Source organism: Natrix helvetica (genome assembly GCF_964273705.1).
Source record: "Natrix helvetica genome assembly, chromosome: 3".
NCBI lineage: Eukaryota > Metazoa > Chordata > Lepidosauria > Squamata > Natricidae > Natrix > Natrix helvetica.
Genome location: NC_138549.1, coordinates 120,323,552 through 120,395,640, shown reverse-complemented (window position 1 = coordinate 120,395,640; position 72,089 = coordinate 120,323,552). Strand labels below are relative to the sequence as shown.

The 72,089-nt window shown below is 41.6% G+C and overlaps 1 protein-coding gene across 1 annotated transcript; it reads left to right on the top strand.

Moving 5' to 3' along the window:
* The first annotated feature begins 50,270 nt into the window (after positions 1 to 50,270).
* Positions 50,271 to 70,623, top strand: CSF1 (colony stimulating factor 1). Its single transcript, XM_081948522.1, has 8 exons — positions 50,271 to 50,628; positions 60,393 to 60,455; positions 61,092 to 61,256; positions 62,122 to 62,287; positions 64,055 to 65,055; positions 66,461 to 66,522; positions 66,873 to 66,928; positions 67,530 to 70,623. The coding sequence occupies exons 1-7, from the start codon at positions 50,512 to 50,514 to the stop codon at positions 66,925 to 66,927; spliced, it is 1,629 nt and encodes a 542-aa protein (XP_081804648.1). The 5' UTR covers positions 50,271 to 50,511; the 3' UTR covers position 66,928; positions 67,530 to 70,623.
* Positions 70,624 to 72,089: the final 1,466 nt, after the last annotated feature.

Sequence of the window (72,089 nt, the reverse complement as noted above, 5' to 3'; positions counted from 1 at the left end):
TACCAAAGCACCAGAAGGCAGGACAAGAAACAACAGATCAAAGCTAATCAAAGAGAGATCCAACCTAGAACTGTCTCCAACAGTCATAACAAGTCCTCTACATCCTTTTCCCTGTGAAATCAGATGATTTGCATGGAAGAAAATGTTGGTCACTTGGAAGTACCATCAGAGAACATCTCTGTTGTCCTGGGCCTGGCAAAGTTGTCAGCTTACAGTAACCATTGCAATAGATTGCAATAAAATAAAATACAAATTAGTAAATTTATATGGATGGATGGATGGATGGATGGATGGAAGAAAAGAAGGAAGGAGTCCTCAGCTGAGTGCCTATCCAGTGATTGATCAAACTTATGATGGCTCAGAAAAAGTAAATATACAATTCCTTGAACATATAATAAGGTGAATTTATAGCTCTGTTGCAGCATCTCCATGGTCATGTGATTCCAGTGACGTGCAGTCAGGTGAGGCAAGTGAGGCACAGCCTCACCACTCTCATCATGAAAAAAAAAGTAAAAGGAAAAAGCTGAGCTAGTTACTGTCTCACCGTGGATGACTCTGCTTAACTGTTAAAAAAAGCTGGAAAAGGTACGTGTGGGTTGGAGGGAGGGGGAGGAATTCAAACTTCATCCTCCTGGTGCTGTGCAGGGCTTTGGGCAAAGGCTGGAGGGAAGGACCCTGGCTCGCTTGCGCTCTCCCTCCCCAAGAGTAGTTTGATTGCAGGCAGAGCCACGTTGTGGGGCCGGTGTGTGTGCTACAGCATGGCTCTTTGCCTGGCTTCCTGCCTCCTCCTGTGGTCTCCTCACTGGTGCTCTCCCTCCCCAAGTGTAGTGACTTCCTCCCCAGGCCCCCATTCATTTCTCTCTCACACACACACACAGCTGGATAAAACTATATAAAAATCTAGCCCAGCTTCACTGATTACAAGTTTGAAAAGGCAACGTGGCTCCACCTGCAATCAAACTACACTTGGGGAGGGAGAGCACAAGTGAGCACTGAGGAGACCACAGGAGGAGGCAGGAAGCCAGGCAAAGAGCCATGCTGTAGTACACACACTTCCCCCCAGCCTCTTTCTTTTGGAAGGCTCAGATCGGCTCCCCTCCAGCTTCTCTGCCTCTCCTCTCACCCCAGCCTGCCAGCAGGAGGTGGTGGGTGGGCTTTATTGTGTTCCAGGCATTTCCCACCCAGACAGCAGGTTGCATTTGCAATGGTGGAGGTGTTTGGGAAAGGCAGCAGGGGAATGGGGGGGATGGCAGAGGAGCTGCTTTCAAGCCACTGGAAAAGATATCCAATCCAACTTTTGTGTGTGGGGGGGTTTGTTTGAGAGTGAGTGAGAGAGGGAAGGGGTAGGAGAGATAGTCCAATCCAACTTGTGTGTGTGTGTGTGTGTGTGTGTGTGTGTTTGAGAGAGGAGGAGGAAGGGAGAGAGGGAGGAAGGAGGGGAAGGAGAAGAAAAAGAAAAAGAAAGAAGGAGCAAAGGAGAAAAACAAATGCTGTCGCTTTAAATTGGAACTGAGCATGCCTGGCTGTGGAATTCTGGGAGTTGAAGTCCACAAGTCTAAAAATATTTGAAACCCAGCACTGTGTCAGTGCCTCACCAGTCATAAACCTCACCGCACGTCACTGTGTGATTCAAATATTTCACAACCATGGCTACAGTATCCTATGGTCATGCAATCATTATTTACAACCTTCATGGCCGGCTTCCAACAAGCAAAGTCAATGGGGAAACTAGTAGTAAAATCACATTATATCACATTTAACAACTGCAGGCGATCTACTTAATGACTATAGCGGGACTGATATTGTAAGTCAGGGATGTCATGCCTATCCCAAATGCAATCATTAAGTGAGGACTTCCTGTATTTTATTTTCCTTTGGGTCATCCATGTTACCTACCCAACAGCCTTAAAGACTTCTTCAATCATTTTCTTCTTGTGATAAAAAAAAAAAGATCTGAGCAAATGGTAAATTTAAGAAGTGGTAGTTTGCTTTTTACTCCCTTCCTCCTCGTTCTTTTATTTGTCCTATCATGTTTGTAGATTTTTTAAAAAACTTAAAGGGACTTTTCAATATTACTTTCATGGTGAGCCCTAAATAAACAAATTACATGGACACAGATTACATTCAAGACTTTTCAAACACCATTTAGGGAAAAGAAAATGAACGCATTTCAGTTCTTCATTGAGACAGGATGTTTGTTCCAGTCCGGTGGCATTCGTAAACAAATAGTATGAAATTAAGAATCATAATTTCACTCTCTTGAGCATAGAGGTCCTTTCTTTTGATTCCTGCAAAGATCACCAATTGCCCCCATGACCCAAAGAAGCACTGAAAGACTATGCAAATGAGCCTGAGACTGTCTGCAGCAAACACTGGCACTGCTGCACATTAAATATTGCTCAAATTTCAGGCTGGTGACCTCATCCCAGCTGTTCAAGAAAAGGGCAAAAAAGAGTTGCAGGGTGGGGTGCTGAACTCAAGGCTAAAGTTGGCTCAAGGATAGGTTGTTGTTCCCTTTGAACAGATTAGGCTCCAAAACTAACATGATCAGATAAGCAGTCCTTTTATATCTTGCGCATTTACTATGTTAATTGGCAATGAGCTACTAAAAGTAGCAATAATGTTATATTGTCCTTTTCCCCCCATATTGAAAACAGATGTTTATAAAAGCTGAGCTACAGCAACAGCTATGGATATAGACAGTGATGGGTTCCTACCGGTTCGGACTGGTTCAGCTGAACCAGTAGTAGTTTAGCGGCCTGGGTCACTGGAGCCAGCAGCCACCCAGGCCTGCCACACCCCCAAACCAGTTTTCCAGGCAGCACCGTAGGTGCCACCATCTTGTTTTTCAGTTCTGCGAATGCACAGAACAATTTTCATTGTTGTGCATGCACGCGCAGCATGCACAAGAATGTACATGGCACATATGCGTGTGGCACACACACAAGTGGCATGCGCACAAGCGAACCAGCAGTAGTGCCTGCCAGAACCCACCCCTGGATATAGAGTACGTATGTTGCAGTGGTGGGTTGCGGGAGGTACGCCCCGGTACAGGCGTACGGGAGTCTGCCCGGAGCACCGGGTACCATTCCGGTACGGTGCTCCAGACGGCCCACCTGCCCGCCTGAGCACCTTACCTGTCTTTTAAGGCTCCATGCTTCCGCGCATGGGCATGGCATGTACAGCGCCTGTGCGATGCTCCGCTGAGCAGCTGGAGCGTCGCAGAGGCATTAAGACACTGGTACGGTTGGAACAGGCCCAGTGGCGTCCACATGGATGAGTGCAGTGCGCATGCACTGCAGTCATGCATGTGGACGCCACTGGGCCCATTTTAACCGTACCAGTTGGAACAGGATCCGGAACCCACCACTGGTATGTTGGCTACAATGGACTCAGAATTCGGGACCTCACAAGCTATTGTTTCAATCTCTTTCACTTTTCTAAGCATGCTCTCATTCCAACTAGCAGAAAGGGTCCTTTATCAGGATGGGGAGCCTGAAACTAAAACCAACAAAGAAGCTATAGGCTATTGTTTTCACTGGGTTATGGATTACTTTCAATATATTTCCACAGCCATGTTTGCAGTCATTTGAATATTTTTCTTTTTAATCGTGTTCTTGTACAAGCTGTCATAGTAAGGATTGCAGTCCTAGGGCAGACAGAGTTGTTAAATGGTGAATGAATAATAGCTTATTTTCCTTGGAGAAGTCCCATGTAGTTGAAAGGCTTCCAGAACAGAATGGAATATTCTGGTTGCAGTCTGAAAGATGCCACTGTGTTTGCCCTGCCCAGCCACGGCACTGGGAGGAGAGAAGGCCAGAGCCTGACAGAGGACAGATGGCAAGTACAAACCTCTTTGTTTGTGCATAAACAAACAGTTTGGGAAACCAAGGAAAACAGTTCCTCTTTGTTTAGAGCAATGTTTCTCAATCTCAGCAATTGTGAGATGGGGGGACTTCAACTGCCAGAATTCCCTAGTTCACTTATCTCACCTTTGTTCAGACTGACAAACAGTGGTTTAGATTCTTATCAGATCCACAAGGGGCTCTGTGAAGGAGAGTTTTCTTCCCATTCCTTCTAACCCAACATCTGTCTTATAACTGTTTTATAGATGGAAAAGATGTATGGTCGGGGTGGGATTCAATTTTTTTTTACTACCGGTTCTGTGAGCGTGGCTTGGTGGGCGTTTGCAGGGGAAGGATACTGATTTATTTGACACTACTGAGGAACGAGAGAAGGGATTGAATGCACTGCAATAGGAGCAGCTAGAGCCCTAGCCGTGGAATAACATTCCCGGGCCACAGGAACTTAAGAAACAGCCTTGTTTTCTGTCTGAGGAAATGTCAGCAAAATCGTTTGCCTTTAGAAAGCATTCAAATCTCTCAAGAAATGCTTCCCAAGATTCTTTGTCAGGCATAAAAGCGGCAAAAGTGGGAATCGTAGACATGACAGCGTTGTGAGGAAAAATGTCTTTCTTCCCTTTCAAAATCTTTTTTTCCTTTTCCTCTTCAATCTCCTCAGTATATCAGAGCTCTCTGTGGGTGGGTGTTTTTTAAAACCCAGATCCCATCCTTGTAGCTTTATTTGAAGCTACTGAGGAACAAGAGGAGGCTCATATAACGAACAAGGCTTTATTAACAGAATTAGTCAAACACAACAAGAGCGGCTGGCTCCTGTCTGACAGTTATTTATACTGTTAACTGTCAGACAGGCAGCCAATCAGGTGCTCGCTATTCTCCCACCAGCCGGCATTCGCGCTTCAGCCAATAGGGATCTTCTTAGCTTGCCAGCAGCTACGCCAGGACATAACAGATACTGCAAAATCTCCATTTCCTCCCCACTCCAGGAGAAGGTTACTGCAAAATCCCCATTTCCTCCTGATCAGCTGGGACTCTAGAGGTAGAGAATAGATGGGGGCGGGGCCAATCAGAGGTGGTATTTACCGGTTCTCCGAACTATTCAAAATTTCCACTACCAGTACTGGTCAGAACCTACTGAATACCACCTCTGATAATAATCCTTGCAAGAAGAAAATGAATAGAAGAGATGCAATGATAAGGAAAACTTGAGCTGTAGAGTTACGATTTTGAGAACATATTAGGAAGCCCCATTAAAAATGTCTGTCAATGTCTTGCCATTCACAAAATATTAATTTACTGGGAAGCAAATTGGGGATAACTGCTTCTTCCCCTCCATCCTCAGCACATACGATGCTCCCTACAATTCGATTAACAAGGGGATTTTAGAGTTATTGTTCTAGAATAACCTGCAGGATGCCAGGTTAGGAAAAGCTAAAGTAGACATTGACTGAGTTTACACATCCCATGAAGCCATGGTTTCTTTTAACTATTGTTTACATTTTTTATCATGCTTTTAATCCTCAGAATCGATCTATCAAGATTTGAAGTCAAAGATATCAAAAGCTATGAAGACATAATGGTCTATCTTAACTGTCATTTTGAACAGTCATCCAAAAAAGTAATTAAAACTATTCCAGTATCAATCTTGGTTTGAAGTCAGACTGAAATGGATCAAGATCAGTTTTCTGGAATATCAAGACTTCTTTATTAAAAGAGACATATTTTAATTGGTATCCTAAATGTATCAGATCTTTGCATTTGAAGGGTTGCATATCCTATCCTACTACCTCACCTTGTTTATTATTGCTTGATCGTACAGCTCAGTGAGTACAGTTCCTCCAACACTAAGAAACCCAATGGCAGAAAACCTTATTGAACTTCTCTTTTTGTATTTTAGTTGGTTAACAACATCTAACTAAACCTGTTGTCATGAAAAAGATGACAGTTCTTCCTTGGAGTTCATGTGCTTTGACCTCACCTTAGAACTCCAGCCATAGAAAGTTGGTAAGGAGTGCAAGTCACTTAGCAACCAGGCTAAGCTTTCTTGTTACTACAAATATCCTAGGGCCTCCCCTGCAAATAACTTCTGCTTTTTGTAGGGAGCAAATAAGTCATCAGTCATGACCTAACCATTATTGAGGTTTCCCTTAGACAATTTCCTGGAGAGCACACAATTGTTTCCACTTGTGCCATACTGACCGATATCTCCTGACATGTAGTCATGTTTCTCTTTTCATATGTTCTGCATTCTGACTAGACCAGCCTTAATGACAGGTCTGCAGTGTTTAATTAACGAATCATTTTAGTGAATCAGTTGGGAGAAAATTCTTGATTAATCAAGCAGCAGCAGATGGAAAGCAGTACTTTAAAATAATACAGGATCTTACAAAAAATGGAAAATACCTGCAAATTTAAAGAGTAATTTGTCTTTTTCTTCTAAATATTAGCCTGAGATGGTCCTCAATCAAATGTCTTCTGTAAGCTTTTTCTACTTGCACTTGCCCATAATCCCCAAAGACTGGGGCAAGTTGATTTAGGCTTACATGCAAAATATGTACTCAACCCCAGGAGCTGCTCAGGGTGGCTTACAAAAATACAAGCCTCAGCAATCCATTAAATTGTAAAACACTTAAACCATAACTATTTAATTAATCATTCATACAAAATTCAAATTAAAAATCAAAGCATTTAAAAATGAACAGCAGTCTAGCAATTGTTACTTAAGCTCCAAGCATTTGGGGGGCGGGGGGAATCCTGCCTTTTTAAAAGCTAATGATGTGGCGATCATATAAACACTGGGGTGAGGAAACTGTTTCACAAGGCCAAAGCTGCCAGTTCAATAAGCATGTTTTTGGTTTGTTGGTTCTGACATTCCGGAGGCATCCAAAGTATCCCTTATGTTAAAAGCCCAGGATGGACAAATTGTGGTTAAAGATGAGTCATGGATCACAAGGACCTAAGGCGTAAAGGATTTAATAAGAAGCAGCGTCTTGAATCCACTCTGAGAGCAAAGCCGGTGAAGTTGCCACAACACAGGGGTTTCTCTGCACTAACTGCTATCATGCCTAGCAGGCTGGCAATTGCATTTTGCAACAGCTATACCATCTGAGTTGTCTTTAAGGGAAGCTCCAGAGGTGGGTTCCTACGTGTTTGGCCGAACCGATAGTAACTTGGCGGCCTGGGTCGCTGGAATTGGCAGCGACCCAGGCCTGCCACGCCCCCGAACTGGTTCTCCTATGGTGCCGCAATCTTGATTTTCAGTTCTGCGCATGCACAGGCCAATTTTCATTGCAGAAATGTAATTTTCCCCTTTTTTAACACAGACCTTTTTAGGTGCAAATGTGCATGCGCACAGAGAACACGGAGTGTACGCATGCAAAAATGTTCGCATGCCGAACCAGCAGTAATGCCAGCAGCAACCCACCCCTGGGAAGCTCCCTGCAATCATATTCAAAGGTAATGAAGACATAAGTAACAGTCATCAGGGCCCTTGCTCCAAAAAGGACTGAAACCAATAAATCAGATTAAAAACCCTCCTGGATAGAGTTTTCACCTCTTAATGAAGCCGAAGCCAGGAATCCAAGAGGATCCCACAGTCTCACTATCAGAGCTGAAATAGGAGTCCCCAAAGAACCAGATGGTTTCTAAAAGGTCCCTTCCAGCCCTATGATTCTATGATTAATGAAAACTATATCTTGCTTGGCATTTCTCCTGCAATTTCTGTATGGTCTGGGGTTAAACAAATACGACTGGATAGGAGCCTCCTATTGAACCAATGGATAAACCTGCTCCAGCTTTATACAGGTTTTAGACAGCTGTGGGGAGAAAAGTGAGCAATGTGCCACCCCATAAATGAGTGACTAGGAGACAGAGGCTTAATCACTTATTTTTGAGTAATCAGAAAAGAGCAGAACTGCTGTAAAATATTTTTGGCCTGGCTCATTACCTGATTTGCTTCCTTTCCTTCCTAACATCATAATGACTAAGTTCATCTCAACATAAAGTCAAAGGGCAGTGTTCCTGTTAAAATGGCAAACATAACTACTTGCACACATGTGTTTACAATCGTGCTAGATTGGATCCCAAGACATTGCCTTCAACAACTGGACTGATACATCAACAGTTCAGCTGCAGCACAAGTGACCCCTTTCTGAAACCAATCATAGCTGCAGCTATTAGAGTTCTGGCAAAGTTTGGGGGACTGAATTCTTTCCCCTCATCCTAACTTCCAAGGTTCAGGAAAGGGAGGCTTCAGAACTCTGCAGCTTTCCTCAGTAGGAGGTGGACAATCACTTAAATATGAGTTAGCAGCCACAAAAAAGCCAATGTACTCCTAGGCTGCATTAATAGAGGGATAGAATCAAGATACTGAGAAGTGAATACTGCTTTATACTGCACCGGTGAGACCATGTTTGGAATACTGAGTATAGTTCTGGATACCACCTTACGAAACAAAAAAATGCTGAGACATAGAAAAGAGTCCAGAGGAAAGCAAAAAAGATGGTTAGGGGTCTGCAGGATAAATCGTATGATGAATGGTTGAGGGAGGTATGTCTAGCCTATTGAAGAGAAGGTTTAAGAAGGACATCATAGTTACAATACAATAGTAGAGTTGGAAGGGACCTTGGAGGTCTTCTAGTCCAACCCCCTGCCTAGGCAGGGAACCCTATACCGTTTCAGACAGATGGCTATCCAACATCTTCTTAAAGACTTCCAGTGTTGGGGCATTCACAACTTCTGGAGGCAACTTCTGTTCCACTGATTAATTGTTCTGTCAGGAAGTTTCTCCTCAGTTCTAAGTTGCTTCTCTCCTTGATTAGTTTCCACCCATTGTTTCTTGTTCTACCCTCAGGTGCCTTGGAGAATAGCTTGACTCCCTCTTCTTTGTGGCAACCCCTGAGATATTGGAACACTGCTATCATGTCTCCCCTAGTCATTCTTTCTCTTAAACTAGACATACCCAGTTCCTGCAACCGTTCTTCATATGTTTTAGTCTCCAGTCCCCTAATCATCTTTGTTGCTCTTCTCTGCACTCTTTCTAGAGTCTCCACATCTTTTTTACATCGTGGCGACCAAAACTGAACGCAATATTCCAAGTGTGGCCTTACCAAGGCATTATAAAGTGGTATTAACACTTCACGTGATCTTGATTCTATCTCTCTGTTGATGCAGCCTAGAACTGTGTTGGCTTTTTTGGCAGCTGCTGCACACTGCTGGCTCATATTTAAATGGTTGTCCACTAGAACTCCAAGATCCCTCTCACAGTTACTACTACTGAGCAAGATATCATCTATACTGTACCTGTGCATTTTGTTTTTGTTGCCTAAATGTAGAACCTTACTCTTTTCACCACTGAATTTCATTTTATTAGATAGTGCCCAATGTTCAAGTTTGTCAAGATCCTTCTGTATCTTGTCTTCCGGTACATGAGGGGCAATCTCAGAGAAGAGGGGGTTGACTTATTCTCCAAAGCACCTGAGGGCAGGACAAGAATCAATGCATGGAAGCTCATGAAACAGAGATCCAGCCTGGAACTGGGAAATTTCCTGACATTCAGCACAATCAATGGAATAGCTTCCTCCCAGAGTTATGGTGCTCTACCACTAGAGGTTTTCAGCTCAGCTCCAACGCACATGCGCGTGCACCTCCCACCAGCCAGCTGGTTTTCAGATCTCTGCTGCGCATGCATGGGGGGCGAGTGCATGCAGGAGACACACATGCATGCACGAGGCCGGGGCAAGTGGGGGGTGTTGCGCATGCATGCATGGGGCAGGGAGCACATAGAGCACATGCATGGGGGGAAGGGCATGCACGGGGAACACATGTGCGTTACATTATGGCTGTGTACCCATGCTGTCTCACACACACATGCACTTTCAGCACACGACACAAAAAGATTAGCCTACAGTGGTTTAGGATCTCCTGCCTTGGACAGGTGTTGAAGTAGAAGATCTCCAAGATCCCTCCCCACCCTATGGTTCTAACTGCCAGGGTTCGGGAAAAGGTGGTTCCAGAACTCTGAAGCTTTCCTCAATAGGAGGCTGAAGAGAGCAGAGGTTGAATCAAAAAGATTCTGGCAGCTTTTTCCTAGCCAGCAAGGAGAGGATGCCAAGTGCCCAGCTGCTTGGGTTCTTCTTGATTTATTTCACTTCCATCTCCTTTGTATGGAGTAAAAGGACTTTTTATTGCTGTCGGAACTGGGGAGACACAGTGTAGACAGGGATTTTTGCCCTGGTTCTCTGTGTTTCTGAGTCATCAGAAAAGAAGACAACTGGGGTTATTCTCAAACTTCTTCTGAGGAAACAGGGTGTGGAAACAATGATCTGGAAGTCGCCTGCGTTACACCCTGGTGCACATCAGGAATTTAAAAGGTTTTGATCTTCAAAACAAAAGTCTGGCACATCTTTGCTTATTGGTATTATAATCACTTTTAATGCCTCCAACCAATCACTGAGAGTTATGGGCCTTAATGGCATTGTTTTACACTGGGCTCCCTAAGTAAGAACAAATATTCATTATTTCAAGTATCCTTACATTTAAAAAGTCTTTTGTGCCATGAGATTGATCATGAGTAGGAGGAAATATTTGACCAATGGCTTTACTTCCCTCCTTCCCCATTTTTCCTTGCTGGTGAATGCAGAGCTGAGCATGACTCAGCACTGTGCTATTTTTGGAATGGTCCAGACATCCTTTTGCAGCACCAGTGAAAGCCTCTGCCTCACTCCTCTCTCTGTCAGGGAAGTGTAAGGAAATCTCAATGGTGTCATTGTTTTTGCATCCGCAAACATTGGCTCACCAATAGAACTGACTCACTGTTTGAAGAGGATATATAATTAATTTTACAATACGTGTTTGTGAATTCACTAAGACAGGTGCATAAGCAAGCAAGTGGAAGGCTGCCAGATATGTTAGGCATGCATGAAAGACAAGTTCCACTATAAGGATTTCTTACGGGTTATATTTATTACACTGGTTTGTTTATAAAAATCTGATCTGAGTATCAGAGACTTAGGAGTAAATGTTTTCAGCTCACAAATGGACTGTGAAGTAGATGAAACATTTACTGAATTGCTGGATTCTCCAGACTTGGGCAGGGTCAGTGCCAAAAATATCCATCAGGTTTCCTGCAAATATTTCACCCTCTTTCCCAGCAAGGCTTCCTCAATGCAATGGTTCAGAAATAGGGTTGCCTTGTAGTATTTGTAGTCTTCAGGGGGTGGGTTGGTGGAAAGGGTGGAATAATTGGTTAGAAATATCCTGGCTGTCAGATAAAAAAGGAAGGGATACCTGATTTAATTACTGCTACCTAGGTAAATCAGAATGCCAGCTTTGTGTACTGGTGATGACATTGGACTAGTAACCATGAAACTATGTGTTCTACTCCTGCCTTAGGTGTAGAGGCCATAGTCCATAAAGGCTGCTAGGTGGCCCTGACCCATTCTCTCTTAACCCTAGGAAGGAGGCAATCGGGAATGGTATTCTCTTACCTTCCCTACCGGTTTGCAAATGTGAAAGAGAGAGAGATAGCGCGTTCATGCTTCGCACATACACTCCACCTTGCACGCACACGCTTTGCCTTTAAAAATGCCCTAAATGGGATGCCGTAGAGCTGGGGTGGGTAGACGGAGCCACCCACGATTTCGGCTACCAGTTTGGGCAAACCGGAAGATTACCACCTCTGGAGGCAATGACAAACTACTTCTGAAATCTTGCCAAGAAAACTACAAGGACCTGTCCAGGCAGTTGCTAGGAGTCAACACTGACTTGAAAGCACACATACACACACCACACAGTAAAACAATCGAAACTTCATTGACCTCTGTAGATATCTCTCCTCAAATTGAGGAAGTCTCTCTTTGTTCCCTCTGAACAGGTCTAAATGAACAGATGCTGTATGTTAACTCTGAAATAATAGTTTAAATTTTGAACTCATCTGGGTATCTTGTTGTTGTTTTGTTTTTAATTACTGTAAAACAGCTTGTTTCAACTTGAGATTTCTGCTTGAAAATATACCAAGGCAAATCAGGGAAAACACACCTCAAGTTGACAAATAAGTTTGAAAACCAATTTCACTTTGATCCAATCGTTCCAAGAAGTTTGAAAAATGGACCTAATTTTAACTGAATATTTAAATCAATAATTTAGTAAGAGCTTAACTTAATTCAGATTGCTAAATCAAATTAGAAAAATCTTGAGTGGAGCGCCACAGGGTTAAGGTTCTGGTGCAGTTCCACATTTTTATAAATGATACGGATGAGGGAATCTAGGGAATGCTTACAAAATGTATAGAAATTACAAAGCTGGGAAAGATGGCTAATATTTGAAAGGCGACCTTTAAAAAAAAAAACCTGAAAGACCAGAAGCAAAGATCTGATGCCATTGCACCAGATTGGAGGTGTTTGTTAACACTGGAGATTACGGTGATCATGTTGGTCCTTAGTTAAAAAGCTCTAATGATAATATGGGATTTTGGCTGTCCTACTTCCCAAGAAGTAACTGATGATAGTTGTCATCAACAACTGATAATCCCAGCTGCTTTGTGAGAAACTGCACTGCTGGTGTGAGAGATACTGCTAAAGCCACTTTTGATGCCTTCTCTGAGATTACCTGACTCCTAATCTCTGGAAAGAAATTGTTTTTACCAAATCTCCTCAACATCTGACAAAGATGAAAGATCCATATCGTTACAGTGTCTGTAGAGAGAACCCAGGCTATTATCTAAAATATCCTGTATGTGACAAACAAAGTAGTGAATTTCTTATTTTTTTAAAATAATCTCGTTATCCAACAGTCATACATAGTTACTAGCCAATCTCCATTTCTTGGAAAGGTTATGGAAGAAAAAGGCTGCACTTCAAAAATCTTTGATGGGACTATTATCTGGTCTCCTTTTATTGGGTTTCAACATTAAGTCTCTTTCAATGGAGACTGCATTTATTATTCTTGTGGATAACTACAACTGAGACCAGGAAGGGAAACCCTTGTCCTGTTAGCTTTCTCAGTAATGTTTGTGACCATTAATCCTGGAATACTTTTGGGCCGAGCACAAGTATTAGAAATTGGGGGCGCTGTTTTGCAGTGGTTCTGCCCCTTTCTAAATGAGTGGTCCAACTGGAATTGACGGAGGAAGAGAGGTTGAATCTTTGAACACTTATGTGAGGGCTCAGCCCTACCCTAGACTAAACAGAGACATTGTAGAAATCTCAATATGCTGCCTCAAGGCTTTGAGGAACTAAAGGTAGTCCTTGATTTATGACCACAATTGAGGCCAAAATTTATATTGGCTAAGGCAAGACAGCTAAGTGAGTTTAGTTGTTAAGTGAATCACTGCAATTGTTAAGTTAGTAACAAGGTTGTTAAGTGCATCTGACTTCCCTATTGACTTTGCTCATCAGAAAGTTGCAAAGGTGGTGACATGATCTCGGGACCATCATAAATACATGCCAGCTGCTAAGCGCCCAAATTTTGATCTCATGACCATGGGAATGCTGCAACAGTGATAAGTGTTTTTGGATATGGATTTAATTTTTTTTTAACTTTTGGGATGTGTGTTTTTTAATATTGTACGCCGCCCTGAGTCCTTTTGGAGAAGGGCGGCATTATATAAATCCAAACAAACAAACAAACAAATAAACAAACAAAGTGTGAAAAAGTCATCAATCACTTTTTTCAATGATGTTCTAACTTCAAATGGTCATTAAATGAATGTTTGTAAGTCAAGGTCTACCTGTATAAAATAGATGGTCAAATTCCTGCAAAGATGGCCCTACCATTGATTCAGAAATTTTCCAGTTCTATAGATGCTCCAGTTCCTCTAAATGGGATTATACATCACCCAAATTTACTGGAAGACAGTCTGGGAATTCTCCTGTACTCACAGCTCCTGGTGGAAGTTCTGGCCAGAAAAGTCTTTTGCTCAGTTTGGCAGTGCACTAGTTGTGTCATTCCCTGTACCAGAAGCAATGGAAAGCAATGGTTCATGTTTTAGATAAAGGTTCCTCTCACACATATGTTCCCAATTCTAGGGGGCGGTGTTCATCTCCATTTCAAAACCAAAGAGCCAGCGCTATCCGAAGATATCTCTGTGGTCATGTGGCCAGCATGACTAAATGCTGAAGACACATGGAACGCTGTTACTTCCCACCAAAGGTGGTTCCTACTTTTCTATTTGCATTTTTATGTACTTTTGAACTGCTAGGTTGGCAGAAGCTGGGACAAGTAACGGGAGCTCACTCCATTACACAGTACTAAGGATTCGAACCGTTGAACTGCTGACCTTTCTGACTGACAAGCTCAGCGTCTTAGCCACTGAGCCACCATGTCATGTATTAAAGTACTGCAATTTATTTCATGTGGTGAAACCCTGCAAAAAAACAAATTATAGTTGGCACAGAATGAAGGTACAGTACCTGCCTGCACATTGGCATTAATTCAAACAGCAGAAAAACACGTGTTTTCTGAGTTGCTTTAGTTGTCAATAGTTTTCCAGGACCAGTTTAAGATCTTGATGACTACTTTATGATTCAAGTCCTTGTAATCTTTGGGACCATCTTCTCCATGTAGAATCTGCCCACCCTACAGTATATCATCTAGCAGAGAAAGACAGTATCAGGTTCCTCTGAGGAAAATGAGGGTACTTGGAAAACAAGATTGTTAGTCACAGAGCCCCCTCCCCCCACATCTTGCTAAAAAAAAAAAAGATAATGGCAATATTTTTTCAGAGGGCATTTGTACTAGTAGCAAACATTTTTATTCATCATAATGATTCTATTACACTTTTATTGACTGTGAAATGTTTTAGTACTGTATTTTTCGTACTATAAGACGCGTAGATAAATAAGACGCATGAAGATTTCGAAGAGGTAAGTAAGAAAAAAAGATTTTTGCTTCCCCAGCCCCCAGGAGCACTCTGCAGGCTTCAGCAGGGCTGGGGGAAGGCAAAAAAGCCCATTTTTGCAAAAGAATGGGAGGAAAACGGGCCATTCCACAAAAACGGAGGCATTTTTGCCTTCCCCGAGCCCTGCTGAAGCCTGCAGAGGGCTTCTGGGGACTGGGGGAAGGCAAATATGCCTCTATTTTTGCAAAAAAACCAGCCCATTTTTCGCAAAAATAGGATGCAGGGGCGGGGCTTCAGGAGGCCAAAACTGGCTGTATTCGGTATATAAGATGCACCAACATTTCCACACTCTTTTAGGGGGTGGGAAAGGTGCGTCTTATACTCTGAAAAATATGGTAAATTTCATATATTGTATGCTGACTGGAGTTATTATAGCAAGCAGTTGTTAGTTGCAAAGTCGTGTCTGACCCATCATGACCCCATGGACAACTTCGTCCAGGCCTTCCTGACTTCTACCAACCTCTGGAATCCATTCAAGTTCACGCCTACTGCTTCAGTGACTCCATCCAGGCATCTCATTCTCTGTCGTCCCTTTCTTCTTTTGTCCTCAGTCTTTCCCAGCATTAGGTTCTTCTCCTGTGAGTCCTTCCTTCTCATTATAGTAAGCAGTATACAAATGTAAATAAATACAGTAGTCAGAATCACTACAGATTCTACCTTCAGTTCTGTAATGGAAGAAAGGCAAGTCATGTCAAACAAATGTGATGAGTATTTCATAGAATGGATTAGTTTTGGAATGATTACTGATAATGCAAGAGCTATGTATGGATTTCAATCACATTTTATGCATTGTTTGCTCTGCAAAACATTTTATCTTGCTACTGACTGACATTATTTAGTTCAAGACAGATTTACTATTGCACCATGAAAGTTAGAAGTACATTCTGTACTTATATATCCAAAAGATTTTCCTGTCATCTGGATTGCCTTTGGGAAATGTGGTGATGCCTAAAATTGCCTGCTTATTAAAACATTAAAAATATTCAGTGGGCAAGTATTTGGCAGTGAAAATCTTAACAAAACAGACATGGGCCTGTATTGTCCAACAGTAATTATTGTCAGGTTCCTGCTATTCTGAATACTCTTAACTTGCAAGAAATCCTGCTGAATGTAATGGGATTTACCTCAGAACAGAAGTGCGTAAGATTGCACTAACAGTATTGCTGTCAACCCATTCTCATTTTTTATGCCAAGAATTTCAATACCATTAGAAATGTTTCCTCATGTTTTTCCCCCTGTAAGATCCTCTGCTGAGTTGAATTCTCTTTTGCCTGCTGCAAAATAAAAATGAAGTCCCACTAATTAGCAAGACCTGGCTTTTGAATATAAAGTCTCCCTCAGTTTGGTCCTGACTGCTGGCAACTTCATAGATACATCCAAGGAATTTTTCTGGCAGCAATATGGATGAAGGTGGGTTTTTAAAAAACTTCTTTCCAATAAAGCCTGCAGCCCAGTAAATTCCTGGATGGTCTTTTACTCAAATACTTGCCCCTAACCTTTATTAGCTTCTAAGCCTAGATAAGATCAGTTAGCTGCTAGTCCTTATTGAAACACACCTCTGGATTTACTGGTTTGTTTAAAAAAGCTGATAAGAACGAGGGAGATAGATAAATGGCCAGTGGCAGTGATGTATTAACCTTTAAGCGGGCTAAGCACTGTGCTTAGGGCACCAGGCCCAAGGGGGCACCACAAAGTTGAGAAAGAAAGAAAAATGAATGAAGATTTCTACAGTATGTACAAAGCGGGGGGGGCACCAATATTTGTCAATCTTAGGGCACCAGTGAGTCTTAATCTGCCACTGTCCAGGGGTGTAGGTAAAACTAAGAACTGAGAATGATCAGAAAGTTAGTGTTCATTCCCCCCTCATTAGATGGTTGCACTATTGAGACAAGGAGGTGCGGCCCTGATTGCCCCAGGAGACTCTCTGTATGACTGGCTCAGCAAAATGCCATTCTCGAAACAATAGAGAGAAGCAATTGAAGAAAACCAAGAATGTCAAAATAAACACAATCAAGCGGAGAGAATGGCAGTCTTGGGAGGTGATGGGCTGATGAGGCAATACCCCAGTGAGAGCACGGGTTCTCGGTTTTGCATGGCTGCCTTTTATACTACAAACAAAGCTACCATAGGGAGAATGTAGAGGTCACCAAGGCAAATCCCCAAGCACCAGCTCATTAGAACAGTGTTTCTCAACCTCAGCAACTTCACGATGTGTGGACTCCAACTCCCAGAATTCCCCAGTCACTCCATTAGCACTCCTGCCTCTAGATGTGCACTGTGGGTGCGGTAATAATGCTAATCCACTCCTTTTTAATAAAACAGAAAAGCTGTAACAATTATTTTCATAATTAACCGGCTCTCCAAATTAACATCAATTACGCTGTGTAATCATGCTTACGTTTATACATTAACCAACAGCTCTAAATTGGTGATTAGTCTCTTTAATGACTTGCAAAGAACTTGCACAGAGGTGTGAATGGCTGGGTGACTATTTATTATTTATTTTATTTGATTTGATTTCTAGACCGCCCCCTCTCCCCGAAGGGACTCGGGGCGGTGTACAGGTACCAAATTAGAAACCATACAAATAATCATAAATATAGTTAAAATCGGATTAAACTTTAAACCCCTGTACACGTTTATAAAAATTAAAAACTTAGCCTAAGACGTGAAATTTAAAAATACAGACTGGGGGGGGAGAGCTGGAATTAGGCCAAGCCGGCTAGATTAAACAGGTGGGTTTTGAGCTTCTTACGGAAGGAGTGGAGGTCCGTAGTTGTTCTAATATCAGGGGGAAGGTCATTCCAGAGGGTCGGGCCCATCACAGAGAAGGCCCTTCCCCTGGGCGTCGCCCGCTGGCACAGCCTAGTGGACGGCACCCGGAGGAGTCCCTCTCTGTGTGAGCGAATCGGCCAAAGGGATGTGTGGGGCAGGATACGATCCCGCAAATAACTAGGCCCTGTGCTGTCTCACGGCAAAATGAGGAATGTATTAGTAGAAGTCCCAGGATTTGAAGCTCTCCAAGACTTTGAGTCAAGTACTTCACGCCCAATAATGTTGTTGGGGTAGGCAAAGCATCAAAACTTTATGTTTTTGGTTGATCATGCCAACATTTGTTGCACCAGTGTTCTGATCCGTTTATATTTACTTCCTCTCAAATAACGGACAGCATTTGAGAAGACAATCTCCCTTGATAACATTCTGCCAAGGCATCCAGATGGTAGAGGGTAATTGGTGCATTGCTTGTTTACTCCAGAGAACCTTGATTCCTACCTAAAATATATCCTCCTCCTCCCCCTCGACACCCCCAAAGGAAAGGACAAAAAGCAATCGATGAGAACAATTAATCAATGAAACAGCCTGTTTCCAGAGTTGTGGGTGCTCCCTCACTGTAGGTTTTCAATCAAAGTTTCAACAACCATTTGTCCAGAATGGAGTATAAGGTCTTCTTGCCATGGGCAGTGGGGTTTGGACTAGAAGACCTCCAAAGTCCCTTCCAGCTGTAAGATTCTATGACTAATCAATCTATCATTCCGGCTCCACTCTCACTTCTTTTTGAAAGAAACAAGACGCCTGTAAGATCAGCTTGCTCTAGCAAAGGCCTCTCTGCACAGAAAGTCCTCTGTGGTTGGAAGATTTTCATGATCCCGACTTTAAGCATGGCATTCATCAGGTTAAGATGAGTGATGCTGTGTCTATCACAAGTTGCCAAATTCACTGTGGCTTTTTAATGACAAGGGGAGAATATTCTGCATATGTTTAGATAACTTTCTTCTTGTCTGTTTTTCTCTGGCTGGATTTGCACAACATATTAGATTAGCTTGCAAGGTGGTTGGGAGGTCTGTGGTTCAATATGTTATGGAAACATAGCCATTGTTTTAGTATATTTTATCAACCAGGTCATTATACCAAGCTATAATATGTTTGATTTGTTAAGTAAACACAAGGCTGAACAGAATTTTGGCTCAATTAGACCCAAATGATAGGTATATATTAAGAAAGATCTACCAGATGGAGGTGGTGAACACTGCTTTCGTACCCCAGAACAAGAAACATTCCTAAAATAGTCTCCTAAGTCCTACTTAGAAGTCTCTTATTGCTAGGAAATATGAAACTAAAGCTATTCCAATTAGGTTTAAATAGTCAACAAAATCTGTATATGTATTTGTAAAGATATGGTCTGTCCCTCCACACTGGTGACACTGGAAACTGCCCTCCCACAAGGTTGGCGCAGATCAACCAATATCAGGCTCAGGTTTGTTTGTTTGTTTATTTGGATTTATATGCCGCCCTTCTCAAAAAGGACTCAGGGCGGCGTACAACATTAAAAAAAACACACATCCCAAAAGTTAAAAAAAATAAATAAATACATATCCAAAAAAACCAAACCGAATTTAAAAGACAATACATTTAAAATAAGTTAAAACTAACAGGCCAGGCCGGCTTGCTGGAAAAGCCAACTTTTTAGGGCGCGTCGGAAGGACCGGAGGTCAGGGATTATGCGAAGCTCTGGGGGCAGCTCATTCCAGAGGGAAGGCACTCCCACAGAGAAGGCTCTCCCCCTGGGGGTCACCAGCCGACACTGTCTGGCCGACGGCACCCTGAGGAGGCCAACTCTGTGGGATCGTACTGGATGATGGGAGGCTACTGGTGGCAGTAGGTGGTCTCGCAGGTACCCTGGGCCTAAGCCATGGAGCACTTTAAAGGTCATAATTAATACCTTGAATCGCACCCGGAAAACAACCAGCAACCAGTGCAGGCCGCCTAAAAGGGGTGTAACATGGGAGCATCTAGGTACCCCCATGACAACCCGCGCGGCTGCATTCTGGGCCAGCTGAAGCCTCCGGGTGCTCTTCAAGGGCAGCCCCATGTAGAGAGCATGGCAGTAGTCCAGGCGAGAAACACAAACCGATTGGTCAATTTCTGTCACAACCAATGGGTCAACAACCGTATACAATGTCATGGCAGGACACCAAAACAGCATTTGTTGATCTGAAAAGAAGATCCTGCACATGCAGGAAAACACTAGGAAAAAGAATTTATAAAGATAAAATATGTGATGGAAAAACTGCAGAGGAATACAGCCGAAATATTTGCAGCAACATGAACTTTAGAAAAACAACTGAAAACGACGACATAGAAGAAGAGATTAATCTACATAGAATAACTTAAAAGCGATTTCTCAATAGTGAAATGCTTGGCCAAAAACATGTGTCATTCTGAAAATATCTTCGGTGACTCAGCTGTAAATCTGAAATAAAGTCTTATTAGTAAAAAAATTTCTGGATCATAATTTGTCTTGTTATGCTGTATTTCTGAATAGATAAAAACAATACCAAAACAAAAACCAGCAAGAGGTGTTGGTTATCTTTATTAGAAATGTTTATCTTCTTTTTAATCCTTCATCAATATCCTCAGTTTTACCTAGAAGCCATCTCCAGTACTTTGAGGCTTGTCAAAGCCCATTCAGTCAAGTTGCGGTTTAGCTTTTAACTCAATTGCAATACCATAACTATCTCAGTTGGGTTCGGCACATTTAGAAAAGTCTTTGTGTGCAAATAGTCCAATATATTTTATTGCTTGAGAAAAAGTCAATATGATGTCATTTGTTTTCCCCCATATAGAAACTGATTGGACTGGTGGTTGATTTATTTCCACATTAGCAACAGGCCAGGATTGTGTTGTTGCAGTAGTCTTATTGTCTCCAACACTTTGCTTCTGCTCCCCCATCTCCTGCTTTAAGGAACTCCTCGTGAATTCCTGTTCCTTGAGCAAGTTCACATGATTTTTGCTGTTCTTAGAATAGAAGTAGGCAGCTTCTGATAGTCACGGCTAACTTGAAATATTCTGAGGCAAGAGCGGCTGTGACCGAGGCAAAGATGCGAAGCCTTTTGCATGTGGATAGAACCAGAGTTTCCTCTTTTTTTTTCAGTGGAGGATAGTTTAAAGATTTTGTTTTCCTTTACAAAAATAATGTGTGGAAGTTGCCTATGTTTCTACCTTATATTGCAAAATATTGTGCCATAATTCTTGAACAAATGTGGTCTGTGTAGGAAGTTATCACCCAGCCCTCTCCCAGAAAAATGAAATATCCTAGGAAATATTGAAAAGGCAGAATATTATATTTTCCTGGATGTGAAAAAGGGAGAAACACATTTTAAACACAAAGTAAATTCCTGCAGCTTCCTGCCCATCCCCACTTTGTCAATGGGCCATTAGGAAGGCCAAGCTAGTCCACTTTACATAATAAAGAGTTCTCCTCTTCAGCTCCAGAGTGATGGGATTAAGGCAGGATAATATTGCCTTTTACTCAATTGACCACATGGCATCTGAGAACTCAACCAAACTTGGATTCAAAACTCAGCCTAGAGGGTTGCCCTTGCATGGGCCCATGGGAGTCTGGCAACCAATCAGAATACATTTCTTACACAGGAACAGGAAACAGATAGGTGGGGCCAAACAGATTATAAAAAAGCCCTGCAAGCCCTTCTTCACATTCTGCTCTTCTCTTCTCTTCCTTTCTCCTCTTCTCCCCAACATTGAAGCATGTGATCACTTTTTCTGTTCAGGGCTCAAGCCATGTGGTCCTGTCCACCATTAAAACCATCTTTCCAAGCAGCCTCCACATCTCCAGTGTCTTTTTTCCCACTTGGAGCCGAACCCAGAAGGACATTTCTTCCAACATCTGGAAGGTGTCTCAGAGGATTGCCAAAATATGGGTTCAGGAGCTGCATGGGTCTGAAGCTGAACATCCCAAACATGCTTCCAACCCAAAAGAAAAATGGTGTGTTCTCTAAATTAAGCAGCAATTGGTTACTGAGCTAGAAAAGAACAGGACACACTTCGTAGTGACCAAAGTCACAAACTACTAAAAGCTATGAAATAAAACAAACAATTGCTTAGCAAGTAAGCTAAATTATTACTACAGAAAACCATACATCTGTTAGTGCTTTGTCTTTTTAATAACACTCAATACTAGTGTGGAAAGTTATCATCCAGCCCTCTCCCAGAATAATGAAATATCCTAGGAAATATTGAAAAGGCAGAATATTATATTTCCCGGATGTGAAAAGGAAGAAACATGTTTTAAATTGAGAGTAGTTCCCTGCAGCTTCCTGCCCCCACCCACTTTGTCAATGGGCCATTAAGAAGGCCAAGCCAGACCCTTTACATAATAAAGAGTTCTCCCCTTCAGCTCCAGGGGGATAGGATTAAGGCATGATAATACTGGCCCTTTACCCAACTCCCCACATGGCAACTGAGAACTCAACCAAACTTGGATTCAAAACGCAGCCTAGAGAGTTGCCCCTGCATGGCCCCATGGGAGTCTGACAACCAATCAGAACACAAGCTCAAGACCAAAGGCCAGAGAGGGCATAAAACCAGGGACTCAGCTTCTCTTCCCCACTTCTTCTTTTTCTCCACCAACATTGAAGCATGTGATCACGTTTTCTGTTCAGGGCTCAAGCCATGTGGTCCTGTCCACCATTACACCATCTTTCCAAGCAGCCTCCATGTCTCCAGTGTCTTTTTCCCCATTTGGAGCCGAACCCAGAAGGACACTTCTTCCAACACTAGTTTTATGCAGCAGTGCCATTACATGCAACCTTTTCTGAATCCAGTTCTGTTCTGAATTTTCTAAGAGACAAAAGAAAACTGGTAAGTTACAGGACAAACTAAATGCTGGGTTTCCTGCAAAAAAGTCATAAATCTCAGTCATGTCACTGCGGTACACTACAAACGGCTGTTGCCAAGAACTCAAAATGTGGTCACATGATGAGAGGGGGAAAGCAGACATCAGAATTTCAAAACTGGGTCATAGGTATCTCTGGGGAAGTCCTGCAGTCACTAAGTGACCAGTCATAAGCCAAGAACTATGTGTAGTTGAAATGAGGACAGGGTGGAATTGGGGTGGGGAAAGAGACAATCTAGTGACAGCTTGCATTTTGTGACAGTATTAAGTAGTCGGCTGGATTAAAAAAAATATATGCAAATTCTAAATACAGTCTTTATACAGCAGCAGCCAAAAAAGCTAATACAATCCTTGGTGTATAAACAAAGGCATGGAATCAAAATAATGTGAAGTATTAGTTCCACTTTATAAAGCCTTAGTAATACCACACCTTGAATACTGCATCCAGTTTCGGTCACCACATTACAAAAACATGTTGAGACTTTAGAAGAAGTGCAAAGAAGAACAACTAAGAGGATTAAAGGCCTGGAGACTGAAACATATGAAGAACAGTTGCAGGATTTGGGTTTGGATAGTCTAGAGAAAAGAAGGACAAGGGGGGACATGATAGCAGTATTCCAGTATTTGAGGGACTGCCACAAAGAGGAGGGGGTAAATTTCAGTGTTGGGATTCAAAAAAATGTGCTACCGGTTCTGTGGGCGTGGCTTGGTGGGCGTGGCAGGGGAAGGATACTGCAAAATCCCCATTTCCTCCCCACGCCTAGGGGAAGGATACTACAAAATCTCAATTTCCATCTCACTCCAGGGCAAGGATCCTGTAAAATCCCCATTCCCCACCCCCACCCCACTAACCTGCTTTCCAGCTCCCTTCTCCTGTGCAGGGCAACAGAAGAAGACCCAGCCAATCAGCTAGGACTCAGGAGGCAGCAAATAGATGGGAACGGAGTCAGCCAGAGGTGGCATTTGCCGGTTCTCCGAACTACTCAAAATTTCCGCTACCAGTTCTCCAGAATCAGTCAGAACTGGCTGAATACCACCTCTGGTCAATTTATTTTCCAAAACACCAGAGGGCAGGACAAGAAACAATGGATGGAAACTAATCACGTTGAGAAGCAATCTGGAATTAAGGAGAAATTTCCTACAGTGAGGACAATTAACCAGTGGAACAGCTTGCCTTCAGAAGTTGTGGGTGCTTCATCGCTGGAGGTTTTTAAGAAGAGACTGGACAGTCACTTGTCTGAAATGGCAAAGCTCCCCATGGCTCAGCCCAGCGCTGCTCCCTCCGTGGACTTGAGGGGGGAAAAGCTCCCCCTCTTTTCCCCCTTCTCAAATCGCGGTGCCTGGTGAGAGAGGGAAGGAGAGAGAGGGAGAGTGTGCACCACCTCCAATTAGCTCTCCAAGCTTGGTTTCTCGCTTCTGCGGCTGGGCAGGTGCGATGGTAATGGGGAGAAGGTTAGTGCACGCCCATCTGCATCCACCACATCCGCCAGCTCAGGGCAGCTGACTCGTGTATGAGCCGAGGCTGTGGGGAGCCTCCTGCGGGTTGCACAGGGGGGTGGCAGCCTTCGCCTGCATGACAAAACATTCCCCGTCACTAAGGGGCGAATGGGAGTACCCCCAACAAGCAAAGGACGTGCCGGCAAACCACCCGCCTGCGCTCAAGTCTTCTGTCCCCGCATGGGCTCCCTGGTCTCTGGCAAGACCAGATTCTTTCCTGCCCTGCTGCATCGTCTCTCCGCACCCAGAGGTGGCTGGGGCAACAGTACCGCCTCCTCCCTCCTCAAGCCCAGCAAGAAAGCCTGATCATCCCACCAGATTCATCCAAGGAAGGAGAGAGAGAGCCAGGCTCAGCCGATCTGCTCTCCCTGAGCTAGAAGCAGCAGTTAAGGGCAAAAAAATGGCCGAAAACGAAAGCTGAAATCAGCTGGCCAGCGCACGCATGCGCACTAGAGCCGACAGGGCAAAGCCACGCGTGCCCTGACAAATGGCTCCGTGTGCCACCTGTGGCAAGCGTGCCATAGGGTCGCCATCACGGGTATAGGATCTCCTGCTTGACCAGGGGACTGGACTAGAAGGCCACCAAGGTCCCTTCCAGCTAGAGGTGGGCTGCACTTACCTTAACAACTGATTTGCTGGTGTGAGCCTGCAGGTGCCTCTTGGGGGCTGAAACAGAGCTTCAAACATGCAGGTAATCAACGTAGGCAGCCCTGGTGAGTACAGCAAGTGCAGCGTGGAACTCAGCTGGGCAGCGTGGGTGGGTGGGTGGGAACGAACCAGAAAGTTAGTTATAAATGGAAAGGATAGCGCAGGGGCAGGTGGGCGAGCCCAGCCAGTGATCACAACTACCGGATAGGCCGAACCAGTCCGACCAGGCAGCAGCTCTATTCTTATTCTGATCATCAGCCAATTCAACCTGAAATGAATAGATAAACATCAAGTTGTTGGGATCTAACAGTGAGTGACAGGAGTAGTCTGGATGACTAAACAATGTGCTTTTACATGATAATAGAAATAAAGATGTTGTATTTAATTTAAGTCTCACTCCTCCATTGTCACCCCAACCTTATGGAGTGGGATGGGGGGTGGGTGGGGTAGGTGAAACTGAGACAATCCAAAAGTCACCCAATGAACTTCCATTGTGGATTTGAATCAGACCTCGGTCTGTGAACTGGCACCAGGCTACGGCATGCCAAAAACTGGGCCATGCAAACAAGTGAAGCTCCATCTGTGGGGTGCAGGCTGCATGCGAAGACATGCCCCTTCTGGCCCTCAGAAAAACTACTCCCCATGGAACTGATCCTTGTGCCCCAAAAGGTTGGGGGTTACTATCCTAGATCTTAGACCAATGCCTTAGCTCCGTGATGGCGAACCTATGGCACGCGTGCCACAAGTGGCACGCGGAACCATTTGTCAGGGCACGTGAGGCGCTACCCTGTCAGCTGGCCAGCACGCATGCGCGTGCTGGCCAGCTGAGTTCACCTTTTTAAAAGCTATTTTTCGCCTTCCCCAGGCTCCAGAGGCTTTATAGGAGCCTGGGGAGGGCAAAAAGAGCCTCCTCGCCCCCCCGTCCCTGAAGCCTTCGGAACGCTTAAAACCACCCTCCGAGCAACCCGGAAGTGACTTCCGGGTTGCTCGGAGGGTGGTTTTAAGCGTTCCGAAGGCTTCAGGGACCGTCCGAGGCTTCCCTGATGCCTTCGGAGCGCTTAAAACGACCCTCCGAGCAACCCGGAAGTCACTTCCGGTTTGCTCGGAGGGTGGTTTTAAGCGCTCCGAAGGCTTCAGGGAAGCCTCCGGACAGTCACTGAAGCCTCCGGAGGGCCTCTGGGGAGTCGGGGGAGGCTCTTTTCGCCCTCCCCAGGCTCCTATAAAGCCCCTGGAGCCTGGGGAGGGCAAAAAAAAATTTTTAATGGGGGGGGTCGCGCGTTGTGCGCGCATGCGCACTGGGGGGGTTGTGCATTGCATTATGGGTGTGGCACGCCCGCACTCGACCCCCCTGCGCTCCCCCCACTTGTGGCACGCAAGCCAAAAAAGGTTCGCCATCACTGCCTTAGCTACTATATCATGCTGTCTCAAGTAAAGTTGTATCTAGGAAGAAGATGTTTTTCAGGCTAGGAAGGTACTTTTGCTTAGCAATGTTTCAGCTATGCCAGAATTTGCCAGGAGTTTAGATCTCCTGAGCATGCTCATTCTCATAGGTGTCTGGTAGGAACCATGGTGACATCATATGCATCATGACCCAATTGGGCAAATTGCACCGATGACATAATTGATGTTGTTTGTATGATGTAGTCATGATACATGTGTTAAGTGCTGCCCCCATTCACCCACACAACAGATATCCATTTGGCCCAAATGAAATAACAGTGCAGAGAAGGTATCTTTAAATACAAGGGTACTACTATCTCTTTTCACGTATTTAAATTGTATTGATTATTTTATTGATTTACTTTCTTTTATTTAAAATCCACTATATGTGACAAACAATAGTGAATGTGACTTTGAGGGATAGGATGCTAGAAAAGAAAACGATATGACAAAACTATACCATTTTGTGACTGGGGACTTTAATTTCCCCCTTCCCGTCTTGTTCTTAATTATGCTTACAAGGGCCATGGGGGGGGGGGTGTTTCAGAGATTCAGTGACAAAGAAAAACAGCTGAAATTTTCAGGCTGGTTTTTTTTTTCAGATTAAAAGATCTGCAAACATTCATAAAACGGTCATGTAGACCAACTTAACAAAACAATTTTACTGATATTATCTAGATTGGGTAATGAAACGTCTGCAAGAATATAAGCAAGCCCAGAGAGCACCAAGGACCCACCAAAACATTTCCCCCCTTTTTAAAAGCAAAAATACCCTGCCATAGGAATTTATCATTCATCACCAAGTGTCAATGGCATACATTGGAGAGTTTTTTAGCCAGGACCTCTAAAAATAGGACTGTATTCATACGTGGCCTATATACCCGTGATGGGGAACTTATGGCACACAAGCCACAGGTGGGACGTGGACTGAAGTGGGTTGCTGCCAGTTCGGTCCAAATCGGCCGAACTGGTAGTAGCAGCAGCGGGAGGCTCTGCCCACCTGCCCAGACATTGCTGCGCATGCACAGAAGCAACTCGTGCGTGCCTGTGAACGTGCGAGCGCACCCGAACCGGTAGTAAAAAAATTAGCAACCCACCTCTGGACATGGAGCTCTCTCTGCAGGCACACAAGCCATTGCTATAGCTCAACTCCACTGCACATGCTCATGCACCTTCCACCAGCCAGCTGATTTTCGAGTCTCTGCCGTGCATGTGCGGGGTTTGGGGTGCATGTGGGAGATGCACATGGATGCGCAGTGGGATGGGCAGTCATGCATGGATGCGTGGGGGCAGGGGGGGCAGCATCCCCCCACACCCCATTTTTGGTCCCAGGAAGCTTCAGGGAAGCCTGCTAGGCTCAAAACGGGCCGCAGGGTTGGTGTCTTGTGCATATGCGCGGGGGTGAGGGAGCATGGGGGGGTCATATGCACATGCATGGGGTGCACGGGGGGGTGTCGTGCACACATTGCATTATGGGTGTGGACACATGCGCTGTTGTGTGCACTTTTGACATGCGCCGACAAAAAGGTTAGCCATCACTGCTCTATACCATGGCATGCTCCCTCTAACACTACTTTTTAAAAGAGATCTATAGGAGTCCCACGGTTTTGACTGACGTAAAATATTAATAGAAATTAATAAAAGTTAAATAATCTAAAATAAAGAAGCATGAATTAAATCAACAACCTAAATCGTTGTTTATACAAAACCAAGCTTTGGCATCTAATAAACTGAGGCAACTGCTTAAGCAAGAATTATTAAGAAGAGAAATACAGCGCCCAGTGGAGTTATGTATAGTCAGTCCCATTTCCTTGAAGAAAACATTTCCCCTGATTTCTATCTGGGGGGGGGGGAGGCTGTTAAGAATAGGACTATAAAATACAACTGGGATTAAAAATTAATTCAATATTGCGATCAAATTACATTGATACATGGATTTAAGGTTTCTGTCCTGTGAAAATCCAAAAAGGACTTTTGCAGGAGGTATCCAAGCCAGTCCCAGTGGGGCAGAGAGAAACTCTGTTGGGCTTTTAGGCTTCTGCTCCTCTAACCTAAACAATAAAGAACATTCTTGGAATACCTGCTGCTTCTGTTTCTAACCATGCCTACCTAGAAAGACTGAATCACAGTGTCAGACTGATCCTACCACCGTCTTCTCTAACTCTGAGGATTTCAGATGCATGGGATTCCACACTTAGAATTCTCAGGAAAGATTATGCTGGTTGAGAAAATCTTATCTGGATGGGCCCATTGATGCCCAAGTTGGAGAAGATTGCACTTCTGTCCCTCTGACTTTCTTAGTCTGATGCCTGCCTGCCTGCCTGCCTGCCTGCCTCCCTCCCTCCCTCCCTCCCTCTCCCTCTCTCCCCCACCCCTGTCTCCCTCTCTCCTCCCTTTCTCTCAACATAAGACACTATGATGTCATCTTGAGCTACAAATGAAAGCAGGAATGGAAATCTAGTAATCTAATAAATAAGTAGCAGCTTATTCTGGGTATCCAGAAATTGTTCTCTGTTTAATTTGTAATGACTATTTTTTGCTGCCAAAGAGGGAAAATTTCTGCCTTAGCTATCAAAATAATTAGGTTAGATGTAAAACATACTGACTCTGGATAAGGGGTTAGCATGGTCAGAGGAAGGATAAACAGAAATGAAGAATGACTTGCTGGGAATACCAAAACTCTAGGGATAAATAACACTGAACAACTCACAGAGGAAGCAGGACTAGATTTAACTGGAAGTTTTGAACAACCTTAGTTAGGGCTGACCATAAACATCATACTTATTCTACACCAGACAATATTTTACACTAAATTTTAAATGATGCATTCTATTTGTCAGATAGATTCAGGTTTTTTTTAAAATGGACTTTTTTCGAAGCTTAAATTTTCTAGAAACATTACATCTAGCAGAATTCCTTCCAAAGCTATGACTATTCAGCATGACTCATTGGTTAGTAGTTCTGAAAACTCTGTTGTAACAAAAAAAAAAAACTTTCCTCATCTTTGCTTTGTTCCTGTATGCCACTTTATTCACTGCATATAACTGTTCGTCTAACATTCTAAACTGAAATATTATACAACTTGGAATTGGTTCTCTTGGGACTTAATAAGAATTTATTTCCTATCAAACCAACGATGTGATTTTTAGTTGTCTCATTTCCTTTCTCTTCTTAATGTTGTCAGCTCTTTTCAGCACTGTTACCTTAGCCCAGGGGTCAGCAAACTGCGGATCTGGAGCTGCATGTGGCTCTCTCCTCCCTCTGCTGTGGCTCCGTCACCGGTCGATGCCACAATTTTGAGAGGAGCTTCCAGTGGGGGGGGGGAGAAGCACAGTGCGCCAGGAGAAGACTCTATGGCAAGGGGAAGGTTTTCCAGTTGTCTCCACAATTGATAGGGCTTTCGGTTACGACAGGTAGAGGAAAAAGTATGCCATGCTAGGAGGACACTCTATGATGGGTGTACCGAACTTCCGGTCAGCTCCAGAATTGAACAGGGGGCTTCCGGTTAGGACCTTTGGGGCTCCTGGTGTTTTCTTTTCTGTGGGAAACGGGTCCAAATGGCTCTTTGAGTGTTTGCCGACCCCTGCCCTAACCCAAGGGATTTCTTTGCCGGTTCAGACCAACAATGGCAGCTTGCTCCTACATAGCATGACCATTATTGTGGCTGCTATAGGAGTACCCTGTTTCCCTGAAAATAAGACCTCCCCGGATAATAAGCCCAATTGGGCTTTTGAGCACATGCGTGAAAATAAGCCCTCCCCCAAAAATAAGCCCTCCCCAAAAATATTGCAACACAGCAGCAGCCATGAGGTGACCTCATTCGCTGCTTCCTACATGTCAAAAATAATAAGACCTCCCCGAAAATAAGACCAAGCGCTTTTTTCAGGGGTCAAAATAAAATAAGATCCTGTCTTATTTTGGGGGAAACACAGTACTGAAGTCTCTAGCAGCATAATGAGCACAAATGCCCCCAAGGTTGGCTCTAACTTTTCAAGTACAGACAGATTTAGTCTATAATTCTTGCCTGGGCTTGCCCATAAATCTACTTTTTTCTTGGTACTTATTCTCAAGGAGGTGTGCTTCAAGCTGTTCCTCAGATTTGAAACTGCAAGCAGCACAGATGTTACTTCCTTTTTCTCTTACTATATAAATGCAGGGATACATAAAGCCAGGAGAAAAATAAATTTGCAAACTGATTGAGAACCCAGGACGAGGTTTTGTGATCCCTCCTGAAGGACATGATCTTCTTTTGTCCTTCAGATCTGCATGAGAACTCCTCCTCCTCCTCCTCCTCCTCCTCCTCCTCCTCCTCCTCCTGACTTACAACCATTCATTTAGTAACCATTTGAAATAACATCGGCACTGAAAAAATGACTTACGATTGGTTTTCACACTTACATATGATATACTATTTGCCAGTTCTAATTATATCTCAACATACCTTGACGAAAAGCTATTCCGGGGAGGGGGGATCAGTTCAGACAGTTACAGGTAATCCTTAACTTAAGATAACAACTGAGCCCAACATTTATGTTGCTAAGCAAGACAGTGGTTAAATGAGTTGCACCCCATTTTGTAATTTATTTATTTTTTTGCTACAGTTGCTAAGCAAATCACAAAAATTGTGAAGTAAATCATGTGGTTGTTGAGCAAATCTGGCTTCCCCCATAGACTTTGTCAGAAGCCAAGTGTGAAAATTACAAATGGTGATAGCAATAGCAATAGCACTTAGACTTATGTGCTTTACAGCCCTCTCTAAGGGGTTTACAGAGTCAGCATATTGCCCCAACAATCTGGGTCCTCATTTTACCCACCTCGGAAGGATGGAAGGCTGAGTCAACCTGGAGCCTGGTGAGATTCGAACTGCTGAACTGCAGCTCAATGATCACGTCACCCTGGGACAGTGCAACTGATACCAGTGCATGCCAGTTACCAAATACCCACATTTGGATCATACTGCAATGGTCCTAAGTGTGAAAAACAGTCATAAGTCACTTTTTTTTCAGTGCCACTGTAATTTTAATAATGAAAAGTTGTAATTCAATGAGTACCTGTAGGGTGGATCATTGACAAACCAAAAGCATATTTTTCCCTTATACAAAGCTATTGTTTCTGTCTCAGGTCAATAATAGAGGTGCAGAAAGCCATCACCATGTTCTTTCTGGCTTCTGGAGCAAAACAAAACAGAATTTCTTTAACTTTTCTGTTTTCCAATTAAGACTTTAAGTTTGTTAGTTGAATTGCTACTTATATGGGAAGAGTAAAGACTCAGAGAAATCCTTGCCTTATATTAAACCTGACTTCCTCAAGGAAGCTGGGGGAGATGGGGGATTGAGAGATATTTTGCAAGATCCAATCTAAGTTTTGGTCATTAGGACTAAAAGTTTGTTTTTCTAAGCATTCAGACTTGTGCTGGAGCCCATCCTCAGGGAGCATCTCCAGGATGTGTGCACTGGTCTGTTTTATGCATAGTATTTATGTGGTGCCTGGTTGTGTATGGCTTTTAGTTGTTGATTGGAGTGTTGATGGCCAGCTATTAAGCCATTGATTGTTATTTCCTTGTGCTGCCTCCCTCTCTGGCTCTTAGCATCTGGTAAACTAGTGATAAATCAGCATTCCTGTGGACTGATAAGGGTCCGTTTCCCAGGCTTTAATAATTTCTCTGGCTATTTTTGTCCCTGCTTGACCAACAATCTTAGTAGCTACAAAATTGAAATTGAAGAACATCCAAATATTTGAAAGAAGAAACCTCTGGCCCCAACCTCTAACTCAGATTAGATCATGCAACATTATCCTGGGACACATATATTTTCCTTCATTCATGAGAGAGATGTTGTGATCAGCTGGGAAAATAATGTTATGTTATGTTTTGTTTTGTTTTGTCTATTTGCTATGATGCAGCAACATATAAGGTATTGAATGTCAGAAACACAGCTAACAGAGCTGCCAAGAGAAGCTGTAGAAACTAGCACAATGTGATTTTAAAAAGTAAAAGAAAATGAAGACATTGTAATTCTGATCATTTCATTTTTTTCTCTCAAATCTTTATTAAATGTAGCTAATCTCCATTGGAAAAATGACTGTAAAATGAGGTTGACATCACTTCTTCCCATCATCTCCTAAATATGTTTTCATACACGTACAGAAACTTTTCATGCGTACAGAGACTTGATTTATATGGCTATCCAATTCACAAGAATGTTAGTTTGCATAACTGGGTGGAAGTGGCATCGTAAGAGTCACAATGTCAGGTGTGTGATGAGATCACAATGCAGATGACGTCATTGTACCTTGTAATGGATTCTGTTTTCTGAGATCATAGCAGGTAAATATCCATTACTTAGAACTGATGATAAGGAGAATTCTGTTTTTAATGAGGATTTTGATTGAAGGTGTTTAGTACATAATTTACGGTAGTCTTGTTTTGTTCTAAAACATCCAGTTTTTAGAGTATGAAACTATGTGCAACTTTCATGAATGATGTGTAATCTGACTTTTATCATTCTTGAATGACTATATTTAGCAAGGAAGTAGTATTTGAATTATGCTAGGTGGTAGAATTTACAAAAAATTATTTCAGTTTCTTCAAATGATGTCAAGTAACATGATCATGAGACACAGACTCATGCAAATCTTTGGGCAAAGATGATCTTATCAGTGACCCATAACTACAGTGTTTGAATGAATCATGATTGCTAACATTTTTTTCCAAATGTAAAGCCTATTAGCTGTAGCACAGAGTTATTTTAAAGGGATTTTTTGCCAGGACAACATAAGGTTGGATTGTTACACTGTGCTAAACCTCAGTGTAGTTTTTTTTTTGTATGGGTTAGCCAAATGTGTTATTTGCTTAGATCTGAAAAGCAATTGCTGGTGGCTGAAAAGGATTAATACAAGCAGAGTCAATGTGATGATATTTTTGGACTTCTACTACATCAATCATAATAATTTTCTGGAATGGCTGATCAAATTGGGCATGAATAGCACTGCTTGCTTTCTTTGGCTGAGCTAACATGTGGGTAAGCCTTGTTTTGTGCATTTACAACTTGGTCTCCTCTAGGACTATACTTAATTCCCCATGCAGTTTCATCCAGAAGAACCCACTGACTTTCTCCTTCAGATGATGAGTTATGAACAACTAAATTACATCCAAGTCTTCTCCCTGGTTCACACAACACACAAAACTATGAATTTGTTTTATGATGATTTATAAACATCCCAAACAAGTGATTGCATGTACATAATAAGCCCTAAATTGTGACTTGCAATTGTGAGGTTTGTTGAACTCACTCCATTCCTAAGAGGTCTGTAAGAAAAGTGCATAAGCGCACCAGGCTTATGTCCCTGTCCTAAAAACCCCATTTATTCGTATCCATTTCATGTATTCATAATCTTGTTTATACTTATATCCATTATCTTATACATGCTTGACAAAACAAATAAATAAAATAAAACATATTTTATGATGTTTACCAGGTTACGTGACCCAATCTATTTCTTTTTTTTTTTTCAAATAACCGAAATCGATCAAAATGCTTAACCAGGGCTTGGTAACAGGTGTGATGATTAATAAATTGTGGCAAAATGGAGATGTTCTTCATTCATGGAGAATTCATCTGGTCAAGCTTATAAGGATCCGGTTTGTGGTTCAGTGAAGCAATTGAGGAATGCTTATTCATCTGTCTTCCTCCCTAGAGGCACATATCACTTCAAGCCAACTTAGGCAGGCATGTCAGTATTATGAGGGGCTGTGGCTGACCTCATCTGTCCAATGGAGGAAGATAGCCAAGATTCAAGCCTGTTGCTTGGTTGATGTAAATCACTACTCTACTTCCAGAAGAATTAAGCTACTGTGTCACCGGGCCCAAATTCACCGGGCTTTTCCCAATTGTGTGGGTTGTTAACCCGGTCATATTGCAGCTAAGGTTCCCCCCGCTCCTGGGGGGAACACATCAAGTCTTTCACTGCAGCCTGCTCCAATCAATTCAGGCATCTAATATCAGAGGAGACGCAGTACGGCCGCCAGCCCTGGTTACTGTAGATGGGGAACAGCACTATGTAGTTCAAGATATACTACATACCAGGTGGCGCACAGAGGGCGGTTACAATGCCTTGTTTTATGGAAAGGTGATCCCCTGTTGGAGGCATCATGGGTTCATAGTAAGGATTGTAGGGCACCCCATCTGGTAGCGAGATTCCACCACAGACATCCCACTGTTGGAAGAAATGTCCTTCTGGGTTCGGCTCCAAGTGGGGAAAAAGACACTGGAGGCATGGAGGCTGCTTGGAAAGATGGTTTTAATGGTGGACAGGACCACATGGCTTGAGTCCTGAACAGAAAAGGTGATCACATGCTTCAATGTTGGTGGAGAAGAAGAGAAGGGCAGATGGAGGGGCTTGCTAGGCTTTTTATAACCTGCTCAGTCCCACCTCTCTGTTTCCTGTTCCTGTGTAAGAAATGTATTCTGATTGGTTGCCAGACTCCCATGGGCCCATGCAAGGGCAACGCTCTAGGCTGAGTTTTGAATCCAGGTTTGATTGAGTTCAGATGCCATGTGGTCAGTTGAATAAAGGCTTATATTATCCTGCCTTAATCCCATCACTCTGGAGTTGAAGAGGAGAACTCTTCGACTAGCTTGGCCTTCTTAATGGCCCATTGACAAAGTGGGGATGGGCCAGAAGATGCAGGAATTTACTTTGTGTTTAAAATGTGTTTCTCCCTTTTTCATATCCAGGAAAATATAATATTCTGCTTTTTCAATATTTCCTAGGATATTTCATTTTTCTGGGAGAGGGCTAGGTGATAACTTCCTACACCACAAAACCGGGGGGAAGGGGTCCTTCAGCTCCTAACTGACTGTAATGTTTATCTCCCCAGATGCTGTTTCAGTGGTAGAGGTGCAGCATGTCAGCTCCAGCGATCCCAGAGGCCCAGAACTGCCATTCGAGGGGGGAGGGGGGAACTGGGAAAGCTGCCAAGACTCATGCTTACCAAATGGAGATCTCCCTCCTCCACAAGCAGTCCAGCCGAGAACTCTACAAAACTCTTCACTGACTGACTCAGTGGTTTCCACTGAGAACATTCCAAGACTAATAACTGACTGAGAACAATCCATGATTGATTGCCGGGTGGTTTTCACTCTGAGTCACGAGAACATGGTTGTGTGCGTGCGTTGGGTTTAGCCTAATTATCAAGTAACTATAAAAGGTGGTGGGGAGCACCAGGTGTCAGCTCTGACAATTTATTCATTGCCTTAGTGCTTTGTTGGTCAGTTTGTGCCGTAGGAAGATAAACTGCATTTTCAAACCATCTCTGTGTTTGGCTGTTTTCATTAACCCTTTGGAAACTGACATACTGCTTCGAACCGAGGTCTCCAACCTTGTCAACTTTAAGACTTGTGGACTTCAACTCTCAGAGTTCAGATGGCTGAGGAACTCTGAGAGTTGAAGTCCACAAGTCTTAAAGTTGCCATGGTTGGAGATCCTGGCTTGGAAGGTGTAAGAATACAAATGGAAAAATTAGAGGCTTATTAGAAAATTCAGGATTACCAGAGCAGTGTGCAGAAATCTGGATCACCATCAAAGGGCAGCAAAGCATTGGTTTTCTGTATCTATTTCTGCCCTCTAGTGGTCTTTGAGAGTTTGCTAACTCAGATCCAGGAGCCCTAATAAAGAGCAGTATCATTTATTTATTTATTTATTTAATCTTATTTATTTATCAAATTCATACAATGTTCCAATAATTTAAATTTAATTAATTTAAATTTGACATATCTTATAAAAATAACTGGGTGCAGAACTGTGTTTTTTGCTTTTGCTTTCTGGCACTTCGTGGTTTTCACACTGGATTCGGTATACAAGGGTTGGAAGTGATACCAATACAATACAATACAATAGCAGAGTTGGAAGGGACCTTGGAGGTCTTCCAGTCCAACCCCCTGCCTAGGCAGGAAACCCTATACCGTTTCAGACAAATGGCTATCCAACATCTTCTTAAAGACTTCCAGTGTTGGGGCATTCACAACTTCTGGGGGCAACTTCTGTTCCGCTGATTAATTGTTCTAACTGTCAGGATGCTTCTCCTTAATTCTAAGTTGCTTCTCTCCTTGATTAGTTTCCACCCATTGCTTCTTGTTCTACCCTCAGGTGCCTTGGAGAAAAGTTTGACTCCCTCTTCTTTGTGGTAACCCCTGAGATATTGGAACACTGCTATCATGTCTCCCCTAGTCCTTCTTTCCCTTAAGCTAGACATACCCAGTTCCTGCAACCGTTCTTCATATGTTTTAGTCTCCAGTCCCCTAATCATCTTTGTTGCTCTTCTCTGCACTCTTTCTAGAGTCTCCACATCTTTTTTACATCGTGGCGACCAGAACTGAATGCAGTATTCCAAGTGTGGCCTTACCAAGGCATTATAAAGTGGTATTAACACTTCACGTGATCTTGATTCTATCCCTCTGTTGATGTAGCCTAGAACTGTGTTTGCTTTTTTGGCAGCTGCTGCACACTGCTGGCTCATATTTAAATGGTTGTCCACTAGGACTCCAAGATCCCTTTCACAGTTACTACTGTTGAGCAAGGTACCACGTATACTGTACCTGTGCAAAGATGGATTTTGAAAGGAGGTTCATCCCCATCCCTCAAAAAGTAAACCTCATTCTGCTCCATCCTAACCTCCAGGAAGGTTTGGCCGATGCTATTTGGTACAAGCTACCTGGCCTCACCCACCTTGCCAGAAGAGAAGAGATTATGTAGCATCCCTGGACTCAAAGCAATGGTTTGCTACTGTGATCTCTTTGTACTATACAGGTAGTCCTTGACTTATGACCACAACTGAGCCCAAAATTGCTGTTGCTAAGCGAGATGTTTATCAAGTGAATTTTGCCCTATTTTAAGATCTTTCTTAAATTAAATTAAATTAAATGATTAAATTCTCTAATGGCAGAAAGTGAAGAGGAACTAAAGAGCCCCTTGATGCAGGTGAAGAAGGAGAGTGCAAAAGTTGGCTTGAAACTCAACATTAAGAAAACTAAGATCATGACATCTGGCCCTCTCAATTCCTGTCAAATAGATGGGGAAGAAATGGAGGTAGTGACTGATTTCATTTTCCTGGGCTCCAAGATCACCACAGATGGGGACTGCAGCCAAGAAATTAAAAGTCGCTTGCTCCTGGGGAGGAAAGCTATGGCAAATCTAGACAGCATACTAAAAAGCAGAGCCATTACCCTGCTAACATAAGTGCGTATAGTCAAGGCTATGGTTTTCCCAGTTGCAATATATGGCTGTGAAAGTTGGACCATAAAAAAGGCTGAGTGCCAAAGAATTGAGGCCTTTGAACGATGGTGCTGGAGAAGACTCCAGCAAGTCCCTTGGACTGCAAGGCGATCAAACTGATCAGTCTTAGAGGAGATCAACCCTGACTGCTCTTTAGAAAGCCAGATCCTGAAGATGAAACTCAGTGGTGGGATTCAAATAATTTAACAACTGGTTCTGTGCCCTAATGATTTCTTCCAACAACCAGTTCACCAAACTGCTCAGAAAGTTAACAACCAGTTTTCCCAAAGTGGTGCGAACTGGCTGAATCCCACCACTGATGAAACTCAAATACTTTGGCCACCTAATGAGAAGGAAGGACTCACTAGAGAAGAGCCTAATGCTGGGAAAGATTGAGGGCAAAAGAAAAAGGGGACGACAGAGAATGAAGTGGCTGGATGGAGTCACCGAAGCAGTAGGTGTGAGTTTAAATGGACTCCAGAGCATGGTAGAGGACAGGAAGGCCTGGAGGAACGTTGTCCATGGGGTTGTGATGGATCAGACACAACTTCACAACTAACAACAACAAGATCTTTCTAGTTAAATGAATCACTACAGTTGTTAAATTAGTGCAGTGGCACAATAGAATATCCTGTATTTCTCCAGCATCCTTAGGATAATGTCACTATCAACATATGTGCAGTACAGATAGTCTTTGACTTATAACAGTTGTTTGTATGACCACTTATGACCATTTTTCACACTTATCACCATTGCAGCATCCCCATGGTGATGTGATCAAACTTCAGACAATTGGCGACTGACTCATATTTATGACGGTTGCAGTATCCCGGGGTCATGTGATCACCTTTTATAACCTTGAGACAAGCAAAGTCAATGGGGAAGCCATATTCACTTAACATCCATCTTACTAACTTAACAACTGCAGTGATTAACAGCTATGGCAAGTAAGGTCGTAAAATGGGGCAAAACCCATTTAATAAATGTCTCACTTAGGAGCATGAATTCTGGACTCTGTTGTGCTCGTAAGTCAAGGACTACCTGTATTGACAGAGAAGGGAATAGAATGTTGCATGGAGTGAGAGATGTTCCCAACAAGTCAGCTTTGTTTCTGACAATGGGGAAGCAAGAGAAAGAGTGTTTAAAATTGTTCTCTGGTGGAGGGAGGAGCCAACGTCGCGACTATACAGACGTGCAGCCGATACTTTTGCCGCTGGGTGGTCCAATCGGACCTAAACCATCCTGCAGAGATGGTGAACAGGAAGAATACGTCTTGCTGATCTCAAGGACATCGCAAAGTCCCTGATCGATGCAAGAGAAGTTCTTCAAGCCAGCGACAAAAAATCTAGCCAAGGCTGATGAAGTCAAGGTGCTCCAAAATGGAAGGATATGGAAAGAGAAAGTGTTGCCAGTTGGTGAGGAATTTTTACCGTTTTAAAAGAGACTGCCTATAAAAAAACTTAAAGTTAATTTAAATTGGAGAACAGAAGAAATCAGTGGCAGAATTAAGTTTGGAATGGTTTTGGACAGTGGGTTATCTTACTTTTTAAATGCTATGTTCATGGATGGAATTTATGCAAGCCTTTTAAAATGAATGGATTAAGTTTTCTTCTTCTATTTTTTTTTCTTTTATTATTCTTTGTAACCTATGGACTAAAATTCTCCTCTTTCATTACTGTGGGTGTTTTTCTAACTCATTCAAGAATCTGATGTTTTTTAAACTTGAAATACAAAAAAGGTACAAAAAGAAACAAAGAAAATTGCAACAATAACACTGCTATTCGGAGGCTGGAGGTTTGTATATTAGAAACGAAACACTCTTACTTTTCTCACTGATTATTCTGGCTTGGCACACCAAGGTCTCACTGCTTGTTTATAGAGAGTGATAAGAAGAAAAGCATACAGATGTCTCTTTGAAGTATATCTTTAACCAGAGAAAAGTGAAAATAAAACTTTATTGTGAATCTATGCTTAATCTTGTAAAAACCTTCCAAGCTAGAGCAGCAGTGTTTGTTAGCTGGAGATAATGGCACAACTTCAACAGCAGAAAGAAACTTTAAGCCTGCAAAATATATTCTTAGAAATTCAGAAATTATCAAACATATTTGAGAGGACGGAGAAGAAGTTGGAAGACTTAGAGCATCTAATAGTAAAATATGATGAAGAAGTTGGAGATGTTTATCAAGTGGAAAAAGTGGAGATTAGAATCCTAAAAACCGAAGAGGAAAATGACCATAAAGAAATTAAATTTGCTGATATTTATGGTGATTGGTTGTGGAAATGAAAAGAGTGGAATACTAAAAGAGGAATTAAATGGAGGGAACTCTACCCCAGATGGCAAGACACAGAAGAAGAAAAAACAAAAGAATTTATGGATTTAAAGAGAGAAATTTTATTAGCAATATCATTGATAACACTACTGACAATTAAAGATAAGCTGATTAAGGAAACAGAAGAAGGGCATCGAAATTACATGAGAGATCTTATAAGCAAGGAGTTGCTAAGAGGAGTCCATACAAATTTGATTAAGGAGATGATTAGAGGACTGACACCACAAATGGCAGAAGACATGAGACTGTTTTGCTACTGGAAAGATACAGGTTGATAGATGGAAGTGTATAATTTAAAACTAGTTAAACTTAGTGAAATTTAGTGACAATAGATATAGTTAAATAAATAATTGATAATGATAATAATGTATACAACATGTAGTGTTATGATAAGTAATAATTGGATATGAATATTGAATGGTACCCATGAAAGGAAGATTAGAAATCCTTTTGGATTATATATAAATGTTAATAAAAAAGAACTAAGTTAGATTCAGTTAAGTCTTGATTATTAGGGAGGAAATGTTATGATACAGGATATAGTCAAATAAAGGAGGGATAATGATAACAACGTATGTATGTATGTATGTGTACAACATAAGGAAACTGGATGTAAATTGTAAACAGTGATTTGGAAAGGATTAGAAAATTTTATCACTAAATATTATGGATGTTTAGCTAGAATAGGACATAAGGATTCAGTGTTATTGGAGGATTTTAGAAATAGTAAATGAAATGCCTGTATGTGGTTATGTATTAAATCTTGGTATATTTTATGATGAATGACATTTAAACAATTATAGTCAAATGAAAATGGAGGTATGATGACAGTAACATGTATAAATATCTGAGTTAAAATACTTGAGTTAATATGAATTATGGTTGATGACTATGGAAGAGATGCACGAAAACCTTTTGTAACCAACTGATACACTTTCTACAGTATGTAAAGAAGGAAGATTTTATGTGTTGTGTTTGTTTTGAAAATTAAAAATAAATATATTTTTAATTAAAATTGTTCTCTGGCTAGCAAGGATTACATGTGGTTTGGGATCATTTGCAGTGATTTATAAATAATGATTTACTGCTTTTGGCAATAAACATTATAATCAACTGTGGTTAAAGAAATCATGAATTAGAATAATGTAAGAATCTAGCCATGCAGGTCATCATAGACTTGTTCTTCACTGAAATCTAATCATGTGGTCCAAAAATGATCTGATAGTATTTTAGAGGTCATTGAACTGCAATAAATTGGGAGTCATCATGTGCCCAATCAATGGCTGTTCATTTGGTTACATTCAGTCAGATTTCTCAAGAAATTCATCTGTTCATTTGGCTTCCTCCATGTGTTAATTTTGGCACATCTTGCTTCTTCTCCGCAACTTTTTTCCTCCTTATCCTGCCATCACATCGTCAACTCAGCTGACACTGAGTGAGAGGGATGTTGGTAGCAACAGACATCTTTATCTTTCTTAGTAATGATGTCAAGAACAAGGTTTCTGTCACCAGATGCCCTATTTAAAGGTCACAGCAGGAGGGTCCCCACCCTAAGATCACATTAAGTGTAAAAAAAATAGCAGGCCTATTCCTGGAAAAAAAGCACTTGAAGCAATGTCTGCAAAGCAATTGCTTTAGGAAGCAGAAATTACATGAATATCTTTACAAGGAGGAGTTTTATATACAAAAGAACTCAGTGCATAATTCTTTCAAGGTTAATTTAGGACAAAATATATGTGTCTTCAGGTTCCCCCTGTTTACATTATGCGCAAGACTTTCCATTAGTGATAAAATGAGATGTAGTAGAATTTTCTGAATACAGGCAGTCTTTGACTTATGACCACAACTTCTGTTGCTAAGCGATGCAGTTGTTAAGCAAGTTACGTCTACTTTTATGACCTTTTTGTCACAGTTGTTAAGTGAATCACATGAGCATTAAGCAAATTCGGTATTTGTTAAGCAAATCCAGATTCCCCAATTGACTTTGGTTATCTGAACTCAGCTGCGAAGGTCACAAACGGAGATCATATGACCCTGGGATGTTGCAACGGTCATAAATACATGCCAAGTGCTCAAATTTTGATCACGTGACTGAGGAGACCCTGCAATGGTCATAAATGCAAGGACAGTCATAAGTCATTTTTTTCAGCACCATTGTAACTTCAGAATAGTCACTAAAAATGGTTGTGAGTCAAGAAATACCTGTATTGTGCACCACCACAATGTTCAATAAGAGATGTTATTTTATTTTCCCCAAATGGAAATATAGTAATTTATTTTGTAATCAAGCATTAAACCTAGGAGGTAAGCAGTTAGCTTCAACAGCAATGTTTCCATCCCACTCTTCCAGATTCAGTATTTGATTGCAAGAATAACAAATTCAAATCATTTTATAGTTCTTTCAGAACTGACAGTCTTTTAAAACTTCATTCTGATGTACCAAATAAATATATAAAATATGTATTTTAAAGAAAATACACTTTGAATAGTTCTTATCAAACTACTGAATTATTCTACTAGTTTTATATTTCCCCTTTCCAGCAAGTACTGAATGTATCCTCCGAATGTGCCTTCAGTTCACTTCATAACTCTATGAATTAGGATGGGCTGAGAAACTGACCAGCCTATAATCAGTCAGTGGCTGAAGATGAATTTGAATCAGACTTTAAATTCATACAAAAGCAAGGAGAAGCTGAAGTTTTTTGTATTATGAGTATTTATACATTCAGGAACCTTCTTAGTAGATATATATACAACATAGGAATTGCACAAAACTGAACCACAAAAAAGTCAATCACATTTTAAACTAGAAAGTTGAAAGATCCAGTCTTTGAGTGGTTTGTAAATATATGAGTTAGATGAATTTAGAAAATAGAATTAATTAAACTAAAGTAATATTAAAGTAATGTTAGAAGGCCAGCAACCACATTATATGTGACTTGGCCATAAAATCCCACAGGCTATATTATATACATATTTTAAAATAAGTTATTTTCTTTAAAATACCAAAATTTAATAAAGTTTGGTAAAAAATCACCCATAGAAATAAAACAAATAGAAAATAGAAATTTTAAATAGCAAACAAACAATTCAATCCAACTACCTGTATTACTCCCCCTAAAAATCCTTACATGGAAACTTATACTTGTGAAAGGAAAATAGAAAAAATAAACAACTAAAACAAAGGAAAAACTGAAGTAACTTTTTTTTTTAAAAAAAAAAAGCTAGTTTGGAATTGCTTGTTGGATGGAGTGACAACATGCAGTACTCACAGGCTATATTGCTGTGTATTATATTACTCTACAATGTTAATCTAACTTATTCTGAATCTTTTTTTCTTAAATAAAAACATCTATACAACAAAGCATTTTGAAGATTAAATTTAATGCAAATTTAAATTTTAGAAAGTACAGTAGTTTAGATTAGTTTTTCAGAATTGAGAAGCCCTATTAATTAAGTAGATTCAATCAAATTATTCAGCTGCCTACAAATTAATCATCTTCGCTTTCTTAAGGTGTCAACCCTGCTATATCCAGTTAAACGTTACTGTATGGGATTTGTTTGCTTTTGGTTTAGTTTGTTGTATGAATTCAGCTATTCTGATATGAAACCATGGCTTAAAGTGTTGTATGATCCTACCACTGTGGTGTATTCAACAAACCACAGATTAAATATGCCATAGTTTAATACAATGTGTAAATTTAATCATGATGCTGTTCCTGATTAACCTCTCCATCATCAATCATCATCAATCATCAATCATCATCAATCATCATCAATCATCATCAATCATCATCAATCATCATCAATCATCATCAATCATCAATCATCAATCATCAATCATCATCAATCATCATCAATCATCATCAATCATCATCAATCATCATCAATCATCATCAATCATCATCAATCATCATCAATCATCATCAATCATCATCAATCATCATCAATCATCATCAACAACAACACCAAGAAGTTTCAGAGCATTTTGCTCCCGTCCTGGCTCCCAATACTAAGAATACAGTATTTGAGGCTGGAGAAGGAATAGGACTTGCTTATAGGAGAGCAAAACAAGCTCTCAGCTGGGACATCCACAGGAGATGGGAGATCAAAAAAGTAAAAATTGTAACTATGACCATGCAATCAAAATTCTGCCCCTTTTATGTCCATTGTAGATGTCCCTGCTCCCAGCTCTCCATTGATTATGCACTATCAAGTTGATGTTGATCCTTAGCGACCATATTGATCAATTTTCCAGCTCTCCCTGGTCAACTAGCTTTTACCTCATTAGGTAACAAAATGCCTTCAAGCAAACAACCAAGCTCAGAGAGCACCAAGGTCTCTAGACATAGCTAAGTTTCTCCCATGTTTCTGTGAGTCCTTCAGGTTGCTCTTTTAAATCTCCCTTGTCCGTGTTTTATGTTGTCTCTTCTATAGCAAGCAGCCACCCGGGGCAAAGAATATTGCCTCTTCTCTATATAAAGTGTTGAGTGCATTGTTATAATATCAACAAGTACATCTGTAGTATACACAGAATGCCTGGCTGAAATGTGAATGATGGCTACTTTGTGGTTCAGTATATTGTGCAAACCTTATATAAACAGTTAGTATCTGATTTTTTGTGTCATGTGAATGCCGTTGATATAGCTTAGTGTAGTGGGTGAATCGAGTCCTTAAATGTCCATGCAGACATATTGGAGACTCCAGTATTAATAAATATAATCCTGGGATGTGAAGCGTTATTATTATATAAATGCATAATTGACCGCATAGTACTATGCATATTTGTTCTAAAGTAAAACTTCAGAATAACTTAGTTTTAGAATAAGTGATTTCCTTTGACACAGATGTAAGATGGCTGTGGTAAACCCAAACAAATCAATGTACATTACTGTAGCTCCTTATATTGTGTGAATCCAGCTATTGTGCTTGATGGCCATTGTTTTGAGGGTTAGCATATCTTGTGAAAGCAGCCACCCGTGACTTAATCAAACCAGGATGGCTTAGATTAAGGTTTTCTGAACTCGGCCACTGAATCGCGCTGACAGACCCAGAGTCCAACGGCTCATCCTTGGGAGGGATTTTTCTCAATGACTGCGATAAACGCGGTTATTTGACACCTGTCCCCGAGGCCTGTAAAAACCGGGCTGCCAAGGGGACGGGAGCAAAGGCGTTGTCAGGTGTACCGATGGGCAAGAGCTAGAGGTGAGTGGCGCAAGGATCGACTACAGCTGCCCCCGAGAGTCGCCCGCTTTTGACAGCCCAGTTTCGGAAAAAAAGAGTGGCAAGCAATCCACGGAGGGGGGGAAAAAAAGTGGGGCGAAACCGGCAGAAAGGAACGAGCGTTAAAAACTGGCGCCGATCCAAGGTGCTTTCCCGCAAACCACATGCTTCGGCGCAGCTCTTTATAAAGCGCGACCTCCAGGCAGCCAGCAGTCGGGAGGCAGGCTTTCCTGGGGATTGTTGTTTCGAAGTGGAAGTTCCAGCCCCCTCTTGCCGGCCGCCTACCAAGGGGAGCGGGACTAATTGCAAGAAAAAGGCGCGCCCTCTTGGCCCTCGCGAAGCAGGACTTGAAGCCCCACGGAGCCCTTGCAGTGCAGTCCCCGGAATAGTAAGCGCGCGCGGCGAAGGTAGGAGCCCTTCTGGGGGTGGCGGCGTCGGTTGTAAAGGGGAGCGAGGCTTTGGCGGCCAAGTGCTTGTCTTCTCCTCCGCGTCGGCATAGTTTAGTTGCTTTTCAAGCAGTTGCGCAAAGCACCCCATTCCTTTGCAGCCGTCCCAGGCGCTCAAGCCACGGCCCAGTTGCTCTGACAGTTGGCTCGTTTGGTCTTGGGCGGCTGCGGGGAACTTTCCCAACCTCTGCGGAGCATTCCGCTTAGGAGTTATTGCCGAGTAAGAATGAAAAGGCGAACCGCCGTTGCAAACGTTGGGCTTTCTACGAAGCGGCGAAGACTGAAACGGCGCTTTACCGTGGCTTTATCCCCTCGGTGTTGAGGCGGGCAGTGCAGGGTGGTCTTGTTGCCCTTTGGCTTCCTCCTCCTCGGGAGCATTTACTGACCTCTGCTTGTAGCTGGTTCCAGGTTTCTCTCTCCCCCCCCCCCATCTTTTTTTTCTTCCTCCCGCTCACTCTCATCTTTCACGCCCTCTCCTGTCAAGTTGCACAAAGCTGGTCAGAAAAAATCTAAAGAAAAATTGAAGTCCCCCTTGAGAAGCTGCTCCTCTGGCTCCAGCTGGCCAATGTTTGCTTGGAACGAAGGCCCAAAGGGCATTTTTCGAATAAACATGCATTGTGGTCATGAATAAGTTGCTGTTTCCTTTTGAAATCAGCTGCACTGTAATGCACTCACATTGCCTTATTAGTGTTACCAGCAAGTAGCCAGCATGAAACTAGAGCTTAAATATTGGTTGCAGAGTGGAGCTGTTTGCACAGCCACAGATAAGGGGACCTGTCCAATGTTGGGGTGAAGTTTTCTCCTGCTATGGAAGTTTTAGAGGACCATAGGACTTTTCCATTGTACAGTACTCAAGTAGATAAACCATCTAGTGTTTAAAGCCTTGAAACTTTTCTTCCTGCATAGCCTTTCTGATTTCTCAGAGCTTAATTTGAGCCTGCTTTTGACTAGGTTTTTGCTCCGAGTCACAAAATAAAAGGGAGCATGTTGAAAAAGAAACCATGGTTAGCAATGCACAGTGGAAGCCCCTATAAAGCAGTCATTCAGAATGGGTACCATCAAAGTAAGCCAACAGTAGTATATGGCAGGTTGGAAGTTGATAAGTTCTAACAACACATGGCTAATAGTTTTCTGCATCCTTAGGTGTGTGGAGTAGGAGTACTACCCCTCTAGTATGGAAAGTGAAATTTGTAGGCCTGACTTACAGAGTATGCTAAATACTTCAGATGTGTGAATGTAACTGTTCTGGTTTATGGCTTAACCAGAATTGGCTACACTCACATGTTCTGCCACAATTAAGCAAAATATGATTTAGTGATGTACTTTTAATGTCTCCTAGTTAAACGATGCTCTTAGGCCTTTGTTCCCAATTCGAAAGTGATTTGCCATTGCCTTCTCTCTTAGGCTGAAAGAGAGTGACTGGCCCAAAGTCATCCCAGAATGTTTGTCTCATTGCAGAATTAGAATTCACACTGGTTCCAAGCTTGGTGCCATTAACCACTATACTCAGTCTGCTCTTGTTTGCAGGCAATAAAGTTTTAAAAAAATCTTGAAAGAATTCTGTTAATAAGAACCTATCAATCTATTTCACTTTCAAGCACACAGTATTAAAGGCCTCCCATATAGTATTAAAGGCCTCCCAGGGCTTTGTAAGTGGGCATATTAATCACAAAGCATGATGTGAAGTCTTTTCCAAATCTTTCCTCTTTGTTTTTTCTCTCTCTTGTCCTCCTTCCCTTTGGATTCTTTTGCTAAGCTCAGTGAACAAATGATTGGAAGCCTTTTGGAAGATTCCCCAAGGTTGTAGGACAATAACTTTGGAATGCTATGGCATAAAATAACCCCTATATTGTTCTGGAGAGCTTTTCTTATGGACAAGCAAGGTGCCAAGGATAAGGGGAAGAAGCAGAAGTGGGTTGCTCCCGGTTTAGGCAAACCAGTAGTGGAAATTGCGACTGGGTCACCAAACCGGTAGGGACGGCAGGCTCGCCATGCCCACAAACCGGTCCCCCTGTCGCCGTGGCATGGATTTTTTTGGCATTTTTTAATGCTCTGTGCATGCGCAGACCTATTTACAGACAACTGTGCATGCACGAAGTGCGCTTGCACTGAACCAGCAGTAACGCCGGTAGCAACCCACCCCCGAAAAGGAGCATGCAGTGGCAGCAGTCCGGTGGAGAAGAGAGCTGCGCACAGGATCCAAAAGTGAAGTTATGAAAACCAACAAGAGTGAACAGCTGGAAGGTGTAATTGAGCCTCCTTAATCTTGTCTAACATTGGGATGACAGGAGTTGTGCTCCAGTGTATTTGGAAGAACCAAACTGAATAAGTGGCTGAAGTTGCAGGAAAGCATGATATTCCTTTTCATAGTTATTACCCAAACTTGAAAGTTGATATGAAGCATGATAGAGAGGTACTGTCAGGTTAATTGGTAGGCAAATAAATACTTTTAGTGACCTAAGAATAGGGTTACCACAGGGCTCTAAAAATGACCATGAGTGGCACTAATGAAAAAAGCATGTGAAACCTCTCCAAATCTTTGCCACTCTTTAGTAGCTGCCCATATTTTTTCAGTCTGGATATAGAAGCCCAAATAACTGGTTTTGATCTGTGAAGAATAGAGTAACTTTTGTACTAGAGCATTTTCCTCTGTTATTCCTAGTATTTATAGATGGATGACAGATTTATAGATTGGAAATCCTCTGCAGAATAGTCAAGCAATTTTTATATCCTCAGTTGCAAATATATATTAAAGTATTTGAGAGCATTAAAAAAAGGCTCAAATGTCCTGTAGAGGATTCCCAATCATTTAGTGCAAGTGAACTTTTTAGAGACGATGGTGGCTATCTTGGATTATTGCTTCCATTGCCTTAAATCGCAGGAGACTTAAGTGGGGGCCCAGAGGTTAGTCTCAACATCTCTAGACTGACTCCTGTGGGAAAAGCTGTGGTTGGTAGATCCAGCTTTTTCAAGTAAGTTCCTGGAGCTGCCTTGTCTGTTGGTGGTTGCTGCAACTTGGTGGTCTTCTAACTTTTAATTCTTAACCTTCTTTTTTCCGCGCTGCTGTTCTGTAGATTTGCCATCTATCTGAAGCCCATTTCATGTCCTGTTAAGACTATAACTTCTGGGGTTTTTCGTAGCAAGGAATTTTGAAACACAATGCTTTGGGAAGCAACAAAAGATAAATACCCATTTTTAGCATCTGCAGTCTGTTTTGAAGCAACAGCAGTTTCAGAAGATACTGAACGGGAAATTCCAAATTGATCCGTGGGATTTGGATAATAAAAATTAGGGGGAATGAAAAGGAATGGAGAATGAGGAGGAACTGGCTGACTTTGTGCCAGTCATACACTCTCAGCCCATCCCACCTCACAGGGTTGTTGTTTTGGGGGGGAATAGGAGGAAGTAGGTGTGTTGGATATGTTTGAGTTATATGTAAAAAGAATAAAGGCAGAATGCACACAAATACCTTGAATATTTGTGACTTAAAGAATTAATTCTGTCTTTTCTATGGCTGGGCTAAAACATGCTATTGTTAAGGATTTGCTCAGCTCTTACATATTGATTGTATATAATTTTTTTAATGATTTGATAGTACTTTTGTTTGTTGCTTGCAGCCATTATTACTCATTATATATTTAATCCCACTTTTTATATGTAACTCAAGGCAACAAAGATGCATAATATTCCTGCCTCTTACTTTCCCCACTGCAACCTTTGAGGTGGGAGAGAGAGAATAACTAGCCAAAAGTTGCCCATCCAGCTTTCATGCCTAAAAGCAGGCCTAGAATTGACAATCTCCTGGTTTTCTGTATATATGCTTTCACCACTGCATACATACAGTATATTTTCTAAATAAATAAATGTGGCATGGAAGCAGGGCTGCAATAGGCATCTAAAAACTGAACTTGGGGAATTTGAGCTGAGAGCTGCAATACTTCATTATGTTGGAGCAAGTATTTTCATCTGCACAAGGAAGGGAAAAACCAGCTTTGTCACAGAACAGCAGGGAATGTGCAATCCATCTGAGCTGTAACAATGGGGGAAATTCCCAGCTTGGCTACTTGTCTGACCTCTTCTTTTCCTAATAAGAACACAAGAATGGAGGTGGGGAGAGAAAAGAATGCTTGCAAGCCAGAGTTAACTCTTCAAAACTTCCTGAAAAAGTTCCTGGATTGTTCTATCAAGTGCACTTTAAAGCACACTTGGGAAATGTGTCCCTTAGCAGCAGTGCTCCCGTGCTTTGCTAAATAAATGTGGCAAGCTTCAGAAATAGATATAGTCCAGAGATTTCTGCAGTCATGGATGCCAGCAGGATGGAAAAGAGTTATTGTTGGAGCCATGCCCAATATGTGGTAATTTGATATGGTCCGTTCCAAGCACAAATTGGTCTGAAGCAAAGGCCCGGTGGGAAAGTACAAATAGAAGGAAATATTACTGCAATATTTTAGCACTGACTTAAAAAAAAAAAAAAGTACACATTTTTTAAAAACCAAACTTCTATGCAATAATGGATGGTAATTCTGAGACAGTACCACAGTCTTTGCTAGTAAGATGTTGTAGCAAAGGGCAGTGGGAGAATAGAGAATGATTTCCCAGCACTTGTGGTTTGGAAGGAAGATGTGTGGCAAACCATGGAAGGAGAGAAACAAGTAGATAAGCTGAGGAAATTCTATGGCTACTTTTAAAAAAAAGAGGCTGAGGGAAGACATAGCACACATTAGCCAGACATGGATGAGTTTAGGACATATGTTTGAAATATAATGTTGATTTACATTAGAAAAGAAAACAATGAAATGTAAATGCTTGCTAAGGACAGTCCTATCTATTGTTGTTGTTAGTTGCGAAATCGTGTCTGACCCATCGCGACCCAGTGGACAACATTCCTCCAGACCTTCTTGTCCTCTACCATTTTCTGGAGTCCATTTAAGCTCATGCCTACTGCTTCGGTGACTCCATCCAGCTACCTCATTCTCTGTCGTCCCCTTTTCCCCTCAATCGTTCCCAGCATTAGACTCTTCTCCCGTGAGTCTTTCCTTCTCATTTGGTGGCCAAAGTATTTTGAGTTTTATCTTCAGGATCTGGCCTTCTAAAGAGCAGTCAGGGTTGATCTCCTCCAGGACTGACCGGTTTGATCCTATCTATAGGAGCAGAAAATGCAAGGCTCTAATATGAGACTACTTCTTCATCCACAGCCCAGGAAAACATGTTGCAATTAGCCTTGTTCCTTCTCGCAACCTGCAGTATCCATGAAACTGGTCAGAATCGTTTGGGTTGCCACCGGCTCATCATGACATCCCACCTTAAGAACTTGACTGATCTGGTGAGTTTATAAATTATATCATAAGAACACGTATTAAAAGAATAATGATGTTAAGAAGTAACGTTATATGGACTGGGTATCTGTGCTAATGGTAGCTTGGTAGTAGATTACCAGCTTAAGAGTCAGGCTGGGTCTGTATTAAATAAAGTTATAGTAGTATCTAATTTCCAATGTTTTATGTTGTTTCCAGTCCCTCTAGTATTAGATTCAGAAAAAAGTTATTCTTTTTTACAATAAGTGGTACCGGGCAACAAGAAAGCAGAATTGACATTGAAATTATCTCGGCACCTTTCTCATGTTTGCAAATGCTTGGCAATTCTCAACACAACAAACCAGTAAAATCATTTTGCATTATATCCCTAGTGCCAGTGTAGATTCTGACTGAGAGCAGCTTCCTAGAGATTCCCACAGAGTGTGGCTTGGGTGTTCCTAATTGGTAGTATACTTTCTTTGATTTCTGCACCAAAAGCACTGGAAGAATGAATATGCAAACCAGGAGGGGGAAAAAAAGGGTTGTGCATAAATAAAAGTTACTTAGAATTCTGCCCAAAGAATTGGTTATATTACATGCATAACCTTTGATTTGTTTAAGATATCTGTTGGCAAATTTTAGAAGGGGTGAAAAACTATGAAAAAGAAAGGTAAAGTTTCCAAGATGTGCATGGCCCCCAGTATTTTGGTGATCACTCATCCTAATAACCAACCCAAGATCATCTAGGCACTGGTGCCTACATGGCCAAGTTATTGGGAATCTTATTTTACTTTCATTTAGGTTTTTTTTTGGGGGGGGGGGGGGTGTTACATCATTTTAGCAATATTACCCATTACCTCTTCTATGCTGCAAGAAAATGAAATTGCCAAATATATACTGTTGTAATAAGAGCGGTATGAAGTTCCTACATCTCTGAGATCAAACATCCTGCTGTCTAAAGCCATTTTGGAATGGTCTGATCAATTTGCGGGATCGCATCCTGCCCCATACATCCCTGCAGCTGATTCGCTCTCACAGGGAGGGACTCCTCCGGGTGCTGTTCACTAGGCAGTGCCAGCGGGCGACGCCCAGGAGTAGGGCCTTGTGGCCCGACCCTCTGGAATGACCTCCCCCCCGATATTAGAATAACCACCGATCTCCGCTCCTTCTGCAAGAAACTTAAGACCCACCTGTTCAACTTAGCTGGCCTGGCCTAACCGTAGTTTTAATCCTTCTAGCCTGTATTTTAAATTTTTAGGGGTAGGTTTTTAGGTTGTTTTTAATTTTTATCATACTGTACAGCCTAGTATTTAATTTGATTTTAGGGGTATCTAAGAGTATTTAATTTTGTATACTGTTTTTTATTGTGTTGTCTGTACACCGCCTCGAGTCCCTTCGGGGGGAGGGGGCGGTCTATAAATTTAATAAATATATAATATATATATATAATTGGCTGTGTACTGAAGTTTAATCCAACTTGCTATCTTTTCATTTTCATGCCATAGTCATTTATTTTATGGAACAAATGTATATGGCCTCCCAAGCCACCTATGATGACTTCAGGTGACTTACAGCATTAAAAATCCAGGACATAAAATGCAGCCACCAGACAAGCTGAGCTCAGCTTGGATTGCCCTGAGGTTAGGGCAAAACCTCCTTGAATATTTTGCTGCTATTTCTTCACCTGATCATTACTCTGGGTTTTTCCTCCATCTAAATACTTTATTTATTCTTTTTAGTTGGAGGAATAGCCCCGAGATTATATGCTTAATTGATGCAGGCTGGGTTTTCCAAAGATAACGTAGCTGACAAGTTAATGGTCAGGGTAATCTAGATCTGCAAAACGTTAGTAGCAAAGTCTCCTGGAAACTTGATTTTTGCCTAAACCATTAATAAACATTAGGAAATCTCTGCTGCAAGAATTGTTTTCATAACTAACTTTTTAGAAATTCTCGATACTTTTCTTGCCTACAAAATTCCCAGAGGCTTTACAGAATTCTGATTCAGATAGGAAAGATTCACAAGAATTATTATTTAGCTAACAAAAATATGAAGACAAAACTGTCTACAGCCAGGAGATGAAGCTGTAAATAGCATTGTTCTAGGGATACTTTCTCTTGTATTTTTTCTATTGTGCCCATTTTTGATGCATTTCTGGGTTGAACATCCTCTATGAGGATGACAAATGTTTGAGTTGGTCAGGTGACTTTATTAAAGTCTTTTTGCCATCCTGAATCTTCTCTATTCTCCACCATTCCTTGACCAGTATTGAAAATCTAACTCTGACTTTCCTAGTCATTCCACAATTCCAGGCAATTTATGGCCATGTTAGTTGGATAATTGTAGGAGTTTTGTTAATACACTTGAACACCATGAAAGTTATGGAAGATACTTGCTTAAAGCAAGCTGGTTTTTCTGCTCTCTGTAATGTTAATGGCTCTTCTGTCTTAATATCTTTGTGCCGTATACTACTAGATTCTGCAAAAACTAACAAGAAAGCACCAACATAAGATGAATAATGCTTCAATGTTTTGATTATCCATATTTATTATAAACAGTCCCTGTTAACAACATTTTCTAAGGAAAAATTGTTTTATTGTTTTGACTTTGGGATAAACCTCCCTAAAAAAGGAATGTCGAGTTGCTAGCGTTCCTCTTCCAGTTCTCTCCCTAGGGAAGCAAATTCCTGCCTGTCTGAAAACATCTTGGTTGTAATATTTATATTAAACAGTGCTGAAACACCTGCTATCTCTCACATGTATTGGTTGCCAAAGAATATTCAAGGAGAATGATGTATTTGTGATTCATTCTTTGTCCCCTTTGAGGATTTTAAAGACATTGGGGTCTGCTAATATCATATCTAATCTTTTAATAATGTATAGGCCCAATGTATAGGTTCATTGGGCAAGCCTAGTGAAGATGAAAGAGGTTCCACATTGCAATACTATTTGGGATAGTTGTGTTTCTGTCATTCCTGAGGAAATAGAGTCTTCTGCTTGTAGCCTGGATCCCTGCCCCTCCTTGTTGTGAAAGTTTCCAGGGAGCTGACAGAAAGCTGGTGGTGGGAAATGCATCCTTCAGAGAGAAAGTGTTACCGTATGCTTGAAGGGGCAGTGGCGCACGTGCCCCTTTCTCAAGAAACATTTCTCAACTCGTACATTCTGAGCAATTATCAGCCTATCTCAAAATTTCCCTTTTGGGGCAAGATTATGGTTGGGCTGGAATTGCATTGAGCCCTGGAAAAAATAGAGGATCTGGCCAGTCTGGTTTCAGGCCTAAATTCAGCACGGCACAGCATTGATTGTGTCCATGGATGATCTCTCATAGGACTGAGATAGGGATAATGTAATCCTTGCCCTGCTTGATTTCTCAATAGCTTTGGATATCATTGAACAGTCTTCTGATCCATTTCCAATAGTTAAGAGTAAAGGGCACAGCTGTTCATCTTTCCAAATAGACGTTTTCAGTCAATAATACGTGAGAAATTAAATCTTAGACCTCAAGTGGGGAAATTCCCCAGAGCTTGCTACACTCCCAGTTGTCTTCAAGATCTTCCTGAATCTGCTAGGTGATGTCATCTGGCTGCCTGGAGTCAGGTTTCACCAGTATGCTAACAATGCCCAACTCTATAGCTTGGCTACTGGAAAATAACTCATGTCACTGAAGTTTGTCCACTAATCTAGAGTTTATCCAGGTATGAATGGGAGTGGAACTGGTTGAGATCAATCCCAATAAGATGGAGTAGCTGTGGGATTAAAGAGAGGCCCCTTCCAGTGTGACTCCATGATTAACTTCAAGCAGGGTTACACTTCTCTGTGCAAATTTAGTTTGGGGGCCCTCTTAGATTCATAGTTTCTGTTTGAAGAACAAGTGGCTAAAAGCCTTTTGCTGAGCTATATCTAGGGTGTCAATTGTACCGCAGACATTACTCGCTGCCATTTGTGCCTCAGTCACCTTTCCTTTGGAATATTGTAATATGTAGCACTGCCCTTGAGGTGCATTTGGAAATTGCATCTGTGAAGAGTGAGGTTGGGTAGTGGTGGATCCTTTTGAAGGAGCTCATTGTGACACTTTTATTCCAAGAAGTCAGTTCCAGTTGGCTTCTGAGTGTAGTTCAAGGCATTACCCTAGTTATGCTTCCTGGCCTGGGGATATCTTTGGATGCACCTTTTTCCCATAATAAGGTTTCTCAAACTGTGAAGTATACCCCTTTGGGGGAGGTAGAAGCAAGAGTCCAAGAGAAGTGTGAAGAACCTTTTAGTTTCATCATTAAAATAAATCTACCTTTAATTGTATTGCTTTCATTGTTCATATGTGTTCATTTTGGTGTTTGGATTTTTAGAGAAGGTGTGTACACTAAAGGGAGGTGTGATGGCAACAGGTTTAAGAAACCCTGCCTTGTAATATCTCCCTATTTCTTTCTTCTTCTTTTTTTTGTAAATTTTTTTATTGGTTCTAAAACATTTATGGGAAAAAGGTAAAAGGGTACATAGAAAATTTTGGTAGCTCCCATGTTAGTAGTAGAAATCCCTCCAAATCTCACACTTCTACAATTTTAAAAATAACATATAAAAGATAAGCATAAACAGAATTCTTACTTTATGTCAACCATGTGTTCAATCATCTCTTTCTTTGTCACTTTCTAGTATATCAACAATTACAATAATATTTCAGATATATTTATTTTTGCGACCTGAGCCTTCTCGATATTGCTCCCTCCTCCCTGTCCCCAGGTGGAGCCATAGCCCCCCCCCCCTTTCCCATGTCTTGTACATTGCTGCCTTTTTCCCCACTTCCACTATCTTCGTCCTCTGGGAGAGAAAAATATTTTATAATGAAGACTTCGGCCTCATCCACTGTCTTAATTCTAATTCGGCTTCCCTCCCAGAAAATCATTCCTTCTGGCAATAACCATCTAAAACAAATACCTCTATTGTATAGTTTCTTTGATAAGGAAGAATACTTCCTCCTTTTTTCTCTTACCTTTTTTGGAATTTGCTTTAGAATGGTAATTTCTTTATCTTGGTATTTTAAGGGTCCCTCCCTTTGGGCCCCTAGCACCTCATCTCTCGTCCTCCTGAGAAATTTAACATGTACCTCTCTTGGAACATTATGGGTTCTGGCATATGCTGAATTAATTCTATAAACCAGGTCCATGTCCCAACACATCTGTTCTTTGTTTCTCTTAAGGTATTCTGCTAAAATTGTGCTCATAATAACTTTAAGATCTTCATTTTCTGTCTCTGGTAGGTTCTGGAACCTAAGAAAAAAAGACATTCTTTCAAATTCTATTTTGGCCATAACATTTTCCAGTTCTAAATTTCCCTTTCGGACCCCCTTAACCTTTTCCCCCATCCCAGCCGCCCCCTCCTCCAGCACCACAATCCTTTGTCTATTTTCTGTTATGTTATGTTGTACCCCTCTGAGTTCATCTTTGAGATCTTCCACTTCCTTCCTCAGTTCGTTTTGACCTCTCATAATTTCCTGAAACATTTGGTTGACAGATAATTCTTTTGAGCTCTCTCCAGCCGCTTCTTTTTGTAGCAATTTTTGGCTGCTGGGTACTTAGACTGGAGGTCGCTGAGGCAGGAGCCGATAGTGACTTGCCCGTTGGTGGTTTCTTAGTTCCCATTGTCTAAGTTCAGAGGTGGTAAATCTTTTACAAAGAAAATGGCGTCGATGGAGCGCGCAGCCGGTCCGGTCCAAGGTAGCAGGCAAATCTGAAAGTAAAAAGTTAATTCTCCTTCACTGTTCCAAGACACAGAGGTATACCAGAAAAAGAGAAACCAAATAATCAAAATCCAGAAAGTCCACGTAGCAGAAGAGATCCAGAGCACCCCCAAGGGAGGTATTAAAAGATGCCAGAAATTATCATTTTTTCCCCCAAGATGGTTTCAAAGGACAGACTTCATTTATAAGTACAAAATATCTCCCCATTTTAAAATGACCCAGCAGGGTACCGTTTTCCCCTGAAAATAAGTCAGGGTCTTATTTTCTTTTGCCCCCCCCCCATTTTGCTTCGGCCTTATTATCAGGGGGTTATTGGTTTGGGGTTGCCAGGTGGCTGCTCTCTTGCGAGCGGGGGCCCGAAGAGCCGGGCACATCCTCGGGCAAACAGCTGTGTTGCGCTGTTTCAGCAGCACAACAAAGCTGCCATGAGGTGACCATGCTCATGAGCAGCTGCCTGGCAACCTCCCTTTCTAGCCGGGCAGAGCACCACTCACTTACCCAGTAATATCCCAAAGGTGCTAAGCCACGTGGCGCTCTGCCCGGCTGGAAAGAGAAGTTGCGCGAGCACTTATTCTGCCTCCAGCTCGCGTGCCTCCCAGCCTCACCATGGCCAGCTCCTCCTGCATGGCTGGGCCAGGACGCCACCGCAGCCCTGCTGCCACCACCACCACCACCATGCTCGGAGCATAACGGCTTCCAAACTCCGTAGATCCGCTGCCGAGTCTTCTGGCAGCAGCCGCTCTGGGACTACGCTCTATGGTTATGGGCTGGCTGCGGGAAGACTCTCTGTCCCTCCAGAGTGTTCCAACAGCTAGCCCACAACCATACAGCGTAATCCCAGAGCCGCTGCCGGAAGACTCGGCAGCGGATTTCCAGAGTTTGGAAGCCGGTTATGCTCGGAGCATGGCAGCGGCAGCAGTGGGGCTTGGCCCAGCTCTACAGGGAGAGCTGGGCATGGTGAGGCTGGGAGGCACGTGAGCTGGAGGCAAAACAAGTGCTGGCGCAACCTCTCTTTCCAGCCGGCAGAGTGCCATGCGGCTTAGCGCCTTCGGGATATTACTGGGTCGGTGAGTGGCGCTCTGCCCGGCTGGAAAGGGGCGCTGCCGGGCAGCTGCTCATGAGAGCAGCTGCCTGGCAACCCCCTGCTCCAGCTGGGCACAGCGCCACCCACCAACCTAGCGGTATCCCAAAGGCGTCAAGCAATGTGAGCGCCTTTGTCCCCTGCCCCCCCCCCCCCCGGTTCCTGCGGCTTTGCACCTTTGGGATATCGCTAGGTTGGTGATTGGTGCTCTGCCTGGCTGGAGGGGGGGTTATTATTGGAGGAGGGCGTATGTTTTTGCCCACAGGAAAAATATGGCATGGTCTTATTATCAGGACATGTCGTAATTTCAGGAAAACACGGTAGAATTCTGATGTGCCTCTTCAACTAGACTAGAGACTTTTGGGATCAACAGAAGTACTTTTTCAGTTGCTGCCCTTCTCCTCTAGAATAATATATTGTCCGAGATGTGATTGGCCTCTTCCAGTGATGGGTTCCTACCAGATCAGACCGGTTGGGCCAAGTGGGTAATAACTCGGCCTGTCACGCCCCTGAACCAGTTCTCTCGATGGCACCATAGGCACCGCCATCTTGTTTTTTGCTTCTGCACATGCGCAGAAGCTTTTTTTAGTATTGTGCATGTGCGTGTAGTACTCATCGAGCACGTGCAGCGCGTCCATGAGCGAACCGACAGTAGCAGCAGCTGAAATCCACCCCTGGCCTCTTTCCTTCTCAATGTTAGAAATCTGATGAAAACAAGGTTTTTCTATCAAGCCAGGATGACTGGGTTGCTGTAATGCCCTCTTGGTTGGGAAAGTAAGTCTCCCTTGCTGTTAATATTTTCAATCTCGGCTTCAGGTTCCATAGGAACATCTCTAGTCACTGATTTACTTTAGTGTATTTTTTAAAATTACATTTATACATTGGAACCCGTCTATCACTCATTATCAGGAGTTGGAGCAGCCTGTAAATCCTACAAATAAGCCAATAAATAAATAATAGGCATTGGAATTGACAGTGAGTCTTAGTATAATAACAGGTAACAGATAATATAATCTGAATTGGTAGAAATAATTTATAGTTTTTTATTTTAAATCTCCCTTTGAAAGGAATAATACATTATTCACTTTGTTTATTAAAAGTGCCCTTATTTTTCAGTATCTTTTCTAAGCCAAGGAGAATGAGTCATTTGTAACTCATACTATTTCTCAAATATTACGCTGCCACACCTTAATGGAGCTTATTGTTCAAATAAAATGTACTGCTGATTAATTTTGCAGTCATGGCTAAAGTTTAGGATTAGTTGGTATATCGTTACTTGGAGCCAAAACTTTAATGATTCCAATTTCAAATATTATGAAAGTAACTCTGTACCCATTTGGCACTATTTATATCCGGTATATGGCACATTACTATCATAAAAATCTCCCTTCCCTATTCCTAAAGAGAATACAGATTTTGGAACAAAGAATGAGATTTTCAAGCCACTTAGATCCAGGAAAAGGGTTGGATTAACAGAATGTATATTTAAAACTCTGTGAATTCCCTAGTTGAATGCCTTTAAATCATGTGGGAAGTTGCAAGATTGACTGAACAAGCGACTTTAATGATGCATGTCATGTTTTAACAATGTTCATTCAGAAACCCCATTGCATCATCTATTTCAGTAGCTGTTTCAAAAACTGAATTATACTTGCAGAGGTACCTGATTTTGTAAAGCTGTTTTTTCATTCTAGTGTGATTTTCCTTGTTATACCTAATAATAGCACTAATGATGGAGTTAAATCAAAGTAAAAAATACAATTGGTTTTTTTTAATGATCATTTGGAGTTACCAAGACCACAGAAAGGATGGTTTACAATCCATAAAGCACTTATAGCAGTCATAAAATGTTGCGCACGCATGCATGCACACACATATATACACACACTTCCGTGACTGCATTTGAGCATTTGGAAACTGGCTCACATTTACAACTGATTGCAGTATCCTGTAGTCACATGTCTGTAATCTGTGATTTATTTATTTTTTTGGCTGGTTTCTGGCAAAAAAAATATTGCCCACTGAGATAATGAATTCAGACTTACGACCATATGATAAGCTTAATGTCCACTGTAAAAATAGTCATAAAATTGGATCCAGTCATGTGGATGCCTCAACTTGCAACTGTCATGACTTGCGACCAAAATGTTGGTCCCAGTTGCCGTCATAAATCAATCTATGCCGTCATAGACCGCCCCGAGTCCCTACGGGGAGAGGGGGCGGTCTATAAATTTAATAAAACCTAAAACCTAAACCTAAGGACTACCACTGCAAAGTGTAAATTCATAGTCAACTATGCTCATGGAAAAGAACGGCTGTGAAATGGATAATGTGATTCCCAGAATAGTGGAAATTGTATGATTTCTTTCCTGGTGATATTGCTTGAAGAGTCTTTCAGCAGAGTATTCAGAAAGCAGAAACTGTGGTTCCGATTGCCAGAGTTTTATTTAGTTAACTGGTCGGTGCCTAGTTGTTGCTGTGCTGGCTTAGAAGCCATTTGGGCAGAATCAAAAACTCCCCCATCCTTTGGGCAAGCGGGGACAGGTTGAAGATGCTAAACCCAAAACCGAAAGTGATGCTCTTAAACTGTTTATCATTCTTGGGATAGTGAGCCAAGCTTTTTCCCTCGTTGATTTCCTGCTTGCCTTTTCCTGAGTTGATCTGTGATATTGCTGGTGATTGTTGCCATTGCTTGTGGAACTGTGGATGTGTCTTTTTGACAGTCCTAACTCTGATCAATTGCTGTGGCTAACTCTGAACCCTTCCCTGATTTATTTATCCCAAACACGTTTGGCTTTTCTTGCAACCTTGTAAAACAAATTCTAGCTTTATGCAAGGAATTCAGTTCTCTAACCTTGTTATGGTGTCACTAGTGTTTACATTTGCCCTAGATATCTTGGCTTCCTTGGAACATTCTTTGGATTCGTAAAGCTAAAACAGAGTAAGATTAATGGACATTTTCCCTGTATTTTTTCATTATAGATTGATAGCCAGATGGCAACTTCCTGCCTGCAATCTTTTGACTATGTGGATGAAAGGGAACTGGTAAGTTGCAAGAGTGTGTCCTGTATTCAATTTGTTACATTGCCAATTAGAGTTTATATAAGAGCTTCTAGTGTTCAGAGTTTGAAGCAGTGGATTTCAATGTATTTTTCAAGATTTTTTTTCATTACAAGGAATTGTGAGTGTAAGTGCTGGCCTTTGGTTTAGCTTTGAGCTTCTGCATATCTTTTCCTCTAGCTACTAGGAGATTCCAAACCAGAATTTTCTATTGTGTTAAATCTTGAGAATTCCAGTTGGTTTTGAATCGTGATTATTTCCTACCCACAGTTACCAAGGAAAGGTTATCATTCTACTTAGTTAGCTTTCAAAAATATTATGAGAAGTCATTAGCATCTAGTTTTTCATCTCCATGGTGAACTCGTAGACAAAATACCCCAAGAGGAGTTAATGAGCCTTTGATGCTGCTGCTGTTCATTTGATTGACACATCTCTTTAGATCCTTTATAATTGAAGAGCAATTATATTGATCATCTTCAAGTCTATTTTTACCCTTGTCCCTTTTTGGAAAGGACAAGTGGTAGCAACAAGAAAAAATAGTACTTGATCTGAACAATGCTAACTTTTTCACATCGAAACTGAATATTTTCATTGCTGACATCTATATTTATTATCTTCTAGGATAATACTGAATGCTTTCTCAAAGCAGCCTACCATCCCCTGAAAGGTATCATTGATAATATAACATTCAAGAGTAATACTCCAAACTACGTGAAACTCCGTCTGATAAAGGACTTATACGTGGACCTTGCCAGATGCATTAAGCCTCATGATGATAAGAATAAGGTAAATTTTGCTGATCAGTTTTGCAATCCTCAGAAATAATGCTAATACATTTAATGAGACTGAGAAGCTGGTTGACAATTGACATCTAAATTTTAAAGCTGATGATGCTGAGGAGTGAATTGAAAAAAATGCTTTAGTTTGTTTTTTCTTGAATCTGCCTTCTTTTTAGAGAAGTTGGGATTGAACCAAATATAACCTTAATCACATTTTTAGACTTCACATACAGGTACATAATTTTAAAGTGCCTAAAGACAGGGCAGAAAGAGGGTTAGTTTGGGCCCTTTGAAGCAATGCATAGTTTTTAGCCAGCTGCTTCTTCCTCCAAGTGCTTGCTATCTGCAATGGGGAAAAATTGCTTTTGGTTGGTATTATCTTATGCTGGCCCATGGACAAAATATGCAAAATGTATCATATGGGCGATATCATTTAGGACCAGCCAAAATGACTCAAAAAGGCATGCACTGCTCTAAATTCTCCAGAAGTCTTCATCAATTAAAATGTCCCCAAATATGAGAAAAAGAAGTTTTAGGAAAATCCCCCAAATAGGTTAGCAGTTTTAACCAATGGGATCTACAGAGTCAATCTGGAAACAGAGTTTGTGGATTGAATGTGTAATATATTGTATTTGGCCACACTTAATCTTTAGGGACTGAAAATTCTTAAGGGACTGAGATGAGGAAGTACTTGCTCTATCTCACTGACCTTTTAAATCCTATTGATATGTTGGATATTCCTTGCAGGATCTTCAGTATAGAATTGAGAATAGGCCTTGCTTATGGAAGTAGATAAACTATTTTTGATTGGCTGGTGATATGCTGTGATAGATATAATAGCAGCTAATTTTGTTTATTTCCCCTTCTGAAAGAAGTGCATCAAGACCTTCTCCCGTACTGCAGAGCAGACTTTGCAACTGGTGCACGAATACTTTAGCCAAGCCAAGCAGTTTCTGAGCAAGGCAACATTCACAGATGATTGCAGTGAAGTCTTCCAGAAGTGTTCAGAATCCCTGGAAAAGGAGACTGTTTCTCCAGGTAAACAGTTCAAGACTTTCAGAGGTGCATTTCCTGCTAATTATTTGGCATAGAGTTGGGGAGTGAGGATTTTAAACTGGGTAAAGCATTTTGTGGCTTTTATATATGTGCATTTATGTTTGTGGAGCAGGCTTCTCTGTGCATTTATATGTGCAAGTGTTGTCTATTGTCTGCTGGAATGCAAGCCTTAGAAGTCAACAGACATCTCATTTGAATGGAAATCTAGTGGGCCTCTTTAGTTTGAAGTGAGGGCAACACCGAATCTGTTTAAGTCTGATGTAGCTGCAGATTCTTATTCTTGTGTGAATAAATAAGAGGTGTGGTGGCATAGTGGTTAGAGTGCAGCATTGCAGTCTGACTCTGCCCACTGCTAGGAATTCAGTCCTCGCTGGCTTAAGGTTGGCTTAGCCTTCCATCCTTCTGAGATCAGTAAAATGAGGATCCAGATTGTTGGGGGCAATATGCTGACTCTATAAACTGCTTAGAGAGGGCTGTAAAGCATTTATATAAGTATAGGTGGTATTGCTAGTACTATACAGCAGGATGGTGTGGATTTTAACTCAATGTCAGATGAAGTTCTTCCCTTCCCCATTACCCATTGTTCTGTGTTAAACAACATTAATATTTCTGTATTGTCTTTGCCCTCTGTCACATATTTCACTTACATTAGCGTTGAGAGAAACTTCAAGCAGTATGTATAAACACTGCCTAAAAGCCTACCACAGAACCATTTGTAATAGATATTACTTTTGTTCTAAGTATCTTCACAATCAACTTCAATTTCAAAACTGCAGTATTTCTGCTTAAAGATGCAATAATCCTAGAATGACCACCAGAAATGGGATCTTTTAATATCATGGCAAAGAATTTCAGATATATTCCTGAGATGGACCTCAAATTGATGGAAAGGCTAAGCTGCAAAGATAAGAATAAGTTGAGAAGACATTGCATTCTTATCTAACTGGTGTTTCTCTACTTCTCTGTGTGTATATATACCCATCCTTCTGTTTTTTAAAAAATTCAGCTTGGAAGGTCCATATATAATGCTTCAATTCCTAATGTCCTAGCATTACTCAGGCATAATTGAATGGAATCTTTATAGCTGGGATTTTCTCCACTTACTTCCAAATAAACCTCATTTTTAGTTTTATTACTCTGTGATCCAATGAGATAATGAAGCCTTCAGCCTTCTGAATGGTTGCCAAGGAGAATGCAGTCACTGTCTGACCTGAAAATCTGTCTTGAGTTCATCTGTGTTCTTGTGGCAGTTTATGTTTTATGTCTGTGCATGCAGCATCTATAGTGACGTAGACTATAGATTCACTTCTTATGGCCATGAATATCCCCATCGCCATTCCTATGGAGAAATTATTATTCTCTTTGCTTTGATTTTCTGGACAATTGAATCCTGATCCAGTGCTTGGTCTCAATTGTATATGATTTCTCCATAAATTTTAGTTGCATGAGCTCTTTCTTGGTGTTGCTACCCCAAGCTAATCTTACACTCTCCATCCATCAATTCATTCATTAATCTTTCATCCTCAAAAGTTCTTTCTGGATCTTGCTGCTGGTTGCCTTGCTTTATTTCAGTTTTAACCTGCAGTTTCTTCTGTTATTTTTCGCCATGATTTGAAAAAAGGCTGAAATCGGGTGTTGGCATGGTGGCTTAAAGGTAGTGTCTAATCTGAGCCTAATGCAACCCTTTGGTTCTTCTTGCATCTTAAGCTGATTACTCTATGGCCATTCTCTCTATCTGGATCTTTTCAGGTGTTGTTACTGCCCTGGATTGCAACTGTTCATCTGCAGACCCGATCAATTTAGAAGGCTCGGCATATCTCCTTCCAACTTCTGAGTCTTTCTCTTCCATTGCAGAGCAGCTGGACAGCAGGAAGACAGCTGTCAGCATTCTCCAACTACTAAGGCTTCCTGATACTACTCAAATTCATAGTGGGTTAGAGAGCAATACTGGGTCTAGGGTGACTAGAAGCACTGATAAAAGCCAAGAAATCACTGAAAGCATGGATTTCGAGGTTGGCATTGATGTCCTATTACCATCACCGTCATCACCTTCTCTCTCTATCCAGAAACAGTTGGAATCCATGGAGACCAGATCCCCCTCCCAGGATTCCAGAACTAGTGAAAGCCAGAAAAGATCTGATGAGTTAGCTTCTCAGCATCTCCCTCTCTCTGACTTAGCCAAATCCTTTCTCAATCAGCAATGGTTTGAGATAAAAGATAAAACTGAGGCCATTCCAGGACTCTCATCTGATCAGGATATCACTGTTGCCAGCAGTGCTTTAAGCTTAACTCTGACATCATCTTCCAATTTGGAGGAAATAGGCAGCTCTAGTGCGCCCTCCAGTGGCAGTCCCCATGTCCTGGGCCACAAAGATCTTGTCTCTGCAACACAAGATCCTTCTAGATTCGTGGCCACCACAGAGAATTCCTCACCCCACAAACAAATATCCCATGAAAGCAACTCCTGGGGAAAACAAAGTAGCAGAGATCAAAACTCCAAAGCACTGCAAAACACCCAGCTGCGGGAGAGACGAGAAGAGGGTCTGGCCAACATGGACAGGGAATTGGAGGATAGACTGCTGGGACCCAGCTTTGATCTGAACTTCATTCCTCCGAACGCAGAGAAGCGCTTCAAGAAGTCAGAGCCCAGAAATATCCAAGGGACGTCTGTGATATATGTGGTGATACCCAGTGTCCTGGGAATCCTGTTAGCCCTGGGAGGCCTGCTGTTCTACTTGCATAAATCCAGGGTAAGGTTGAGTCCTGCCTTAACAGACTTACATCTTTACATCCCTTTCCTCTTTCTCTTGGTGGCAAATTTGAGGCATAGAGTTTCCCGCAGATGGGAACATAGAACTGTCATTTAGAGAGAAGTGTAGCTTCTTGGCAAAATGCAAACGTTGCAGGTTCAATACCTGCCATCCTCAAGATAGGTCTGGAAGACCAATAGTGCTAGATGCAAAATAGTTTCTTGTGTCCCTGAGCAAAAACACTTTCCTTGCATTTCCATTAAGTATTTCCTGCAGCTCATCTTACGTTTTGTTTGCTGTTGTAAAATACCTTCCTTCTCCTTTTGTTTTCATTGAGATGCCAAAAAAAAAAAAAAAAACCCAAGCTAGGTTCGTGGGACACATCTCATCTCATCTCATGCATGCCTTGCAGTGGGTAACTCTGCCTTGGATTGCCTGGTCCACCTTAAATCCTCGAGCTTCCTAAACCACAAGATGCAAGCATTGCTTAAGACGGACTACTTCCCATGCTGCACAGCCCCACAACTCAACTTCTTAAAAGTACTTGCCTGTGAAAGTATAGTGCTTAGAACTGATGTCGCTGTTGAGTGTGATTCATCTTTTGATTCTTAGAATCAGGATAGGGTTGGAAAATGTTCCTAAGTAGCTTGAAAATCTTATGGAGTTGAAGAAAAATTATAAATACAATAAATATCTTTCCATGTTGAACAGGATAAGATGCAGTTGCATGCTAGAGACAATGTCGACTTGCACTGGGATTAAACGTTGCATGTATCATTACTTCATAAATTATTTAGAAGTACTGTTTCATAGGAAGGAAGAGGAAACAAGCTATCTCTTGATTTATGGGGCTGGCACAGTGTCTTTCAAGGCTGAAATCTGTTCCTGCTTGTTTCACAAACAGTTTACATAATGAAAGGGTGGGGGAGGAAAACATTCAAGGAATGGCTTTGACTATACAGGAGCAGTCATAGTTATCTTTTTGTTAATGCCATCATTTATCACTGTGCAATAAGAAATGGAGTAATCTTGAGAAACCTGGAGATGGTGAGGATGGAATCTAATGTTGGGCTTGGCATGTGGCCTGAAAGGCATTCTTTACTTTTAAATGACATGCCAAGAAACCACACTGTGAAAGTGTGCTGAACAAAATTAAACTTGATTTAAAAGTTGGTCTGTGACTAATAGTATGGAGGCTGTCCCTATGCAAAGACAGCTGTTACGTTTGTTGGTAGAAGCGTTTTCTCGGAGTAGTTTTCAGTTTATTTCTCCATTTCCTCTTGGGATAATCACAGCTTTTAGTTGGAAATCCAGTACCAATTATATCAGCAATTCAGCCCACTCGTGGTTATTTCAAATCAAGGTTTTCTGTTCCACTACCCAATTATTATTTTATTTCATACAGATCCTAAGAAAAAGGTGGACCCAGCAGATGGGGAATAATGTAGAAAGAACAGAAGAACAAAGGTAAGAAACTAGAAGATCATGAAGCCTGCCTGTATAACTAGATTTTCATCTGTTAGCCTCTTTCTGTTTTAGATCAATCATTCCTGATTTAGCGGTCTTCTCTTTCTCACTACATATTTCAGATTCTTATGTTTAAACTCACTGTTAAAATTGCCCCTCAGGGTCTAGATATGTACTCATGTGGGATAGAATCTGTTGGACTACTATGTGAATGTGTCGGTGTGATGATTTCCAACTATGTTGTGCTACAAATTGAGGGCACCAGGTCATCAAAAGTTGTACAAAATGTTGACTAATGAATCAGCAGTTCTTCCTCTTTGTCTTTTAATATTCCTGTTCCTTTTTTGTAGGTCATTGAATGGAGGGGAGGGACACTTGGAGTTGCAGATTCAAAGGGAAGTATGAGGTAGGTTATCTTTTTAATTTTCTCAGAGGGAAATAAGGTATTTGGAGGAGCTTATGTTGTTTGCCTTACAACAGTTACACCATACATGTGCATAAACTTTATGGGCAGTTTTGAATACAGTTTACTATGAATACTAAATGCTAGAGCCAGAAAAGTGAATACTACTGTCTTGTCCAGAATTTTATAGATCCTGGGGTAGTCAAGCCTTTACAGGTGCCCAAGGATCATGTATTATTCTTCATGATTAGCTGGATGTCGATGTGCATATGCAACCTGCTACCTCCTTTCTACATAGGTACAGGTTTCCTGTAACTGTAAGTAGGTGCTATGGAATGTAGCTATGTCCTTAGGGTTAGCAGCAGCAGATAAGCATCAACTTACCATCCATTCTTAGCCTGAAAAATATCTGCATTCTTATGTGACTGTATTTTCTGTGAAGTCAAAGGTCATGCATGAGAACTGAAGTTGGATCTTTGCATATGCCTCAGCAAAAGTTAACTTATGTGATTTGTAACAAAATAATGGCCCGTACTTTACCTCTTAGCTCATTGACACTGCTTGAATTAAACAGTGATGGCTCTTCATATCTTCTTATTTCCAGTTTCACCATTCCCTCTGAAGTGAGAAACTGCCTGAGGTTTTGGACTGAAAGCCCCACTTTCAAAGTACAGTTCTGTTGCTATTATTGGGAGAAATTGCACAAAGGAAACTCTGGAACTGAAGCCACAGCAGTACTTTTCCATGAAGACTGTTTTTATACTTTTATTTTTTAAATGGGAAGGAATTTATCAGGAAAATGGACGCTATTTATTTCCGCTAGCCAAGATTGGTATGCATTATACAAGTTGCCTTTTTTTCTGCCATTCAGCCAACAAACTGGAGCTTGAGAAAAGGAAGATAGTCACTTGGACTGCAAAATTCCGTGTGTGATGGAGATGGTCTACTAAGAACTACTGTGTCTATTCCATTCTGACAGGGAGCAGGTGGCATCCTTTTCAGATCTATCAGATGTGGATTCTGCCGTTTGAACAGCCGTGCTAAAGAACCTGGATGAAAATTGTCTCCTTCTTTTAGAGCTTCTGGCCTCTCGAACTGCTGAAGACTTCAGGAACTCAACCCCATGCCAGCTGTTCACTTTTAAGGGACTTTGTCCATCTCTTAAGCTTTGTAGGTTGTAAAGTACAGTGCACAACATCTATGCATAACACCATCCAGTTAGCACTCCGCATAACACACTGTTCAGAGAAAGTTGCTATCTACTTTTTCAGGAGCTGACAGTTTTATCCCAGTGTCCATTTTTAACCCAACCGTACAAAATGAAGAAGTTTTTAGCCTTAAATTTTAACTTAGTAATAAAATGGATTTTACTTAGGTTTTAGGACAAGCCAATAAATAAGTACCGTTCCATCCTACATAAGATAATGTGCTGGGTACTGGTTAGGGTGGTTTTAAAACAGCTGTGGCTTTTCCTTTATGTATTAATCTGTTTAACTCAGTGATAAATGGAGGCTTCCTATTCAGAGACAAACAAGTGTGTTTCTGAATGCCAATAGCTGGATAGGTGTAAGGCAGGGATGTCCAAACTTGAGAACTTTAAGACTTGTGGACTTCAACTCCCAGAATTCCCCAGCCAGCATGGCTGGCTGGGGAATTCTGGGAGTTGAAGTCCACAAGTCTTAAAGTTCCCAAGTTTGGACACCCCTGGTGTAAGGAATATGAAGGAACATTGTCATGGCTGGCTTGTGGGGTTTAGTAACAGCCTTCCAGTTAGCAACTGTAGAATGAAGCAACTGGCCTTTTGTAAGCAGAATTTACCCATAGAGTATTTATGTTTTTGAGCCTTATATTTTATCACTGGTACAAGTCACCAGCTGATGTATTCATGGAACAGGACTCAGGTTGTACTGAGAATTAGCCTTATTTCCTTTGTTTCCCTTGACATCGTAGGAAGTATTACTGAGGCACTGTTAACTGATAAGAGATGCTCGGGAACCGTTTTCCCCCTGAAATGGGTTTTGAGTGTGAGTGGAACCATGTTTGAAATGTAGCTGTGCTGAATTGCTGCTTAGATTTTCTGTCTTCTAGACCTCATCAACACGTCCAACAATGAAATTCTGCAGCAGAACAAACATGTAGGCATGCAAAAGTCCCAAGCATGGCTGAAATCTTGTGCCTTTGGGGCATCTGTTTTTGTATTTTTCCATCAGGTCAAGGTGTCCCTTCCCCCAAAATACTTTTCAAACTATATTTTACTTCAGTAGATCTGTGTCCCCATAATAGTTTTCCCAGCAGATGTAAAATAAGTATGTGCTTACATGGAAGACACGGACTGAAATTGGGGGCCCTTAACCCCCTTCTTTGCTTGCTGATTCTATCCTGCGAGTATGTTGCCTGCCTGTGTCCTTCAGTATTAGAACTTGGCTGCAGAAACAAACTCAGATTCTTTATTGTGGATGAATCCCTGCTCTTCAAAGGAGTCAGCATGGATTCCTATCCATTGTCTGTACCTGCAAAGGTTAGGCATTTTCTTTAGTAGAGCAACAAAACCGTGAGGCTGAGAGCTCCGTGTGTTTGTCTTGAAATAAGTAGCTCTGCCTCTTAAGCTTTAGACCCAGAATCTCCTAGATAAGGATTTGTCCAGGATGTTAAACCCCTTCATTCTTTTTTCCATGTTGTAGTGGAGAGTTGAGCTATAAGAAGCAAATGGGAGCTGCATATTTACAGCCATGTTTTCAAGTGAAGCAAAGCGAAATGTTGCACTTTCTATGCTTAAGAGGTTTTTTTTTGTTTTGCTTTGCTTGTGAGAACATTCCAGCTCTTCAAGGGATAATCATTCTGGCGTCCTGCTTCATTTCAACCCATGTGCTTTTTTTCCCTTCCTCTGTAATTGACATTTTGCCCTTCCCTGTTTCGGCAAGGTAGGTGATGGTTCTGAGCTGGTCTCTGGGAATGCTGCTGCCTTTGCTGCTTGAAAGTTAATGAACCAGATCAATGTTGATAGACATTTTTTTTAAAAAAGAGGAGGACGTAGATGTAACAAATCAGGTTCTGTGAGGAATGATTGCTGAACAATGCATTGTAAGTTGCTTTATTGATGTGAGCAGGCCTCAGTTTCCCTTTTTTTAATTTTATTGCAGTAGAACTTAATGGCGGTTTTGAGGTTTAAGTGTTAGCAGGGGCTTTGTATAGATCAGGGGTGCCCAAACTTGGGAACTTTAAGACTTGTGGACTTCAACTCCCAGAATTCCCCAGCCAGCATGGCTGGCTGGGGAATTCTGGGAGTTGAAGTCCACAAGTCTTAAAGTTCCCAAGTTTGGACACCCCTGGTATAGATCATTGAGCCATAGCATAGGATCAGCTCTGGCTTGCTTCCAAGGAAGATCAGTGTCCGTCCCCCTCCCCACCCTCTCACCTTTGAGCCAGGTTTATCATTGCGCTTGGATGCAGCAATTGAATTGTTCCGTCTTAAGCACTCGCTCGCTGGCACAATAAATGTTTAGTATTAAAGGTCCTAAGAACCACATTCCCCTGCCGTTTTTTTAAAAAGTTGGTTTTTAAGAGAGTTACAATTCTGGTTCAAACTGTGTTCTTTTTAATATATATATATATATATTACAAACAAATATTTTATATAATTTTTTTAATGTCAAATGTTTATTTAAAAATAGGAAATGATGTATTTAATAAACACTTTTTAAAGCTTTCTATGTTTTTTTGTTAAAAATCTGTATGATGTTTTAGATTTACCTAGGACTATATTTATCCAAATTATGGGGATTTTGCGATGACTTACAGGTGATTCCTAACCATTTAGAATTGGGATTTCAAAGCAGAATGCTGAGTCAAAAAAAACCCTGATCAATGGAATGTGAGACTAAAGAAAACCAATTTATTTGAGCTCTAGTGTTAACTGACCCTATATTCAAAGAATACTCATTTCTTCTTCTGCAGTGTAGATAATCTTTTACACATTATTATTTATTTAGCATATGATGAGAACATGATAAAAGAGAAGTAAACACATATACCCAGTCCACATAATTATAAGTACAGTTTTTATGGGGATGGTAGCTGTGGCCTCATAACTGGATGTCCAATTCAGCTATCCAGACAATTGGTAAACCTATTATTTGCCCATCAGGATTCCTGCCATTTCCTGCTGCCCTTGCCCTGTTTGAGTCAATCTGTAATCCAGGCATCTTCTTATTCCCTATCATCTCAATTCCCCAGCCACTTCTTGTAGAGCAGTGATAGGTTTCAATTTTTTTTTACTACCGGTTCTGTGGGTGTGGCTTGTTTTGTGGGTGTGGCTTGGTGGTCATGTGATGGGGTAGGCGTGGCCAACTCTGTCTCTCACATCAAGGGGGTGCCTCATCTGGCCACTCCCTTCCCAGCCATTCCTTGTCACACGCCAGCCTCAAGGTATCTATAGTTCTGTAAAAATGATGTTAACCTTTTTTTTGACTTTATTATCTGTGTAATATGGATGTACTTTCATGGACCACTGAAAGGAGGAAATGGTTCACATGCTTTGGCCAAGAGGGTGATGGGCAACAGGCTTTTAAGGGGCTGCCACAAAGAGGGGGGGGGGGCAATGGATTTCCCAAAGCAGCAGAAGGCAAAACAAGAAACTCTGGATAGAAACTCAAGAGAAGCAACCTAAAACGAAGGAGAAATTTCCTGACAGTAAGAACAATTAACCAGTGGAGCTGCTTTTCTCCAGAAGTGGGTGCTCCAACACTGGAGGTTTTCAAGAAGAGACTGGACAGCCCCTCCCTTCCTGTCTCTGTCTGTCTGTCTGTCTGTCTGTCTGTCTCTCTCTCACACAGACACATACACACAGACAGAGAGACAGACAGAGAGAAAGTTGGATTGGATATCTCTCTCCCTCCCTCCCCCCTCCCTTCTTTAGGCTTAGAACGTCCGCCAGTGCTGTTCCTCATTTGTAAGGTGACCAACTTTTTTACAATGAAAAGGAGGACAAATAAATTGGAAAAAAATATCGTAAATAAAAAAAAATATTTTATTCATTGCAACAATAATACACTAAAATATGATATATGCATAATAAAAACATTTGTAACATTTTATATTGTAATTATGCTTACATGCCTGTTAATTATTATTTAAATGAGTACTTTTCCATTGAATTGCCCCCTAC

Excerpts from the sequence above, each read along its gene's own strand:
- CSF1 (XM_081948522.1), top strand. The coding sequence starts at position 50,512 with ATGTTGCAATTAGCCTTGTTCCTTCTCGCAACCTGCAGTATCCATGAA. Across the intron at positions 60,456-61,091 it reads ATGTGGATGAAAGGGAACTG|GATAATACTGAATGCTTTCT; the intron begins GTAAGTTGCAAG and ends ATTATCTTCTAG. Across the intron at positions 62,288-64,054 it reads AAAGGAGACTGTTTCTCCAG|GTGTTGTTACTGCCCTGGAT; the intron begins GTAAACAGTTCA and ends GGATCTTTTCAG.